Here is a 72,089-nt window from a genome sequence, read left to right as displayed (position 1 = left end):
TACAGTATTTTCTTGACAGAATGTTTTAACTTATTTTCTTTCCTGCCAAATACATTTTTTCTTTCTTTTTTTCTTTTGACATCCTGATTCTGTTTCATTACAAGTGGTTTTTTTTCTCTCTCCTTGAATTTCTTGTTTTAGGGAAATTAATACCTTTCTTCATGATTTCACCTCCAAACAAAATTATGTATGTGCTCACATTAGTGTTTATAGTTTCTTATAAAGTCCAAAACCAAGTAACACAATTAAAAGTCATGATAAATATTGTTAATTAATATTATATTCTGCAATATTTTTGAGATACCTCTGTTTATTTAACATATGTCAGACTAGTTGCAATTTTTCCAATCATATTGTTCTATCTGCTAGCCTTCTTCTACTACCTTACTGTTTTAAAAATTACCTACATGTTTCAAAAAAAAAAAAAAATTTAAAGCACTTGATGGTTACCTGGTGACTACAGGAGATTAACTCATATCCTGGGCATAGTTTAGGCATTTCATATTTATGAGTTCCCACCAGCCTTCTCTCATATCAATCTGGTATAAAGACAATGTTCACCCAGTGTTTATTAATTTCTGAAGAACTGTTCACTGTCTGAACTGATGAACTAATTTATGGCCAGCTGCCCTCAGTCCTGCCCTAAGACAAGCACAAGATACATATAGGTAACAGGGAAAAAATGTTCTTTGGGCAAGAACTCCCTTTTATGTGCTGCAAAAACTAGTCTTCTGTATTGTGAAAGAATGAGAAAGAAGTTGTTTTCCTAAAAATATCCTGAAATGGAAATATCACCTACTTCTTTTAGCCTGTATATCCCAAAATTCTGTGTCTGCTTTCCTTCAGAGAAGGACATCCTCATGGTTGCAAAGCCTCCACTGGAAGTTTGCAGCTCTTGCCCATAGTAATTTCTCACACCTTAAGTTTATATTCATCTCTCATAAGTTTATATTCATCTCTCAGAAGCATATGAGGTTTCATTCTGTTTTGGATGCCACAATGTCAGAGACATCAATCAAATCAGTCATTCTGCTGTGAAGGTGTTGGATGGCATCTGCCAAAATGCCTTACAATGTTACAGTATTGTACCAGAATTCTGATTAATAAGGACAGTGGTTTGCTTATAGCAATTAATCATGGCTTCTCTTAATGCATCATGCTTTTAAAGGTGTAATATAAAGCTAATAAAAAGTTGCTTTCTATTCTTCATTCAGCTGAAGTCAATGAAGATACTCTGAATGCAAATGCCATAAGAGAGAAGATAAACCAGATAATTCCAAATTTGTTTTACAAGTGCAATGTATTTCATTAATATTTCATATCTCTGTTAACCATGTTAATATTAGTATTAATTTCATAACAAACAAAAAATCTACAAAATCCTAATTAGTAATGGAAAACAAGCACATTTTCTTTTATCCATTTTAGCTAAAATTGCATTTCAGGACAGAATTTCTCCCCGGAAAAGAAAAAGCAGGATCTATTTGTTTCTATAATTAGAAAGATATATGCAAAGATTTAGGCTCCATCCTACCATAAGCTTGGCTACTGGTGCACTTTTATCAGCCATATAGGTTCTGTTAGGCTCATTAAATGTATTATAAACTTACGAAATTAATCACCATGAAATATAATTAATGTTCAGGCATCTAGACTTCCCCTGTAAAATTAAGGATTCAATGGATAAAAATATTCTCTATTCACATGGCTTGATAAAAAAATTAGATTTTTAGAAATTGGTGAAGAATATGAAACTTTCATGCTTGCATCATTACAGATATGACAACCACATCTAGATGACAGGGAATTGCCATAGTATAGGCAATCTTGCTGTTCCTAATACACAGCCAATTTGTATATACAATTGGTAATACAGTGCTCACTTTTTTATTTTATCTTTGAGCTACTTTTTTCTGTGTTTAATAAAGTTTTTTTATACCTATGTCAGGAATCTTCTTTACTCATCTAACTATGCATTAAATTACTTTGGATACTGTTAGTCACATTTCTGTTCAGAGATAAATACTAAATTAAATGAATTGTTTTTCTGAAGAAAAAAAATATAAGTCTATTTTACTTTTAAGATAAAACTAATAGGAAACATTTTCAGCTATTAAGAAAGAACAGAATTTCAGTGGCAATATCAATTTCACATTAGTAAAAATGGTAGTGGCTAGTAATTTTTTTCAGGTTTTGCTAGCAACCTCAGAGCCCAGATGCTAAGCACTGGAAAATATTTATTCCAACAGCAGCATCTGGTACTTTGACAGACTCCACAACCAATTTTGTTTTACAGTTCTAAAGCTGCTTCTGGGTCTACTACATGGTTAATCTGATGGGCTGACTTGTTCTCCTGCATGCCGTATGCCAGGAGCTAGAGATGCGGTGAACTGTTTGCACATTATGCTTGCATTGAAAGCAGATTTAAAAATCTGCTGAAAATTGGGCACTGCACTGCAATAAAGCTTACGATAATGAGAGACTTGCTTTAAAATAGTGCCAAAAGGCTGCCGGATCACCAAGAGCCAAGATCGGCAGACACAATGCCAACAGGTAATGTATCAAATTTTGCCACTGGATACTTAGTCTTTATTGGATTTTTTTCAATACTTAGTCTCTTTTGCATTTCTTTTGGTTGGTTGGTTAGTTTGTTTTGGGGTTTGGGGTTCTTTTGTTAGTTTGTTTGCTTGGGGCTTTTGTTGTTATTGGGGTTTCTTTCTTTCTGTACATATGAAAATAACTTTAGATGGAAAGGAAATGTATCAAGAGGAGCAGAAAAAAAAATTAAAATGCCTGTATTTCTTTTTGAAAAAAACTACAAGGGCTAAAGGTGGACATACAATGAACTGCTGACTCCTTTAAAGTCAGAGTATAAAATTTAAGTATTGACCAACAGAAAGTCATGTGAAACTGTTTCTCAGGATTGTCAGCATTATTCCATCTGCACTGAATTTGTGAGTAGTCAGCCTTCCATAAAAATGGCACTGTTATTAGCTTTCAAAAGGGTAAATGGATATCCACCCTTAGTAACAAGATTTTTAAACAATCTAGTTACATAAAACTGGGGTAGCAGATTGATGTAAAATATATATCCCAAATAACTGAGAGGGTAGAAAAGAGCAGTGTGGTGTAGTAAGAAGGAATGTTAGATGAGATGCTGTGCATGTTTTTCCGCTGAATGTGTGTTTTCACAGGCAGAATTTTTTGGCCCATCACTGGTTTTCATAAATGTAATTTTTTGAAAAGAGCTCATAAAATGCAAATTACATATGCATTTTTTAGCAACAGTATTCCCTGCGCAAATAAAACCTTGCAAGAGTCAATAAAAGTAAAAAGTGAAACCTCCTTATAAAAAGGGCTGTCATAGAAGGCATTACGATCTTATTCTCTGTCTAAATGTTGCAACCTTAGAAGCACTTCATGCCCTTAAAGAAAAACTAGATATTGGAGATTAAGCAAATTAATATCTTCAGAACTCTGCTTAAAAATGTCTGAATAGGTCAAATGTGTCTGGAAATGACAGGTGAAAAAATATGTTTATACCTTGAAAAAGCCTGTTTTTTTGAAAAGCTGTGGAATTAGATCAATATTGAAAAAAAATTGAAATTAACGTATCTATATTGATAAGATTTGGAGAGGAAATGCTTTCTCTTAATCGCTTGCATACAGAGGACCTGATCTCACAACTCTCAAAAAGTTTTTCACAACAAATTAGGACATTTGTCCAACTGTGTCTTGTATAAGATTTCTGAAAATAAACCATAGTCCTGGCTGTCTGCTCCTCCTACCTTTAAACTATTAAAGGTCTACCTGTTTCTAACTGAGCATAAGGCACTGCAGCGTGACACTGTAATTGTTCTCAGCTGTATTCAGACTGTCAGACCATTTACCACTGCATGTTCTTTACACTGGCATTTCCCACTGCAGAGCTTTACAGTTTTATTAGCTTGAAGAATTTCAACTAGTCACTTTAGATTATTATCCAAGTCATAATAATCAACAGCAAAGGTGATAGCTGACCATTTATTTAAAATTAAAATTGCATGAGATTTAAAATAATTTTTTAAAAAAGAGGAGAAAAGTAGGGGTCATTTTGTGACTAACAAGTTATAAATAGTGTTCTTCACTTTCAAGTCTCACAGGACGATTAACCCCACTTCTGAAACAGCAGATATTCTGGACAAATCTCTTCCTATGACTCACCTTTGGGACATTTCCTGCTAAGGTTTCCCCTAGTGTCAAATAGAACTTTTAAGTGTATGCATCAGGTTTTATTTTCTCAGTAGAAGCAGAAATTTGAGTCTTTCTATCACCTAAATCCTAAATTTTATGAATTTTATAGTATCATCATATTTTGAGGAACTTGGGCTAATTTGGCTGAAATTAACCATGACTAAGAGCAGGAAGTCTCAAATATATAAGCAATGTGATTTTGTACACTTTTTTTTACACAGATAGGCCAAAAATAAGCAATGTGAAACTTGGAGGGGTGGATGAGGGGTATGTTAAAGGAGGGAGAGAGGTATCTTCACTGACATGGATGATTAAAGAATTTAGTGTGCTAAATCCTAAAGTACAACTTGCTAAAGTCATAGCTGAAATAACCTGAAAAAAGTGAACCTCCTCTCAGTTCCCAAAAATGGCCATCATCAGATTTATCAGTGAATGAGAAATCAGAAGGTCTTATTATTAATCCTAGTTTTTCATATTTATGCATGCTGCTGCATATTCTATTATGGACTCTTGATGAGGAATTTCTCCCTCTGTACCACACCTCATCTATCCTATCTCTCAAACAGACAGTAGGGGGTTGCATAATATCAGTTCTTAGTATTCTTTTTGTCCAATATCTCATGCATTAAGATAGAAATGAATTTCAATTAGAAACTTGACATATATTTAGAAACTTCTCAAACTGGCGGTTCAGAGAAGATACTCAACATGTGCAAATGCTTGTGTAAATGCTTCAAAGGCTATGGGAGTTTTGTGGAATTGGAGAGAAAGGAAATCAAGGATTACAATAAAGGAAATTGCCATATCTCAAAGCATGTACCACAACAGATGTTGTTAATGGAGAGAAGTTGTAGACAGAGAGGCATAAGGCTCTTGGCTTACCCCATGCTGAAACCATATTATACATTGCCTCTTTTGATACTTTCTTCAAGTCGATGTTTTGCTAGACACAGAAATTTTGCACTCACACAGCTCCAGCATACATAGAATTTTCAACTCAAGACTATTTGTGAAATAAGATCATGAAACTAATTTGACCCATAGGGAATACATGAGGTGTGTATCCATTTTCATTGCTTCAGAGCTGCACACTTATGAGACAACAGTGACATTACACAGGAACTTATACTCTAAAGGCATTTACAAAAATGAAAAGTTTAAAAGTCATCCAAATTATAGATGTCATAACATCTCTGTCTTATTTCATTACTATACTGCTGTAATGCTGTAATGGAGAAGATGAGATGTCTCCAATTTTTTTTGTTTGTTTGTTGTTTTTTGTTTGTTTGTTTGTTTGGTTGGTTTGGTTTGGTTTTGCTTTAAATTTAAATTTTTAAATTGTCTTTTGCCAAGACAATTCTGAACAGCAAGTACAGTGGCATAGATGGTTCCTTGAAGTTAATTCTTTTGGAGTTTTACTTTTCAAGTGAGTAAGTAAATACAGTGCCTCTGAAGATTACAGAGCTTTTTTAATCCTGGTTGGTGAGTGGATTTTATTTCTTCACACGTATTTGATTTATAATGTATAAAACCATCAAGATGTTAAACTGTTTCTTTCATGACAAATTGCATGATATCAGACAATGCAACTCTTGAAACTCATGAAAGCTCTGGTGTTCCAAGCGTGAAATAATAGAATAAAATGTTAAATTACTACTGCAAAAGAAATTCAGCAGAGTGTAGACGGCCAGTGGGACAACTGATCTATGCATCAGTTGACTCCAACAGAAATATAGTTTTGAAATCCTCTGTAGGTTTGCAGCTTTACGACCCACACCGGAGGAAAGGCATCCCATACATATCAGACTCAGGTTTGTTTGCGTCGTCTGGCATCACCTGAGTGATCATGATATCCAGCAATGGAGTTGTAAACTACACCTTCTCCCAAAGTCTGGAGCTTTCCGGGTTGTTTGTAGAAATGTAGAAAAGTATAAGATTGGAAAAAGGGGAGATATTTAATTTCTGGTGGAATAAACAATACTTATTTCACATCATTCTCTCCTCTGGTTTTTTATTCCATCAAAAGCTTTAACACCTCATGTGTTCACATGTCTTTATTAGCTATCCAGTGAGACTGTGATTATTACAAAACAGTTCTTTCTGTCATGACTCAAAATCACCAAGGATAAGTAAATAACTGAGGGAAATTCAAAGAGAACACACAGTATCATACATTAACATTCCATGAATTATGACACTTATCAGCAACAATTTTCAGGCTCAAGCTTTCATTTATCTACTTTTAAGAATATACAAGTATGTGCACAGAAAAGTTCACATATTGAGTATTGTGAATTATGAATATGTTCCTGTAATTTCTGAAATCATCTACGTAGCAGATATAAAAATGGCAAAAAGATGCTTTAATTTTTAAAGCAGTTACTGTGGAGCAGTATTTTTATAGAACCGACTCCTATGAAATTTCAGTTTCATTTCTTTTTTCAGGTTTTGTGATTTACATTCTTTAACTATATCATAGTTTAAGAATAGCATTGGTGATTTAGCCTTCTGAAATGGAGCAGAGAATGGAAGGAAGCACCTAGAAGCTCAGCTGCACTTGTATTTTTGTTTTTTTGATTGCTTTGTTTTGTTTGGTTTGGGTTTTTGTTTGTTTTCTGAAGACTGTCATTCACAACTAAATTTTTTGGACTAAATGGCTAATATAAGGAGTAGAACATACTCACTTCTTTTAAGTAACAGTAACCAGCTTTTGGGTGACCACATCTTGTGGTTTGTCTTAGAAACAGTCAATGCGTTTTAATATCTGTTACTCCTTAGTGTTTCATTCCTAGATGAATAATCCCAGATTAAGGAGATGTGCACAGAGAGAGAAAACTGAAGCTCTAAACAAAACATCATAGTCACAAGTAAGTCTCCATAGGGCTAGACCATATTGTTTTTTAAGTTATAAATGAGGAATAACCAAGCTTGGAGAAATAAAACAGAAAGCGACTCCTGGAACGTACTGTTTAGTAATCCTTTCTCTGTCAAAGATTGACAGAAAAGTTCTCAACAAGTCATTTCACTTTTGTTTCTCTGGAGGGCTTTTCTCTTTCTGGAGAACTCTAGTGATAAATCTTACCCACTCTCATGTATGTGAAATATCTTTTTCAGGCAGTATTTCTGTGATGTTTATAATAAATCCATAAAGACATGGTAAAAAATGCACAAAATGTGGTTGACTTGTTTCATTCTTTCAAAGAAAAGAAAAGCATGCCTCTGTCTCTTGTTCCCATAGTACTCATTACCCATATGCTTAGAGAACCATTTTGTGACAGGTTTGATCTGGGTACTTAATGATCTTGTACAGATCCCTAAATTTTTTAATGGTGTTCTCAGCACCAAAAGTCCCAAGTCTGCATGACAGAGCATTAGATAATCAACTCTACTTTTCCCAGAAAACTGTGTGGACATTTAGCAGCATGACAGGCATTGACTTTAATGGGATTTGGATAACTAACTAACACTACACTGACTCAAATACATATTCTCACATATTCCGAAGTCATGACAATATTTCTTATGGGGACAATAGAAAGTGGATCGTAAATAATACTTCCTGAATAATTATTAGTTCTTGGTTCAATAAAATATTTTTCACCTTTCAGGAATTTAGGACAATTTGTATGACTGAGTTTTCAGATGCAGTAGAAACGCACTTGGCACAAATGAAGAACACTCAAAAGCAAAACAATGTAACAGAACAATATCTTGGGGGTACTTCACACAGCAAGGTTTTGTGACACGTCATTTCCAGAAAACACAGGGTGACATTTATACAACCTAATATTATCCACCTCAAAGCTGAGTTTCTGAATAAAAGCAGACCAAAAAAAAAAAAAACCAAACAAGCCCCCCCCAAAAAAAACCCCAAAAAAACCCCAAACCAAACCAAACCAAACAAAAAACCCTCACTTTTTCTGCTTTTTTGAGCAGAAGATCTAGAGTCTCTATCAATTCACCATAAATTTTATAAATTATCATTAGAAAAATAGTCTAACTGCATGGAGAACCTTCAATTAGACATAGATACACCAAAAATTAAGCTATTCTTATTTGTATTAATATTTTTGCTTAAAATAAAAAACCCAGAAAATTATAGTTTTCAAAATTAACTCCTTTCCAGTCTTTATTTTAAGGTCTAGCAACAACATGAGAATTCACCACATCCTGAAAATCATAACATGTGTTTTGATACAACAGTTCCAATGAGACTTAATTCTTACTCTGAATATATTTGACTGATTTTCAGAGTGTCATTTTTCTTCCACAAAGGGAAGAACATTGTTTAGTCCACTAGAAGAGAAAGACAGCCTTGGTGTCATTGAAGATCAGGTTTTGAGCAGATTGTATTGTGAAGAGACTAATGTACATAAAAGTCTCCTACAGGCTGTTTAAACTGTTAAAACTGTCCTTGGCCTACTTATCACTTTGAGGAGGCACAGATACGGCTTGGGAATTAGGTGGAGAGGCATGACATGTGCAAATCTTAAGTTGTCAACTAGCATCACTGAATCAGTAGGAGAAACTCCAAGGGCATATTTGTGCGCAAAAGAAAGGGTTAAAATAAATAGTCCCTACTGACTATCTCCCAAGATATACAGTATGTCTGTGATTCATGACACTTGAACAACCACATCTAAACACTTTGATCAAATCATGTCCGGGCTTTACTTATGTTTAAGTGATTGGGAAGTACTGCCCAGAATTAATAAACTGGGTGATAATTATTAATAAACTGGTATTTGTGATGACATATACCTATTTCTTGATGGAGTTGATTGCGTATAACTAACCGCAGAGAGGAAGGGAAGCTTCCATGGTCTACCTATTGTCTGTCACTCACTGTTAGCCTTTCTTAAGGTACCTTTTACAGACTCCGTGTTCTACGCGTATGTGCAAGAGCTACTTTCAAGGGAGAATGTTTGAAAATGTTCCTGAATTAAATAAATACTTCTCAAGTCACATGTAGCCTATAGTGCAAGTCAGCGAATTATTCTCTGGCAATGTCATGTGAAAGAGTTTTGCAAAAGAAAATAACAAACATTTCCATTTAGTGTCGCATTTCTTGGATCAAAAACTAGCCCAACTCCATTATGGCATTTTGGGGAATTTTTAATCTTTGAGTAGTAAGAGCAACAAATTTATTTTCAAAAATAAACTTTAAAAAGAATTGAAAAATAAACTTTATTTTCAAAAAGAATGGTTTTCTGTAATAAGAAAAAAAATTGTTTAGAAGGAACATTTCTCTAATTTGACTTAAAGATGGCATATTATAGTCCTTTAAAATCCCTGTAAATAATCTAGTATAGTTTTTCACTTGATTTTCTCTGCTTGTTTATACTATTGAATTATTTTTGTCCAGGAGGGGCAGGTATGCATAAAGAACCATTCTATGACGATTTATATACCTCTAGGTATCTTTAATGAATAGCAGGAATACAATATAATGATTTATAGTTCTTCTCAGGGAAATCAAGGTGCAGAGATTAATGAAGGGGAGTTGAGTACACCAAAATTTCAAACATATTTGAATAGTTCCTCCTATAAATTCAACCTCAGAAAGGTATGTGAGGTTTTTTCCAAGACCAAAAACCAGTGTCAGCTAACCTACAGGGGTATATTGCTTTAAAGTTGTCTTGGATCCAATATCCATTTTATTCTTACGACGATTAGCAACTGCAGTATTTTAAAAAAAGGGCAAAATTCCCCAAAATTCCCCAAAACATAGCAAGCAAAAAAACCCAAAACAACAAAACACCAAAAAACCAAAAAAACCCAAACCAAAAACTTAACAAAAAAAAAACCCCAACCCAAAACCAACCACAAAAAAACTCCCAAAAACCCAAACAACCAAAATTTAAAAATCAACAAACCACAAAGAATTGTGTGTGATGAGTGATGGTGCACTTTTCCTGCCTCACAAATGAACTCAATAATTCCCATGAGCCCTTGGCCTTTATGGAATAAATTGGGCAGTGAAGCAGCCCTCAACCATACCAGAAACTCTTGCACAGACAAGATGGAGTAGGATTGGCTGTACTGTGGACTCCTGTTTCCTGGCCAAAGCTTTAGCATCTCACCTGTGAGTCTTTGTTCACACTAGTGAACAAAGTAGTGTAAGGGTACACAAACTAAATTAAAAGAAGCTAGCTCAAGTCAGTAATTGCTTTATCCAAGTGTAGCTACTGCTCTGTATGCATCCACATAGTTCTGCCAGAAACTTTTTTGAGACAGTAAGATTCCAACAGATTTTCTTAAAAAGGAAATATCTTCCATCTCTTATAAAAAACTCTGCTTCTGGTCATCGACGTGTTGAGAAAGAGCTTGCTCTGTAGTACAGATGTAGTATTCTGCTTTCACATTCTTTAGTATTTTACCAAAAATATCGATAAAAAATTTAGTATTTGTTTCCTTTTTCTACAGTGACTAAGAGATTAGGCAAGGTGTATAGGTTTTCACATTTTCTTTCAAATATTGCCAAAGAAAATATAAGAAATAATTAGAGGTGAGAAGAAGAAGGTATGAACAATAATACACCAACAGACCAACAGAAATAGTCAAAATCATGGAAGTCACGTATCAAAGACATTAAAAATATTTTCAGGTTTAAAATGAAAGCCCATTTTTATTGATATCTGATAAATTTTTTTATAAGTCAAAAACCCTTAAAATTATTTTTATGCAAACGAGCCCTTAAAGATCACATGTATTTACATTTTTCACTAGATCATATTGCTCAAAGCCTTATCTAAACTGACTTTGGACACTGCAAATTATCACGTATCCACAGCTTCTTTGAACAACTTGTTCTAGCGTATCACCATTCCTTTCATAAAAGCTCTTTTATGTTAAAACCAGTTCCTCTTCTCTTGTTACTACAGACCATGTCGAAGAACTCTATCTCTTTTTGTTATAATCTCCCCTTAAATACTATAGGAGTAAGGCTATATAAGGAAAGCTATAGTAAAGTCTTCACACAGCTTTCATTTTTGCAGGTTGAACAATCCCAACTCCTTCAGCCTGTCTCTGTAGGTGGAGTGCTCCAGCCCTCTGGTCATTTAAATTGCTCTTCTCCAGACCCATTGCTCCTGTGTTGGGGACCCCAGAATGAAACACAGTACTCTGAGAGATTCCTGAAGGCAAAGTACATGGGAAAACCACTCAATCGGCCTTGGCTACAATACCTTCTGTGCTGCAAGTGCACACTATGACCAGATTCTCAGCTCCCAGATCCCAAGTGCCTGCACAACTGTTCTTAATCTGTACATCCTCCAGACTGTATGGGTATCGAGTATTACCTTGACCCAGGATTACCTTGAACTTTGTGATGTTAATGCTGATTCAGAGGCAGAAAGTAAAAATACTTTCTCTTAGAATTTATAGGCTCCAAGCAAGCACACTGTCCATGAACATTGAATTCTAACTCTGTGCCAAAGAGCATGTGTATTATCAGAGGGCAAAAACTTCCAAAAATTAATAGATTAACTCAAAACTACTAAATTAATTATGTTCCTTGAAGTAATGAAAGAAGATATCCGCAATGAGCATAAATATGTGTGTTTGTGTGCATATGTGTATCTATCTATATGAGTACATGTACATAAGTACATATCAACACATAACTCACACATACGGATATGTTTTGTATCTGCATCTCTGCAGGTTTATGTAGTCATATGTGTTCTTACGTTGAGTAAGAATCTTATCTTCATGTGTCCTTGCATTGAATCTTCACTCACAGACTAGTATTTTATAGGTCCACATGTAGAAATCTCAATTGGATGTGAGTCCTGGAACTTTGCAGCAACACACAGTAGTAATCCTTCCTTTTGTTTAACGTAAAATCATCTGTGTCCTAAAGCAGTATTCTTCATTCTTCATTTTACTCTAGGGGTGAGCAAAACCGATCTTATGTTCCCTAACTTTCTCACAGCAATCCATCTTTGTCCAAAGCCAGCAGAAGACCTGTAGATGTGTTTTAATTGTATGTGGGCTCTTAGGCTCTGTGTTGGACAATTTCCAGAATGCCAAAGAATTATGAACTTGTCTTTAAATCACTCCTGGAAGATCTATGTCCCAAATGAACTTAACTGACTCATCAGAAGACACCTATATATGCAAAGTATTTTACTTGTGAGTTTTATAACTAATCACATCTTGTACAGTCATGTGGATTCTAGTCTGTAAAACCTTAGTGACATTTACTAAAATGCTAAAAGAGCAGGCAGTCCCTGGACTGATGTGATGATATATGGACTGAATTATCAGTCTCAATCTTAGCCAAATACCTCTTTGCTTGCACTTCACAGCTTAATAGCAGACAGCAGTAAATGTCTTTTGGCATTTCAAGGAAGGGCATAATTTCTGTAAGGAGGACTCAGCTCTAACATATGTACCTCTGGGTGTGGAAGCTATATGCCAGTGTGACTTCATCTATAGATAGTTATCTGGCCTTTCCCAGGAGAGGAGCATTCTCAGCCTAAGAAAACAGAGGGAAAGTGAAAATGAAAGGCAGAGGTACTCTTCCCTGGAGACAGTCTCAGAAAGGTCTAAGGAAGTCAGGTCAGACAGTAAATCATGAGCATAAGGCAGAACAAAAAACTGTGGCCCATTGGTATATTGTGTGATTAGTGGAGTGCAGATGCTAGGGCATGAAAGTGTAGGGGGGAAAAAAAAAAGCAATGAGAACTGAAGAAGCCCTCCGGGAAGGACTGTCATGTGGATTCTTTTTACATATTAGAAGCTTTCTGAAGCAGCATTTTGAGCATGTTTTGAAGGTAGTTGCTAGGCTGGTAGATCTCTGCATAGTAGAACATTGAAACCCTGAAGGAAGACACTGTGAAGATAAAGTAGACAGGGATATTTTAGTACCCAGGAAAGAATTTGAAAGAGAATTTTAGCAGCAGATAACTACACTGGGCAGCCATGCAACTGCATGGCATTTTGGAAGAAGCTGAGGTCATGGTTTTGTGGAGAGAAAATAAAGGCAAAGTACCAGAACAAGGAGAAGGTAAAACAGGAGCTCAAGCTTCTCCTCAAAGCCTGCCATTACTCCATGTTACAGACATAAGCCATAAGGGGCACACAAGCAAAGCAAAGAATTAGATGCTGATGGATAAGAAATGAGGTCTCTAGTGCCAGATAGGACATGATGATGGACAGAAGAGAGGCCACCACGTTGAGTTAATAAAGATTACTGTGTTTAGAATTTCAGGTTTGTTTCAGGTTGCTTCACTTTCAATACTGTGTGGGCAAAGTCTGGGACACTTTAGATTGGTGCAAGAAACTAATTCTGCATCATTCACACTTCAGAAATCTTCAGGAATTAACTAATCAAGTAGCAAAGACAATTTCTGACTACAAAGTCTACTTGTTATTCTACAGTTTCTTGTTCTCCTTTCTTTCTTTTTTTTAATCAGGAATGCTGTTGCATACCTCAAATAATTTTCTTAAAAATTCTCCCTTTTTCATGAAGAGAAATTCTCAGTGGATTGAATTCAAGTAGATTCAGAAAATTTGTGGTCAAGAAAGTAGCATTAATTTCTACATCTGCCTCAAAATTTTTCTGAGAAACTTTCTAAATCAGAGGTTGGGTACTGGTGAGAAAGAGAAAAAACAATAGACAAATCACCTGAAATAGGGAAGCAGCTTTCCTGATTTGAAATACGTTAATTTTTTAAAGACTATTATTTCAGCCTGAAAACTTAGTTGCTAAATTTCCAGCATGGGAAATGACTGACATTGACTTCAGCCTAGGTTGCTTTTTAATCATATGCTTAAGAATTTGACAATTTAAAAGCCTCACTGCCATAAAATGACATCTCTTCATCAACTCAGTGAGACTTTATTGGCAGGCAAGATATACCAAATTGGGCAGTGTTAGTAGCAGATGAGGAAAATTCATCAGTATTCAGGTAATAAATACTACAGTTGCTTTTTGTGCATTTTTGAGTGTTAGTACCTGCTGGTGCGGCAGGAGGTGCTGAAGCCACCACCTTCCCAAGAGCATCTTTGAGGAAGGACGGATAGCTCTGTAAGCACCAGATGCTCACGCTGCCCCATGGTTTTTAATTTTGTTGTCAGAAGGAAACAGGCAGGAGAGGTTCTCTCTGTGGAATTCCAGTGGTAATTTATTTCACCTACACACTTAAGAGGTCCAGAGACAAAGAACGAGAAATACAGGAGGGTCCAGTATTATATATGGGACAAGGGAGGCAGAGCATTGGGTCTCAGGGCCAGTGGGTAAAGGAAACAGGGGTGGTACAGAGGCGGGATTACAAGGGAATAACCAGCTGGGATTCGGTAGAGAAGCTGCAAGAAATGGGAACCAATAGGGAAAGCGGGAGCAGGGAACAATCTAGAACTGGGGAGGAGAACAGGGAAGAGATCATGTAACTTGGAGGTTAACATATAGCATCTGGCATCTTTTTGGGTCACCCTATCCTAGAGGTGTGTGCCTTCCCAGGGCATCCCAGTCTCAGCATCCCCATCTGTATCTTGGGATGCAACAATATTATAAGATCATACTTGAGTGATTAGTTGTGCTACAAGGGTTACATTTAGATGTCTTTTTTTTTTTTCCCCAAAATTTAGCTTGAAATTACAGATACAAAAATGAAAAGGCCGTAAATGAATTTTGCAACTCTCATCCATTTACATGTAGAAGCGTGTGGTTCATGTATATTAATTATGCACAGACTGTTGTGCAAAAATTTGCACATGCTTATTCTAATAGGAGATATGAAATTTTAAAGCTTGGAAACATCTTTGTAAAGGACAGATACATTATAAGATGCCATTTTATTCACACAGAATAAAAATTTGGAATTCAAGCATAACACATACTAAATCTTACTTATTTAATTGAAGTGCAGATTTCCAGGGTCTGATGCTTAGGATCATACATTCAAAATAACAATGCAATTTTCAGAAGTCAGAAAGAGCCAGAGATATTTAAAGTTTCCAAAAATCATGCTCTTTTCCAACCACATCCAGTTTTATATATTTACATTTAAAGGAAAAGGAACTAAATTAATAAAATACATTTGCTTATTTTTTTTAAAAAGGGCACAATATATCATTTTATGAGTGCTTTGCACTACTTGAAAGCTGTAAATTGTTTACCAGCTGCCCTAAGATTATTACCATTCTGTGAGTGATGAAAAATATCTAATGGGAGAAAAAGAAGAATCCTTTCAGTAACATAAAAGATATCACTTCTGGCACGTGTTTTCATATATGCAATTAAGTACAATATTTTCTTGCAACCTCTACTATCATGCATGCATAAAATTACTGTCTTTCCCAATGATGGGTTAGTGTTTGCCCTGTTCTGGTTATGGATAATTGGTATTAATAAAGGTAATTAGTGTTAATAATCGCTTAGAAACCTTCCAATAACTCAATATTTGGTAATATTCTTAATATAATGACACATCACTTTAATTGCTTAAAATTATTTAAACAGTTTTGTACCAAACTTTGCCAAGACATTAGTATAATATAAAATTCATCAAAAGCCTCGTATATACATCAAGACAACAGAGCTAATCTCATCTCAGAATTTTATAGCCAACATCTCTGCATATGTATTATTTTTAAAATTATAAATTCATAATATAATAACAGATAAGAGTACAATAACTTAAACCTACATGCAGGTGCTATTCTACATTAGGGTCTCAAGGAGAATGTTTCCTTAATCTTCCTAGTTCCATACTTTTCATGTCATCACATAATATCGACTTTCATGTCAAAAATATCATAAAAGAAAATTTGCATTTTTTTTTAATTAAATAATTTAAAATAAAATACATAATATAGCCAGCAGTACGTAATTTACATTTTTATTAACATTTTCAGATTTTTACTAAATTTCAATTCATGGTTAAATTTGACTGAAAAAGCCACTGCATATTCTTAGCCATGATAATCTGTAGAGTAATTTTCTTTAGAGCTTTGACCCCTTAGCCTCAGCAGCAATGTTCAGATGTTGCCTGTCCTGGTTGACTTCAGCTCCAAAACATTAACTTTGTTTCACTAAAAGAATCAGAATAAGAAAAATATTTCTTAGTTGCTGAAATCTCATTTCAGTGCAGTACTTATCTTGACAGTGTTATTTTAACACATATATCTGACTTTTTATTGAAAAAAAAGAAAGTAGAATCAATTTCAAGAGGAACAAAAAAAGAAGAGAAAGGATACCTCACCAATCATTCAATTTTTTATCTTGGTGGTAATTAGTCATCAAAGTGCGTAATCTAAATTACTTTACTTTGAACTCCTTAGCTATTGATAAATAGTTTTATCTCTTTAGTCTTTGCAAGCATTTTCCTTTATTTCATTGGTAGCCAGGAAAATACAAAAAAATGGTGCTTTCCAAATTTATTTATCAGTTCAATATAATCAAATAATACTGAGCTTACAATTGTGGATTTTTTTATTGTCTGCACCAAACCATACTCTTATAAACATACCTATCTTAAAAACTACTTACTTCTGTTGATGTTTACTGAAGTTACAGTGGTCATGAGTCAGCACATTATTTTAATGAATCATTATTCTAATTATCATTGTTATTATCATTATTATTTTGAAGGCAAGGTAATTCAGTTTGTTGTGTAACTTTTGTTCAGGGTGATTAATTTCTGAAAGTAATTTTCCTGAAAATATCAAAACCATCAATTTAAAATTCAAACCTAAGAAAAATAATAGTCTGTCTTTCAGAAGGGAGAAAAGACACTTAATTGTATTTGTGCAATATGAATAACTATTTTCTTCCCTTTTCATAGTGCTTATATTATTTTACATAAAAATTGATAAGATTCAAATAGGTTTCAGCAGAACTTTATAAAGATTAAAAAGAAAATCCTGGCAATATCTCACTGTTTTGAGCACAGGAAAAAATACATATGTAGTGAAGTTGGCAAGTCTGGAACAGTTATTAGAGGACTTATTTTTCTACATTCTGAAGTTTTCCCAACAATACTAGGAGGAACAGTGCAGCCACATCTATTGCTGTACTCTATTTTCTCTAGCAATTTGGCTTCTATTTCATGTCTATCCATTCATATGAGTCTCTGACACTAACTTGCAACAATCATGATTAATTAATCCTTTTTTATTACAAACTTAATTACCACAGCTTTCCAAAAGAAAAATATAGAGATTTATACCACTTATGTGGGGATTAATACTTTCATAATAAAGTTAAACTGTTCTGTCAGAGTGTAAGAGTAATATATATATCTGAAATTGTACCAGAGTGTAGTATTGCATTTTATTTAAATGGTATGCTCTGTCTCACCCCTCCTGAGCCTGTGGTTCTGCCCTGAACCATCACGTATATGTAATCCCATTGGCCCAAGTCTGATTCCGCGCCCACTTTGAATCCCCTCTTAAGCCGTGCGAGCGAGACCAGACCCTCTCTTAGCCTTTTCCCCTCTCTTAGCCTTCCTCACCTCTTGGCCCTTCCATCTCCTAGGCCCTCTCCCTCTCCCCCTCCTTCCCGCTCCCCCTTCCCCCCTTTTCCCTCAGTAACCATGCTGTTCCCAGGGATGGGATGCTAAACTCTCATCTAATCAGCACCCTCAGAAGCTGTGTGGAGTCTCCTTGCCTGCCTGCGGCTGCCAGCCAACTCACAGCCTAGGGGGCCCTCCGGGGACTCCCAGGGTGCCCCCCCTGCAAAACGAACCCCAACACCAGAGAGTTCACTGAGCTCAATAGAAGAGAGAAAAAAATCTCAAGCAGTAGTTCTACTACCCCAGTGAATTTAGGTTGTTGCATTTTCCTACTCTTAATGATTCAGGATCAATTACCATATGTCCTGGCTTGTAAAATATGCATGTATTCTATTTTGCCATCTGTTGGGGGTTGGGCAGTTTTTTCTTATCTCTTTCAGGAACAATGACACTGCCCGGAAGACAATGTCCTGCTAATGGGCTATATAATGTCCTGGCTTGTAAAATAAGCATGTATTCTTTTTTGCCATCTGTTGGGGGTTAGGCAGTTTTTCTTATCTCTTTCAAGAACAATGACACTGCCAGGAAGACAATGTCCTGCTAATGGGCTATTGAATTACTCACTGTGGCTGGTAAGATTAGTTACATCATCCCATTGGGAGATGCTCCACCCAGAGGGAGGAGCCAAGCATCCCTGCCACTATAAAACAAGCACTTCTGAGACCACAGACAGCCTTCTTCGCTGGATTTCCGAGAGGAATCAGGAACTGAGGCCCAGCTGCTCCTTCGCCGCATCTTCAGAAAGGATCTACACCCTTCTGCAGATCGCCGCTCCAGGAGGAGCAGCCACCATTTGGCTGGACTGCTGTCAGCACCCTGACTTCTCAGGGTGCCAGGTTTTTCTCACTCTGCCAGTGGTTGTTTTGCTTGTGTTAAATTACATTGTTATTTAGTTTTTTTTTCTTCCAGTAAAGAACTGTTATTCCCGTTTCCCATATCTTTGCCTGAGAGCCTTTTTTTTTTTTTTAATTCTGAAGTTGTGATAATTCGGAGGGAGGGGGTTTACCTTCTCCATTTCACAGGAGGCTTTTGCCTTCCTTCACAGGCTCCTGTCTTTTCAAACCAAGACAGATTTTGGCGCCCAACGTGGGGCACGAGGGCATTGAAAAAAAAAAGGGGATTAACAGTTCTTAGGTAGCTTAATTTGTAAGTACCACCATGTGGTCCAGTTTTCCCTGGTTTGGGTGGCATGTGATCGCAAGTGTATACTTCCCATTTACAGGCCCTTATCTAAATATGGGTCCTATAACTAAGGCCACTGTGTCTGTTATCAAGTTTGTCCTCTGGGTGAAGGATTCATGGATCTTTAATTTCCTCTGGATGGCAGGTACATGGATTCAGAGCTATCACACACTAACTGCATGTTTTTGGAGTTACTTTAATAATGGTACCTACTGTGAGGAAATGACACGGGGGGAAACTTTCTCCCAACCTTTTAACCATCTTTTTGGGTCTGCGCCACCAGTTTTCGAAGGGTTAAGATCCACTTTAAGTGCTAATGATATCATACAATGGGTGGTGTTGCTGATATGCCTGTTATGTTTAGCACTCAGAGATAAGAGAAGATTAACCTGGATAACTACCCTGACACCTACACCAGAGACTAGGGATGCTGCTGCAGAGCCTGACACTACCCCAGAGACTGGAGATGCTGCTGCTCCAGAGCCTGACCCTGCCCCACAGCCTGCCTCAGAAACGAACCACCCAGATTGGGTGAGGGTGCTGGTTAAGGAGATGCAAGCGATGCTGAAGGAGTGCATTTCACCAGCTGGTGAGAAGCCTGCCTTTTGCCTTGAAGAGGGACAGTCTAATAGTACAGCTGTGGAACCCACAAATGTTACAACTGTCCAGGTTCCAACTGAACCACAAAGGCAGTCACAGCCAGCAGCAGTTGCCCCGGTAGAAACAAGGAGGTCTAAGATGAAAGCAGAGCACCCAGATAGAGATAGGAATGGAGGAACCTCACAACCCACAGGGGAGCCAGAAGTTGCGATCATCACCGAGTCCCTGACGTACGAAAGTCTCCGTAATCTGCACAAAGACATTGTGCGACGAGGGCGTGAGGCTTATACTACCTGGCTACTCCGGGTCTGGGACCTTATGGGTACAGGCGTGCAGCTGGACGGTGGTGAGGCAAGGAACTTGGGACCCTTAACCCAGGACTCAGGTATGAATCAGATTTTTGTAAGGGAGCCAGGATCCCTTTCTCTCTGGGAGCGGCTTTTAATGAGTGTCAGAGAGAGGTTTGTCCACAGGGAGAGAATGCAGGAGCACCACCATAGAATGCGTTGGAAGACCCTGGAGGAAGGGATCCAACAGTTAAGGGAAGTGGCAGTATTAGAGGTACTCTTTGGGAGGGATGGACAACATAATAATGACCCCGACAAGGTCAGGTGCACAGGGCAAATGCTGTGGAGTCTGGCAAATCTGGGGCCATCTCAGCACACCACTTTCATTGCAACAATTGATGCTGACACTAACCGAGAGACAGTGGGCTCTGTTGCCAACAAACTTAGGAATTATGAGAGTATGATTAATGGCCCAATGCAGGCTCATATCTCAGCTGTGATTAAGGAGTTCAAAGAAGAGATGAGGGAGGAAATGAGGAAGGTTAATGCAGCACCCGTACGAGTCACAGGCCCCAAAGTCAGAGCCCAACATTCCCCAGCTAGAGAGAGAGGGTACACCCCAAGGGCTAATCTGTGGTTCTTCCTGCGTGACCACGGAGAAGACATGGGGAGGTGGGATGGGAAACCCACTTCTGTCCTGGCAGCACGGGTCCGTCAACTCAAGGAGGGAAACTCTAACCGGGGGAGTTCCACCAAGGTGAAGGTAGCCTCAACCTCCCATGACCAAGCTTTTGGGTACGATCTGTCAGATCCCCTTGAAGGGACCTCTAGTATGTATACCCAGGAGAGGAATAATAACCAGTGTTAGAGGGGCCCTGCCTCTAGCCAGGGAGAGGCACGGGAAAACCGGATCTTCTGGACGGTGTGGATCCGATGGCCTGGCACATCAGAGCCACAAAAATACGATGCCCTAGTTGATACTGGTGCGCAGTGTACCCTGATACCATCGGGACATGTGGGGGCAGAGCCTGTTTCTATTGCTGGTGTGACAGGGGGATCACAGCAATTGACCCTGGTGGAAGCCGAGGTGAGCCTGACTGGGAAGGAGTGGCAGAAACATCCTATAGTGACTGGCCCAGAGGCCCCGTGTATTCTGGGCATAGACTTCCTCCGGAACGGCTATTACAAAGACCCAAAGGGACTCAGGTGGGCTTTTGGCATTGCTGCTGTAGAGGCAGGGGACATTAAGCAATTGAACACCTTGCCTGGACTGTCAGAAAACCCGTCTGCAGTAGGACTCCTGAGGGTGGAAGAGCAACTCGTGCCAATTGCGACCTCGACAGTGCACCGCCGGCAGTATCGGACGGATCGAGATGCCGTGATCCCCATCCACAGAATGATTCGTGAGCTGGAGAGCCAAGGGGTGGTCAGCAAAACCCACTCACCCTTCAACAGCCCCATCTGGCCTGTGCACAAATCTGACGGAGAATGGAGATTGACTGTGGACTATCGTGCCTTGAATGAAGTGACTCCACCGCTGAGCGCCGCTGTACCGGATATGCTGGAACTCCAGTACGAGCTGGAGTCCAAGACAGCGAAATGGTATGCCACTATTGACATTGCTAATGCGTTTTTCTCCATTCCTCTGGCAGCAGAATGCAGGCCTCAGTTTGCTTTCACCTGGAGGGGCGTGCAGTACACCTGGAACCGACTGCCCCAGGGGTGGAAGCACAGTCCCACTATGTGCCATGGACTGATCCAGACTGCACTAGAAAAGGGTGAGGCTCCAGAACACCTGCAGTACATTGATGACATCATTGTGTGGGGGAACACAGCGGCAGAAGTGTTTGAGAAAGGTAAGAGGATCATCCAGATACTGCTAGAATCTGGCTTCGCCATCAAGAAGAGCAAAGTCAAGGGACCTGCCCGAGAAATCCAGTTCCTGGGAGTGAAATGGCAAGACGGACGGCGCCAGATTCCCACTGAAGTCATTAACAAGATCACCGCTATGTCTCCACCAACCAGCAAGAAGGAAACACAAGCTTTCCTAGGTGCCATAGGTTTTTGGAGGATGCACATTCCCGAGTATAGCCAGATTGTGAGCCCTCTTTACCTGGTTACCCGCAAAAAGAACGATTTCCACTGGGGCCCTGAGCAGCAACAAGCCTTCACCCAGATCAAGCAGGAGATCGCTCATGCTGTAGCCCTTGGCCCAGTCAGAACGGGACCAGAAGTCAAAAATGTGCTCTACTCTGCAGCCGGGAACAATGGTTTGTCCTGGAGCCTTTGGCAGAAGGTGCCTGGTGAGACTCGAGGTCGACCATTGGGATTCTGGAGCCGAAGTTTCAAAGGGTCCGAAGCCAACTACACCCCAACAGAGAAGGAAATCTTGGCTGCCTATGAAGGAGTTCAAGCCGCCTCGGAGGTGATTGGCACGGAAGCACAACTCCTCCTGGCACCCCGACTACCAGTGCTGGGGTGGATGTTCAAAGGAAAGGTTCCTACTACCCACCACGCCACCGACGCCACATGGAGCAAATGGATTGCCCTCATCACCCAGCGCGCCCGTATTGGAAACCTGAATCGCCCTGGGATTTTAGAGATAATTACGAACTGGCCAGAAGGTGAAAACTTTAGTCTCACTGACGATGAGGAGCAGGTACAAGCGACAAGAGCTGAAGAAGCTCCACCCTATAACCAACTACCAGCAGAGGAAACACGCTACGCTCTTTTCACTGACGGTTCTTGTCGCATCGTAGGGATGAACCGGAAGTGGAAAGCAGCCGTATGGAGCCCCACACGACAGGTTGCACAAGCTACCGAAGGAGAAGGTGGATCGAGCCAACTTGCTGAACTCAAGGCCGTTCAGCTGGCCCTGGGCATTGCTGAAAGGGAGAGGTGGCCAAAGCTCTACCTTTATACTGATTCATGGATGGTAGCCAATGCTCTATGGGGCTGGCTGGGAAGGTGGAGAAAAGCTAACTGGCAACGTAAAGGAAAACCAATCTGGGCTGCTGATATATGGAAAGACATTGCCTCTCGGGTGGAGAAACTAACGGTGAAAGTCCGTCATGTAGATGCCCATGTCCCCAAAAGTCGGGCTAATGAGGAACACCGAAACAACGAGCAGGTAGATCAGGCAGCGAGAATAGAAGTGTCAAAGATAGACTTAGATTGGCACCATAAGGGGGAGTTGTTCCTGGCTCGATGGGCTCACGATGCCTCGGGTCATCAGGGCAGAGATGCCACCTACAAGTGGGCACGAGACCGAGGGGTGGATCTAACCATGGACAGTATTTCTCAGGTTATCCACGACTGTGAGACGTGCGCTGCCATCAAACAGGCCAAGCGGGTGAAGCCCCTGTGGTATGGGGGGCGGTGGTCTAAGTACAAGTATGGGGAGGCCTGGCAGATTGACTACATCACACTGCCCCAGACACGCCAAGGCAAGCGCTACGTGCTGACCATGGTGGAAGCCACCACTGGATGGCTAGAGACCTACCCTGTACCTCATGCTACTGCCCGGAACACCATCTTAGGCCTGGAAAAGCAAGTCCTATGGAGACATGGCACACCTGAAAGGATTGAATCTGACAACGGCACCCATTTCAAGAACGGCCTTATCAACACCTGGGCCAGAGAACATGGTATCGAATGGATATATCATATCCCCTATCATGCTCCAGCTGCTGGCAAAGTTGAACGGTGCAACGGGCTCCTTAAGACTACCCTGAAGGCACTTGGTGGGGGAACATTTAGAAACTGGGAAAATAACCTGGCAAAAGCAACCTGGATGGTCAACACCCGAGGGTCCATCAATCGAGCTGGCCCTGCCCAGTCTGAACCCTTACACACAATAGATGGAGATAAAGTCCCTGTGGTACATATGAAGGGTATTTTAGGGAAAGTTGTCTGGATTAATCCCACCTCAGGCAGAGACAAACCCATCCGTGGGATTGTTTTTGCTCAAGGACCTGGTTACACTTGGTGGGTAATGCAGAAAGATGGGGAAACCCGTTGTGTACCACAGGGAAACCTGGTCTTAAGTGAAAACTGAGTATAAGATTTCATTGTGACACAGATGGAAATAGAATAAGGGGTGGATAATGTCCTGGCTTGTAAAATATGCATGTATTCTATTTTGCCATCTGTTGGGGGTTGGGCAGTTTTTTCTTATCTCTTTCAGGAACAATGACACTGCCCGGAAGACAATGTCCTGCTAATGGGCTATATAATGTCCTGGCTTGTAAAATAAGCATGTATTCTTTTTTGCCATCTGTTGGGGGTTAGGCAGTTTTTCTTATCTCTTTCAAGAACAATGACACTGCCAGGAAGACAATGTCCTGCTAATGGGCTATTGAATTACTCACTGTGGCTGGTAAGATTAGTTACATCATCCCATTGGGAGATGCTCCACCCAGAGGGAGGAGCCAAGCATCCCTGCCACTATAAAACAAGCACTTCTGAGACCACAGACAGCCTTCTTCGCTGGATTTCCGAGAGGAATCAGGAACTGAGGCCCAGCTGCTCCTTCGCCGCATCTTCAGAAAGGATCTACACCCTTCTGCAGATCGCCGCTCCAGGAGGAGCAGCCACCATTTGGCTGGACTGCTGTCAGCACCCTGACTTCTCAGGGTGCCAGGTTTTTCTCACTCTGCCAGTGGTTGTTTTGCTTGTGTTAAATTACATTGTTATTTAGTTTTTTTTTCTTCCAGTAAAGAACTGTTATTCCCGTTTCCCATATCTTTGCCTGAGAGCCTTTTTTTTTTTTTTAATTCTGAAGTTGTGATAATTCGGAGGGAGGGGGTTTACCTTCTCCATTTCACAGGAGGCTTTTGCCTTCCTTCACAGGCTCCTGTCTTTTCAAACCAAGACACCATACCACACTCAGTATCACACATATTATACCTTTTCAAGAAGCTTTTCATTTCTCCTTGACTTCCCTAATATTATGTCCATAAATTGGTAAGGAAATTGACCCTTTGATCTGGCAATGTATTTCATCTTTGTGGGAATCTGTGGGATTAGAGGATTTTAGGAAAGCTGGGAAAAAGAAAGGCCTCAGAGACAGTAAGGAAAGTGAAATGCTAAAGCAGCAGAAAAGTTATATTGGCAGTAGCGAAGACATGAGAAATAGAACAATAAAGCTGTATAGTTTGGCTTTCTAAGTTGCAAAATGTATATTTTAGTAAATATTTAATAATATAGAAGGTTAATTATGAATGGGGCTCTGTGCTTTATCTTTTATAAACAAACCATTGTATGAGAGAAAAAGCTGCTATTGTTTTAACCAAAGCTATGTGTGCTTCATATGGTTGGATAGAACTACTGTCAATACGCTTTTGTTCTATGTAATTGGCTGAAACTGGGTCTGAAACTGTCTTATAATATGTTGCAACATTAAGTTTCCTCAGCCTGCTGTCTGGATAGCAAGCTGCTCTCATTGATCCATTGCCATAGTCATGTAATGAAACTGATGCTTCTTAAATAAACAGCTCACGACACTATTCAGGTGTGGTCCCGTTCCTTTCGTGTCTGTATATAAACAGCTGGTGTCAAATGGTGCCCCATGTAAGGATAACTTTAGACTAGGATAAAAAAGAAAATCTTGGGAAAAACTCGGGTGCTGGAGACCCAGGTTGTTAAACAGGAGGAATATATCATCCCCTCATCGTCTACATCTGATGTCTGTGTAAGTAATCTTTTTCTAGGGGCTTCCTGGATGACGAAAATGGGAAATCATTTATCTAAAACAGAATGGGACATTTTTCACCAGCTTGAGAAAATATTACAGCATAAAGGACATTAAGATATCACAAAAAATGAACTGAAAGACTTATTAGTCTGGGTAAAAGCGAACACTCATATAGACTTGCAGTCTGCTTTTACCTTTGTTTTTTAGGATCAAATAAACTGGAAAATCTATAACCTGTTCTCTCTCAAAAAGGATGAGACTGTAAGCAAACTCGTGCCTGTTTCCAGGGCTTTGTTAAAGTGTTTTAAACAAACTGACGGTAATACAGACATTTCCAAACAACAGAACAAAATATCTTGCTCAGATCCTTTAAATCCAAGTAATACCGAGTCACCATCCTTTTCTATGGAAGTTTTGGGTTCCTCTCAAAGTTCCTTCCCTTCCAAAGTGTCCAGTGCTTTTCGTAGGAACGATAACAGTGTTGGGTCCTCTGGAAACTGCGAACCAGAACAGCTTCCAGCTTGGGTTGCGTCCCCTGTTTCTTCCAGGCTTGTCAGCGTTTCTGCTGTTGAGAGCAGTCCTTCACCCCTCCCTCTGGGAAAAAATGAACTCTTGCCATGTTGGGAAATATATTCGGAATTTTTGTTGTGTTCTGGAAATGAGAACTTGCACGAGTACTGTTCGGGGGGCGGGGGGGGGTGCAAGCCATGTGAAGGTGGTAGATGATAATTTACAGAGGTTTTGTGATAAAGGAATTATGTGTTCTGAAACTGTACAAGCAGGGATGGCCAAGATGGGCTTGGGATCTGCTTTGCCTGGTCCCGGGGCTGTGGGAGTCACTCCTGCCCCTGCTTCCTCTTGTCGAGCAGACACCCCTTTGGGTTCAGTTCAGACTGGCAGCGTGTGTTGCCATTCAAAAAATCCTTTTCTAGTAAATTGTTCTGCTAAGCCTCTGCCAGGTTTTTCTATGGCTCGCCAAGCCTTTGATACAGAGGATGAAATAACTGTAGCTGTGACGCTGCCTTCAGAAAACAGGGCAGGGGGAAAGATAGAGGCAGCAGTCGACAGCCAGAGGTTTGAAAAGAAATCAGAAGATTTTCAAAAGGTCTCCATGGAAATGCAAACGAAGATTTTGAGTGATTTGAAGTCTGTCTCATTTGTTGTTGAAGGAAAAAATAGCATTTTAAACTTGCAGTCTAATGTTGGCAGCCCTCTAGCAGAGTCCTCGCTGGCAAGGAGACAGTGTGAAACTGCAGTAAGGCTTCAGAAATTATCAGAGATATAAATTCAAGGACAAGTAACCAGGCTGAGACAAATTTTGGATTTATTCCCCGATCCAGAGAACACGCCTCCTCCCCAGACCCTCTTAGCAAGGCTCCGGAGGGGACGTTGTCCTTGGCTGAGCCCGCCTCTGTTCCTCTTAGCAGGGCTCCAGGAGAGGCATGTTGTTCGGGTGTCTCTGCCAGGAATTCGGAGGTGTGTTCTCCCGCCCACACCGGAAAAGTTCGTTGCTACAGCAACATCCCTGCCAAAAATTCGGACACTGACAAGGTTCCCAGAACAGCTGCTGTCAGTGAAACTGTCAATTCTAGCCCTGACCCTCCTTTAAAGCTGCCTGACTGGTTTGATATTAATCAACAATTAGAAAAAGATTTGGATTCAAAGAAACAACTCCTTGCATTACCTGTAAGATACGGTCGTAATGATGTTAACCCAATATATGAAAGTTTTACTCACCATGACATAAAGGAATTATGTCAAGCTTTGGAAGAAAGTGAGTTCTCTTCTCCTTATTTTAATAGTGTGCTGAAAAGTACTTTTAATTCTTATGATTTAGTCCCTGCTGATTGTCGAAATATAGCTTCCCTTATTTTAACCAATTCACAATATCTACTATGGGAATTACAATGGAAAAAACTTCTTAATAAGTTAGTTGAAAAATATGTAAATACTGATCGTGCAGATTTAGATGTTGTTCAATTAGCAGGTGATTACCATAGACCAGAAAATCAAGCAGTAGATTTGCCTCAGTCTGTATTAGCTGATATTAAAGATGCTGCTAAGAAAGCCTTATTTTCAGTAGAACCAGCTGGCACACATGTAAATTCTTATACCTTGATTAAACAAGGTGAAACAGAATCCTATGGTTCTTTTTTGGATAGACTAACCCAAGCAGTTGAAAGGCAATGTCCAGATGAACAAGCTCGTTCTTATATTGTTCAAAATCTTGCTTTTGTAAATGCTAATGATGAATGTAGAAAAATTATTTTAACTTTGCCTGATCAGCCTCCAACTGTTGTGCAGATGTTAACAGCATGCAACAGAATAAGTGGACCACAACACCTTGCTAATTTACAAGTCAATGCGTTAGAATAAACATTAGAAGATAATTTGAAAAAAACAAATAGATAAATTTGAAAAGCTTTTAGAAAAACAAGAAAAACTTTAGGAAAATTCTGTTAACACTGTGCAATTGGACTCTGATAAAAAGCCATGTTGCTTTGCTTGTGGTAAACCAAGTCATGTTAAAAAAGATTGTCCTGCGAAAACATTTCCATCAAAACAACTTTCTATCTGCCCTCAATGCCGAAAAAGAGGGCATCTTGCTAAGCATTGTCACTCTCATTTGATATCGATAGCAGACCTCTGTCGTTAAAATTCAGAAATAGCGCGCACTACCACCACACTCAGACACAAGTAGTGGTACCCCCTAGCAACCAAGTACCCAATCAAATGGTGTTAGTACCTCAGTCATTTGTGCCTCAATCAACCAATCCTCAAATGGTTCCAGTGTTGCTTAAACTTGGACCCCTGGTGCGAGGACACGAGGCTTGACTCCATTTTCCATCAGAAGGCTGATTTATTATGATATATATTATACTAAAATACTACATTACAACTATACTAAAAAGAACAGAGAGGAAAAGATCAGAAGGCTACAAAGACAAGAATAGAATAGGAATGAATAACAAAAATCCTGTGACTGCTCACAGCCTTGGCACAGGTGGCTGTGATTGGTCACTGATTGAAAACAATCCACATGGACCAATGGAAGATTCACCTGTGGCACTCCACAGCAGCAGATAGTTATTGTTTACATTTCTTTCCTGAGGCCCTCAGCTCCTCAGGACAGGAAAAATCCTAGCAGAGGCTTTTTCACTAAAAATCCTGGCAACATCTCACCCTTTTAAATTATTAAATTAAATAGAAAAGAAATGTTTGCAATCTCTTCTACTGGGCCTTTGCAGAAGAGAGAACAACACCTCTTGAGGTTCATCTGTTGCCAATCAAAATCTCAATCATCTGCTGATGTGGAATGTTCAGGGAAATTCTTCACCTGTAGAACATTCAGGGAAATTCTTCACTTATCAAACATCTAATTATATCATATCACTATAACAATCTTAAAATATAAGAAAATGCAAAAACTCATGCAAAGAAAGTTCATTGTTTCGAGTCCAAACAGCTGAGTTTCAGGACAGAGTCCATGGACTGAAGATGTTCTTCTTTGACATCTCTGGAAGTCCCCTTTGGTCCTGAAACAGGCTTGCAGAATCCTGAAACAAAGAACTGCTACAGAAAACAAGAATTATCAAAAATCCATTGACAGTCATCAAACAATTCAGTGAGAAAATTTCTGGAATGCCCTGGCCACAGCCCTTCATTGAACCACTTGGGCTGAGGCTAACTTTTGGCTTTTCAATGCTTTTGAGCTGCTAGCTCTTTCCACTTTTCTTTATAATTTTTTTTTTTTTTTTTTTTTTTTTTTGAAAGAAGAAGAGCAACAGCAGCAGCAGAGGGTCTCTAGGACCCTTGGGTGGCCCTGGTCCTGGTGGACGGACCAGAGAACCCAGACCTGGCTCACAGAATGGTGGCCCAGGTCCCTGTGGGGAAAGCAAAGTCCCCAAACCCAACACTGGACGGGCAGTGGCCCCGGCCCAGAGAAATGAGCCAAACGGCCCAGAACCAGCCTGTGAGGCGGGCTCTGTGTGCTCAGAACCTGGCAGGACCATGCTGCCAATGTCTTGAGAGCAGAAATGACCCAATGCTTCTTCCCCCCAGCAGCACCGGTGCACACCGGCAGCTCAGGAAGAGAAGCTTTCTCAGGAATTGTCATCCCAGATCTGAGGGTTTCTTGTTCCCAGAGCAAGCGAGCAATGCTTGCTTTGCTCTGTTTCTCTTGCTCCTGCAAGGCAAATGCCACTGCTCCTGCATTCTGCCCCTCGGCACCACCCCCATCCCCACTGGGCTGGGAACCAGAGGCAGATGCCACAGGAGCCAACTCCCCCACGCCGCTGGGGCGCTCGGGGAAAGGCAGGCACCCCAACCCCCAGGGAGAAGCCCCCGACCACACACGAAACGACCCAGAAACCACACTGATTTTGAACACAGCCAGCCGAACTGCTCCTGCAGTCAGCTGGAGGGCCACGCCTCCTCCACGGAAGGACAGGCTCTTCGCAGGGTCTGATGCGACTGACAGAGCTTCGGAAACCTGCGGGACAACTGGGGTGGGTGGTGCGGGCAGCACGGGCGCTGGTGTCGACTCTTGAGACGATCCCGTGGGCTCAGCACCATTCTCGGCAAGCTCTTGCACTGCAATCGGATCGGCAGGGAGCGGCGGGACAGGCAGGGGCGGCGGGCTCGGAACGGGGTCGGCCCGCGCAGGCACCGCCTGCACCGTTGCGAATTCCGTTGCCGGCTGGGATGCAGAAAAAGAAGAAGACACGGAGGCAGCTCCTGCAGCTTCCGGGGACAGCAGCACAGCCGGGGAATCACTGTTGTTGATCGCGTTGCCTGGCAACACGGGCGGATCGGCGGGAGGCGGTTCCGGTTGCCGCGGCGCAGGCGCAGTCATCAGAGCCGGCGGAGCTGCTCCAAGAGGCTGCGGGGCCGCGGGCGGGGCTGGCTGAGGCGGAGCCGCGGGGTCCGACGCCTCCCGCGGGGCTGGCCGAGGCGTAGTCGGATCCGCCCCCTCCCGGGGTGGGGGGAGCGGAGAATTCCGCGGCGAAGCGGGCGGGGCCGGTCCGGAAAGCGGCGGGCTCGGCTCCCCATCCCCCGCAAGAGAAGGAGCGGGGCGGGGAAGGCAGATCTGTTTGCTCCGAAGGAACAGAGAAAAACTTTTGCTCAGCTGTGGGCAGTGCGGGGGGGCTGCAAACCCGCGGTTCGTCTTTTTGGAGAGGCTTCTCTCGTGCCGAACCTGGCGGGTACGGAGCGCGGCCGCGCCACCGAGCCATGATGTCCCCCCCAGCCTTTTTTACTGTCAAAACCCAGGATAAGATGTCTTGGGATATTGAATATATCAACGGGCGTTTAACACCCTGGTGCTCTGTCCACTCAACAGCAGCCGTCATGAACTCCCAAGTATCTAAATCGAGGGAGTATATCACATTTGTAAAAAAATCTATGAAATTTTGCCCATCTGAAAGCCTGATAATAATTTTCCTTCCAATAAATCAAACCGTGTCCCCATTTGCACCAGAGTTTAATAACTTTCTCCTCTGACGCAGTAAACGGAACCTGAGCTTCCGAAGGTACATTTTTCCAACTTTCCTCCCACTTTTTGCGAATGGCAGGATCTTCAGGAAGGGGAAAAAATAACAGTACCTTTAGACAGTGTCCTTGTGGATCCAGCTGTGCAGCTCTGCTGCTCTGCGGTCTCTGGACACAATCTCCAGGAAAGTCCAACAGGTTCTCCTGTTTGCCTTGGCTGTGAACTCTGCCCATCTTCAGGGTCTCGTTTCTTCAGCTCCAGGCTGGACTCCGTGGTCACTCTTGGGGTGACCATCAGTTTCACACGTCCAGGGGTCACCAATTATTGTTTAAACTTGGACCCCTGGTGCGAGGACACGAGGCTTGACTCCATTTTCCATCAGAAGGCTGATTTATTATGATATATATTATACTAAAATACTACATTACAACTATACTAAAAAGAACAGAGAGGAAAAGATCAGAAGGCTACAAAGACAAGAATAGAATAGGAATGAATAACAAAAATCCTGTGACTGCTCACAGCCTTGGCACAGGTGGCTGTGATTGGTCACTGATTGAAAACAATCCACATGGACCAATGGAAGATTCACCTGTGGCACTCCACAGCAGCAGATAGTTATTGTTTACATTTCTTTCCTGAGGCCCTCAGCTCCTCAGGACAGGAAAAATCCTAGCAGAGGCTTTTTCACTAAAAATCCTGGCAACAGTTCCAGCTCAAAATCGTCAAGCGCAAGGCTCAAATTGGCCTCCTCAAAACTAATTCCTCTATTAAATAATTTATGCTAAGTGAACATTCCTGCTGAAGTTGTCAATCCTTTTCAGCAAAGACAAGATTTTTTAATTCTAGGCAAAATCAATAACAAATTTCTTGAACTCTCAATTCTTCCTACTGTTCTCTCAGTAAACTCTAATGAAGAGCTAATGATTTTAGCTCTTGCACTTGAAGTTCCTCTAGTAATTCCTCCAAAAACACCTATTGCGATTGCATTTCTGTTTCCTATGAATACCCACAAGCAAAACAACTTTCCAAAGAATTCATTGTGTCTGTACCTTCTAGTACCTCAAGTCCAGAGATCTTTTGGGTGCAATGTTTAGACCGTAACTGACCTCAATTGACTTGTAGCCTGACTCACTGTGGTAAAACAATTTATGTTACAAGCCAGATGTCACTGTAATTTCTCACATGTTCTAGCCTAATGATTAAGATTTGGTAGATCCTTCAGGTTCCCTCACCACGATTGGAGGTGCTACTATGTGTCTGCAAAGTGCATCCACGATTAATATTACAAGTCCTGAAAGAAAGACTGCAATAGTGCATCCTTTTGTTTTTCAGAAGCCTCTCACCATCTGCAGGAGAGAAGTCCCGTCCCAATGGGGAACAAAACTGAAAGTGGACCTATAATGACAACCATATCGAAACCTGCCACTTTAAAGATTACCTGAAAAACTGATCATCCTATATAGATTGATCAATGGCCTCTAACAAAGAAAAAATTAAATATCCTTAATAAACTAGTAAAAGAACAATTACAGCAAAATCACATTGTCCCAACAAACAGTCCCTGGAATTCACCAGTCTTCGTCATCCACAAGAAGACATCAGACTCCTAGAAATTGCTTCATGACCTGAGGAGAATCAATAAGGTGATCGAAGACATAGGACCTCTTCAACCTAGACTCCCTTCTTTACCAATGATCCCAAAACACTGGCCTCTCGTCGTCATTGATTTAAAGGACTGTTTTTTCCACATTCCACTTCATCCTGATGATGCTCCAAGATTTGCTTTTTCAGTTCCTAACATCAATCGAACAGATCCCATGCAGAAATATCACTGGAAATCACTACCTCAAGAGATGAAAAAGTCACCTATAATGTGTCAATATTTAGTCGCCCAAGCTTTGTCTCCTGCTCGACAGAAATTTCCAAGATCCATAATTCTACACTACATAGATGATTTACTCAGCACAGCTTCAGTGCAGGAAGAGATAGAGCAAACCCGTGCTTGTGTTGTTGCTGAAATCCAAAAAGCTAAACTTGAAATTTCTACAACAAAAATCCAGGAAGTTCCACCCTAGAAGTATCTGAGGTGAAAAATGACTGAAACGACAATAATGCTGCAGAAGATACAAATCCAGGCCAATGTCGACAACCTGCAAGACTTACAACAACTCTTGAGAGAAATCAATTGGGTCAGACCTGTTTTAAGAATCACCAACGATAAACTGGGTTCACTTCTTGATTTGTTGAGAGGAAGCTGCGACATCACTTCTCCAAAAACCTTAACCCCTGAAGCTTGTGCTGCATTCAACAAGATCACAGAAGCTCTCCAAAGAAAACAGGCTTCTCGCTGCATTCCTGAAAAACCTTTCTTTTTTGCAGTTTTAGGAGAAAAAATGCAACTTTGTGGTCTCATTTTTCAGTGAGGCCCTTCTGAGCCAGATCCTTTTTGATAATAAAATAGATTTTTCTTCCCACAAGTCTCCAAAAACAATTTTCACGGTCTTAGAAATAATTACACAAATTGTAATTAAAGCCAAAACCAAATTGTTAACTTTAACAAGCCAAGAATTTGCAGTTATCTATTTACCATTGAAAAAAGACTATCTTGATTAGGGAATGCAAAATTCTGATGATTTACAGTATGCTTTCTTAAGCTTCCCAAGTGCTTTTTCTATTCACTACCCATCTCACAAATTATTGCGGGCAAAATTAAGTTTTAGAGAAAAACCTAAATTAAGTGAAAAACCTTTAAATGCAGTCACTCTCTTCACTAATAACTCTAGCAAACGTCACAAATCAGTTGTAACTTAGTTGAACCAAAAAACTAATGCTTGGGAGTCAGACATTCAAATACTAAAAAAGTCTCCTCAGATTGTTGAGTTTGCTGCTGTAGTTCGAGCTTTTCAGCTCTTTCCTCAGCCTCTTAAATTGATCCCAGATTCTACTTATGTTGCTAATGTAATTAAGAAATTAGAAAAGTCAGTTTTAAAAGATGTTAGTGATGATACTTTATATCGTTAGCTTTCATGTCTTTATACAACTTTACAATATAGAACTAATCCGTATTTTGTTTCTCACATCAAGGCTCATTCTTCACTTCCTAGATTTTTAGTAGAAGGAAACACGAAAACAAACAGACAATAGTTATTTCAAACACTTTACCAAACATTTTTGAACAAACAAAACTAAGTCATGCCTTTTTTCACCAAAACTCACAAGCACTTGTGCAAATGTCTCGAATTACTAAAAGTAAAGCTAAAGCTATCATTAATACTTACCCTAACTGTCAACTTATGCAGCCTCCTGTTTCCACAGGAGCAGTCAATCTATGAAGTTTGCAAAACCTACAATTATAACAAACAGACATCACTAAATACCCTTCCTTTAGTAAATTTAAAAACATTAATGTTTCAGTAAACATATTCTCTAGTGCAATATTTACTTCTCTTCACACAAGTGAAGCAAATAATCACGCCTGTCATAATTTTCTTCAAGCTTTTGATTCATTAAGCGTGCCCCAAGAAATAAAAACTGACAATAATCCCACATATATATCTCAAAAATTAGCCACATTTCTAAAAGAATAGAGTGTTCATCACATCTTTAGTATTCCTTACTCTCCCACAAGCCAAACAATTATTGAAAAAACACATCAAACATTAAAATGCATTTTGGATCAACAGAAAGAAGGGGCGGAGGTCACACCTCAGAGGAGGCTGAACAAAGATTTGTATGTTTTTAATTTCCTAAACACTTCATTTGCAGACCCTGATCCACTGATTTTTAGGCATTTTTCAAATAACACTCAAGCAAAACTTGAAAGAAAATCCACCTGTTTTAATTAGAAACCCTGAGTCTGGACAAATTGAAGGTCCTTTCCAATTAATAACCTGGGGCAAAAGGTATGCTTCTGTCTCTACAGGTGCTGGAATTAAGTGGGTCCCAGCCAATAAACGTCAAACCATATCGCACCCCAGAACACGTTGATGAGTCCAGAACCGAGGAAGCAAGTACGCAGATGTGAGCCGAGCAGAGGGATCCCGGGTCATGCCTGACGTTCTTTGTGCATCGGTGGAACCTGCAAATTCTGACTTTGTGTTAATATTATTTATAAGTGTGTCACTTGTATGTCAAATGTTTGTTTTGTAGAGCAGACTTTTGGCAAAAGTTTGGGTTTTTGTTTTTGTTGAAAGCAAAATTTTAAAAATTGGTATATATGTAAGGATTCTGCCAAAACTTAGCTCATGGATAAGATGAAGCAATGCAAGTTGTATGTTGGCATTGATCGGTTTTAATTGTCTTTTGTCGTGCAGATTTGCCTGCGGAACAACCAAAAACAAATGTTTGGGTGACCTTTGCCAAGGCAGCCGGCTCAGATACCATACGTTTGTCTAATTCAGAACCAGAAAAACCTTTCTCAACCTGTCTGGTTGGTGTGCCAGTAAAAGAGTTGCCTTTAGTCAAAAAACAATCCAATAATAAGCCAGGTAGAATTGACAATGGAAACAATCCCACATTGAATTGGAACGTTTGGGCCAAAAAACTTCCCAGGGCAGCTTCTGAACCCCAAGAATTGGAAATCCTTGGTTCTTTAACAATGGATTTTTGCTTTACCTTCATAGCTAGTGCTTGGCGAAAAGGTGATCCTCCAAAGTTTAATGTTACTCCCCATTATTTTGCATACGGAAATTTGAGGTTTTGGTGTAATTTTTCAAACAGTTGGGATGTGCTTCCTGAGGCTGACCTATATCCAAGGCAATTGCCTAAGGGATATTGGTTCATTTGTGGAGACAGGGCTTGGCAAGGAATTCCAGCACACCTTGAAGGTGGCCCTTGTAGCATTGGGATGCTCACTGTAATCACACCCTCTGCTAAAGCGGTCATGAAAAGGAAAACAAGATCTGTTCATCATTATGATGAGAATTGTCAGAGTGATTTCATGCCTTGGAAAGTTGCAAGAAGGGTTTCAGCAGGTATATTTTTACCCCAATTGGCTTCAGCAGTGGCTTTGAAACAATTAGATTGAGTTGGATGTTGGCTGAGTAAACAAACTAATGCAACATCCTCTGCCATTAGTGATATGTTAACCAATGTTGATAGTGTTAGACATGCTACCCTTCAAAATAGAGCAGCAATTGACTTTCTTTTACTGGCACAAGGGCATAATTGTGAGGAATTTGAAGGACTGTGTTGTATGAACCTGTCTGATCATTCGGAATCCATTCACAAAAGCATACAAGTCTGCCTGCTATCATTTTGAAGATTTGAAGACTAATTCATCAACATTTTTTTTCAATTTGGAGTGCCTGAGGAGCTGTCACAATAATCCTATCTTCATTACACAGCACAAAGTTTGGACACAAACCCACTTGTTGCTCCAGGGATGGGATAGGAGTGGGAAAGACTGAAAAGTGGGATGCATGGTTCAGACTTACAGACATCTCCCAGTGAGATTTCAGTATTGTCAGTAAGTGTGAAGTGTAAAAGGAAGGAAGAGTTGTATCTCATTTTTTTTTCCACTCAGGTGATGTCAGGCTTTCCATTTCCACTGCACCCATTAAGCTGTCGTGTGTAATGTGGACTGGAAATATTTTCTTGCAATTCATTACTTTATGGAAGAATAAATTTTCTTTTCAGAGAAATGATGGCTATCCAAGTAAGGAAGTTTTTGATAAAAGGTGGGAAAGAAAGTCCTAAATAACTATTTTCAAGTATTATTGTTCACAAAAGTGACCAGTTTTTTGCAACAACTCCAAAATTCTACTCAGTAGCTTTCTCACGAACTGCAAGTTGCAAAATATAACCACAAGTTTTATTCACCGAGAAAGTTCACAAAAAATGAGAGTTTCTAAGTTGTTTTCATGCTGGTTTCACATGCCATTTCTTAGCCAAAATGGTGTCAATCAATACCCTAGAAATGTCTTTAATTTTCTTCTGTTTTAAGAAATTTCTTATTATGGTATAAATGGGGTTTACATGAGTGATGACATGAGTCAGCAATGCCCTGGCAGTAAACAAGGCTAATTGCATCTTAGGCTGCAAAAGGAGTTGTGTTGCCAGCAGGGTGAGGGAGCTGGTCCATCCCATCTACTCAGTGCTAGTAAGGCTGTGATAGTAAATGATTTTAAAATCATAGAAAATTCAGAGAGTTAGAAAGAAAGTTAGGCTTAGTAGGCGCTGGGAAAATGTTAAGGGTAGGCCCTGGGAAATGTTAGGCCTTGCATCTGCTAGATCATGTGAAACTGCACCTGTGTAATCAGTATATGATAAATTATATAATCGTTAGATGTGATCAGATATAATTATTGTTTAAAGAATCATGAGAAACTATGTTAGGGGTTTGAGGGAGATCATGAGAAATCCATGCTTGGATAAAATCAATGTATACAATAGAACAATGTAAGTTTAATAATTAATATCTAAGCCATATAATGATAGAATATAAAAACATTTTCATCCCGAACCCATGTTGGAGTCAGATTTGGGTCTGTGTACCCCTGACACCCAGAGCTTTTCAATAAAAGCACCTGCATATAATAATTTCATGATTATGTGTTCCTGAATGCTAACAGCTTCATTTAAAGTACTGTGTCCAGTGCTGGGTTCCCCATGCATACTGGACATACTGCAGGGACACCAATGAAGGGATACAAACATATAATGAAGGGACTGGAGCATTTCTCTGATGAGGAAAGGCTGAGGGTTAGGACTGCTCAGCTCAGAGAAGGGGGTACTCAGGAGGAACTTAAGTGAAAAGGAGGGAGCCAGGCTTTTTTCAGTGGTGCCCAGCGAGAGGACCAGAGGGGATGGATACTCAATGAAACACAGGCTGTGCCCCTCTGACCTGGTAACATTTTCACTGTGAGGGTGAGTGCAGTATTAGCATAGATTGCCCAGATGGTGGAATCTCCATCCTTGAACAAGATACTAAAAAGTTCTCTGTGGTATTGGCACATGTCTTTGGGCGGCCCTGCTTGGGTAGAGGGCTTGAACCAGAGATTCTCAAGAGGTCCCTTCCAGATTCAATTATTTGATGATCATGACTTAAATAACCAAATATATTGGTGGCATATAATTTTAAAATACAGCCTAACATCGGAACATAACTGTTCAAGATTTTTTCCTGAATAACAAAGTTACCTAAAAGTTGAAGCCTATTTATGGAGAGCAAACAAAGTGAATAAATGCAAAATTAATTTCTTGTATTTCTGCTTTAAACAGTGTAGCTCTCTGCATGTTTGGCAGAAGTACAAAGCAAGACCAAAGAACTTCCCACAACTTGTGGAAGGTTATCAAATCTCTAAGGACTACAGATGAGGGCACTGCACTGCTTGTAGAATCAGTTTGAAATCAGTATAAGTCTATCCTGTGAAAATTACCTAAAATCCTTCAGTCAAGTATATTATCAGTAATTCTGTGTCTCAAATAAGCAGCAAAGTATGTATCTGAATGTAAAACTTCCCTACAATATACTCTTGGGAACTGTGCACATTTGACTTAGATAGCCATTATTTGGAATGTCCTCTAGGAAACTGGTATTGTAGAAGGAATGGGTTTCTAAATGTATTAGTACCCAGTTTGTATTCATTTTATGCTATGCATACATATTCCGCAAATTTAAACAGGGTTTCCTGCACGTTCTTTCCTAGACACAGTTAAAATACTCTTGAGAAAGCACTACTTCTTGCAAGGCAAAAGCACAAAAATACTGCTGGGTGACACAATTTGGTGTTCAACTTCCCTCCAAGAAAGAAAAAGAAATTGTTTTACGAAAGCAAAACTTGCAGATGTTTAAAGTAATATTTTAAATGTAAGTGTCTTTATGCTGGCAGTAACATTAAATATTAGATTTTGAAAAAAGATAGTAGAAAAATAAGTCTACAGTTTTTGGCAGGGTAGCTCCATGTTGCCTTTATCTCTTCAGTAAACTGAAGAGATAAACTTGGAGAGCAGACAAAAAAATCCAAATATAAATATGTGCCATTTTAGGCGTACCATTTTCACAGGGTTTTCCTTTTAATCATTATAAATAGTCCAAAAGGAGAACTTGATCAATCAAATAGTCAGTGGCAAGTTATGGGTCTGTCAATGTTGCAACCAATAGCAAAACAACTCATAATTCAAAGGTGCAGCACCTGCAATGCTTACAAGCAACAAAAGTAATAGTAGTCCTGATACTCTCATTCTGAAATCTTACAAGTTTTGTATCTGTGCCATCTATCTGAAATAATTTGTCTCCCTGTTACATTGTAAAAATTTGGAGAATCTGATCTGAATTTAGTTGAATTTTACAGCAGTGATACAGAAATAACAAAATTATCTTTTGACAATAAATACCGGCTGACAGAAAAGCAGAAGAAGCAGTTCATACCAATAATGTTCTACTTGTTATAATTTTGCCAAAATATAAATGAAAGTGTCCAATCAACAAAAAATGTCCAGTGTATATTTCCTTTGTTTAAGCATCTTTATCGGCCACAGAAGATAAAACAATGACTCCGCTGATCATCAGTGACAGTTTAGATCAAATTGTTCAGAAATTGGGTATACCAAACCATACAAATAACAATCTGGATCAGTAAAGCAATAAGGTTTTATTTGTAACTTCATTGATTTGATTACAGTACTGAATATAAAATAGTTCTATCCAGAGTGTGAAAAGCTGGCACTATTTCCAGAGCAGACTAAAAAAGTGAAGGTCTTGAATCTAAATAACTTAAACCCTTAAAGAAAGATTTTTCATTATGAATGAAATAAAAGGGAGGAAAAAAAAAAGTATCTCTTGATGTAAGTTCCTAAACAGTCTTCAGATAATCCTGAGTGACATTTAGTTTTATAGATTTATGGATCAATCTTATGTCACTATTTGGTTAGAGTATCAGCTCGTTTTCAGAGGGAAGAAATTGCATAATCAGCTTGGCAGAAGATGGAGGTCAAAGAAATTTTATACTTCTTACTGCCACTCTTATGGGCATGGATATTCTTCACAGTGAAGAGGGAACAATCTTTCTCAATTCAGCTCTTCATTTAAATGACTAGTGGTCCTAATTTTTAGTTCTTGGAGTTAATAAGAATTAATCTAATTTCCACAGGAATTTCTAATGTGAAACCGACCTTGTTGTCAGAAGCTGAAAACATTCAAACAAACTGCACAGGTGATGTGGTAGTTCCTGAAATCAACTTTGGCTACACTAAAAATCTCTGCAGCGCTATTAGAGCTGGATAATATTTCTGTGGTTATAAAACTTTTGGTTTTCACAACTGTAGGGCAGAATTGTAGAGGCAGAGGTAAAGCAAAAATAATTTTTAGTATGCCTAGGTCTTCAGTGATCCCTGACAATCAAATCTTGTGGTCATCTCCAAGAATTCTCCCATTGCCATTGGTGGGCACTTGTTTTTCAAATATAAATATAGAAATAATTTATTATTACAAAATGGGAAGAGCATAGGAGAAATATTCCTTCACAATTATCTTTTTATTCTGTGAAAAATAACCTTCCATGTACATTGCAGAGTAGTGTTTTGTCCTCCAAAGAAATTAAAAATAACCCTGTAAGAGATGTTCATGGCAGACAAAAGCTGGCAACAGTTGCAGAAAGAGTAATAGCATCCATGTGTAAACACACACGAATACAATCTTTAATTTCATAATCACATACCATTTTTCCTTGTGTCATTCAGTGTTCAGTGCTCACTTAATGAACCCCTATTGCAATGATTTGTTTAATCATATTAATTCAATATGGTCAGTGCTCACTTAATGAACCCCTATTGCAATGATTTGTTTAATCATATTAATTCAATATGGTCCGGGTCATATTTCCTGCACTACTGTGTTATACATTGAATTTTTTATTTCTTAAAATGTTTTTCCTTCAAATTTATTGGTAAAGTATGTGAATGCAGGTAATATAAACCAGAATAAAATAAAATTAATAATATTAATTTATTTATTTTCACACCTTTGGGCATACATCCTCTTTTACATGTGTTTACATTGTTTAGCCTAGAAGCAATCACAGGTTCATATATGACATTGCTGCACTGCTTAGTTTAGGAAACCTGAAGCTGGGATATATGCATATATATAGTGCTATAGTGCTTTGCCTTGTTATGTCTTTCTGAAAGAGCCTCCACTGATTTACCTATTTTCCATTAAATACTGCTGCAGGACATCTGCATATATATCTGGAATATATAGAACCAGCTTTCATGGTGATTTGACATACCTGTGATTATAGTGATATATTTACACAGCTGCTAGTGGCATAATTAGACCTAGCATAATGGGTAACATTTGGACATTTCATATTATCTTCATAGTATCTTTTATTGTCAGAGCATTGTACTACTGGCGTCAGCTCCTGCAATGGCTCAAACCTGAGGTAAATTACAGATGTTAAATGAGAACCCTGCAAAATGAAAGACATACAAGTCTTGGCGACTTGTGAAAAAGTTGAACTTAAATGAAATGTCAGTTATCACAAAGCAAACTTCAGAGTAAAGGAAAAAGAATCCAGAGCAATTCTCATGTCTAAGTGTAGTCTTTGTGTTTTCTATAATTCTATTATATTGAATGCTTCCAATTTTGGCAAGGAGATGGATTAAATATTTTAAGGTAAAGACAGTTTGATTTTTTTTTTAGAAGATAAGTTTACTGGTCAAAAATATCTTCTCAAAAACACTTCAAGAAGCAGCTAATGTATCAGCTTAAATTAGAGAGTCTTAGGTAAGTAACTTTGTTTGTTTCCTTAACATATCTAAGTCATGGCTGAATGTGCACTCTAGCAGTGAATGAAACTGTACATAATGTTTCGGTAGCACCTTTATAAATTCAGAAAACTGCAGAAACAATGTAGAGAGTAGTGTAAGATAGTTTAGGAATGAAAACTGAATTATTTGCCATTTAAAATCAAGATATTTTTACTATTGACTGTATGGGTGAAAGAGAAAAAGAGTGAAAGAGAGATCAGAGAGATCATACCAGGGGGCCAATTTACCCTGATATAATGAACTTGAAAAAGATCTTTCTTATTTCTCGCACTTCTTATTTTGTGGTATCGGTGGAAGAAATGCAACACTCAATATGAATGATCAGCAAATCTCAGAACTTTATTGATAGGCACATACATTTATATTGGTGTTAATGAGGCTAATACATATTGCAAAAGGCGAGCTCATTATTGGTTAGTTACTTATCAGCTAACTACGCCTACCTTAGCATTCTTGTGACTACTATGTTGCAGCTGTTCTCATCTTTTCTTCATATTTCTAACTAACGATCCTCTCCCCCATCCTGATGTTGCACCAAGGGCACAGTGCCCTTGCCTGATTTAGACACTGACTGCTGGCTCCTATATCTATCTCCTTCTTCCTTAACTAATGGTATTATATCAGTGTGACCTTTGTCAGCTAGCCAGCTGTTCACAAAATCCTCCACATCATTTAACATGTCTGCACATGCTGGTTTTGTAGAGTTGTTTCCATCTTTTCATCTGCCTTTTTTTTTTTTTTTTTTTTTTTTGTGCTAGGTGGAAACATTTGCACTTGCAGTAAGTAGTACAAGTGAAGTGAGCTTGGGAAGCTGTGGATCTATCGGCAGGACTTATACATTTGATATGTATCTGAAAAACGTCTCTATCAAAAATTCCTCTGGCTCCAAGTTTCTTGGAAGTGCAATCATACATCTACACAAACCTTGCATAATTATTTCTGCACATGCAGAAATATCAATTATCATATTCCAAACAGATCCATTCTGTTGCGCATGTGCGAACCACCTGTGGAGCACATGAACAACAGATCTGACATGTCTCAAGACAATGGGTCTGGTAGACACACTGTCATTATGAAAGACTTTGTTTTTAGACTAGGCCTAGTCTAGGCCTAGTCTAGACTACGCCTCCCTCTAGGCCTAATATTTCTGATAATGAAGTACTTAAGTTTTGGGGGTTTTTTACTATGTTAATAACCCTAAGCTGTTAGATAATTGTTTTATATCACAATAGAAATGCACTCTCAAGAATTCAGCTACTAGGACTGAAAATTTTTTAACACATGACATCGCTCCAAAATGCAAAACTTTTGCCAAAAGTTTTGGTTTTATTGTAATGCCTTGCTTTGTTTATGATATGTATAATTTGAACACCTCATATAAGCTTACATAAGTTACATACTTATGTCGGTGTGCATAGGAATTACTGTATGCACACCCAACAGATACTCGCCACAATGCTCGCATTGTGAAGAGAGTTAAAAATCCCATGACACCAAAAACATTTTAATAAATCCTACCTGTAGCTGTACCTGCGTGATAGCTTTTGGTGGGTCCATCACACAGGTGATAAGACCCAGAACAGAAAGCACAGTGGCTTTACATGCTGCACTGACCCTCCAGTAGCAGAGGAATCCCAGAAACTGTCCTTTAGTGTTTGTTACTGCACACCAGGGCTACCCACAGCAGGGCAGCACTGCAGCCTCTACTACTGAGTGTTAGCTATGGCATTCTCCACTTTGCTTGGCTCACTGCTGAGTGAGAAAGGTACTTTATCAAGCAACTACGTGTAACTTCAGCAAACCATGTGAAATTTTTCACAAAGAATAGAAGTCTGATTCATATTAATACAACAAATCCTGGTAGAGCAGAATTACATTTAACTGTAAAGAAACTAAATACTTTATGATGAAAAAACACAAAGGAACCCAAATAGTTTTAATATCATTCTGCTTTTCAAAGAAAATTAATCTTTGAAAATCAGAGGTCTTGGAATGATAGAATTATTAAAATAATACTCATAATCAGATCCCATTTAGTGTTTCCTATCCAGTATATTACAGAAAGAAGATCTACTATGTGAGGGGAGGGTATGAAACATATTAACATATGTGGAAGGTTACACAGATAGGCTCAGGCACAATGCAAATAGGGGAGCAAAGGGAAAAATGGGGAAGAAACCAGAGCATTCTGTCATTTACTGTCTCACCTAGCCCAGAGTGTGCAACATACTGTGCTTTTGTCTAGCAATGAAGGATTCTGGTCAAGTTTTAGACACCTTTGTTCTCACCTTTTGTATAGGTATACAAAGTAAATACAGAAAAATACATGTATGTGTAAAGAGGATATCAAAATTAAGAGATATCTTCAGGGTTTCTTTGTTTTACAGTTTTGTGATCTTTATATCTTTCTACTTTTTATTCATATTATGGAGTTTCTTGTAATGAGGGATGTTATGTATCTACTGCAGTATGTGGGCTAACAGCTTGATTTGACTGCATATGACTGCGTAAGTCCCACAGCTTAGTGTTGAGTGCTGTGAGATAGGAGCACTCTTTTTTCAGACCCTGAATACTAAAAATGCTCTTTACCACATGAGTGGCACACTATACCTTCAGGAGCAAAATACTTCCCAAAACGTTTCCCAAAAGTAAAGAAAAACTATCTACTGTGTTGTAGAGCTACAGTAGGCTAGCATGACAAAGATGGGATCCAGGATATCTCAGTGAGAAAATATTTTTTACTACCATAGCTTCCTTAGTCTTACACCATTGCACTCTTTTGTTACAAGCAACTAATATTTTTATTCTTTGTGGGAAAGCAGAGTAGTTTTATTCTTTTTTTGCTCATTTTGAAACATTAGCTGTGAATCTACAGCTAATGTTTCAAAAAACAGACCAGATGCATCCCTTGACAGAGAAAATAGCCAAAGAATTTCACTATACACACTTTGTTCTTGCATTTAAGCTCTAATAGTTGTAAAATCAAAATTATTAAGGGCATAATAACTGGATGAATTTTGCTTTCACACATGAAGCTGACAATAGCATGTAATATGTAATTGCATACAATAACCTCATACATTAAAAGGAACAACTTTACAGATGGGAAGATTTCCTTCTTCTGGGTCAGTGATAGCCATGGTGAATGGTCTGTCTGATAGACCCAGTAATTTGGCATCTGCTTTTTAGAGAAGAGAAATTAAGAAAATGCCTTTCTTTCAACATTTTTTTCTCTAAATGTCTATTTTATGATCATTACATCATGATATCATTGAGTGATTACTTGCCGGGGTCAGAATTTTCACCCACTGGACCCCGGCTAGATGTTTCTCTTCACCAGATAGAAGGAGGGCCACTCGAGTCCTGGATAATTTCAACTGATTTATTGCATGGTCCAAAAGGATAGGAAAACATGGAGGGTAGGCTGAGGGACAGACGGTGCACCAGAGGGACAGCAGGTTTGGGTAACAACCAGCAGAAGGACACCAGGGCGACTGCCCGGTCTTTGGGGAAAGATACAGTTTTTGTGCACAGCTACATGGAGGAGTATGGAAGAGGGAAAGTTTTCACAGGAGTAACTAATGAAAGATACAAAGGGTACAAGATGAGTGGGATGTGAAAGGGAGTACAGCATTGGGAACCATGGGAAAGGAATGAATTTTCCCTGACTCAGACAGTGGTGCTTTCCCAGGGCATTCCTGAGATAGCTTTCTTCCCCCTGATCCCCGCAATTACTCAGTAAATTTTAGTCACCATTGTTGTCACCTGCAGCTTTACTATTTGCATACAATATGTAATTGATGAATAGAGCTAAATTGTCTGAAAAACAATTTAGCTAGCTGCACTATCAGCTATTTCTTTTCTCAGCATCACATGCAGAGATGTAGTGATTTGGGTGTTCTCCAGACATGCTGCTATGTAATGCATCTCAAAATTTTTCAGATAAAGCCACTTACAGAAGAAAAATACATTTGCTTTTAGAAGACACTTGGTGAAATCTTGTTTCCTCCTACATACATCCATTCCAAGCATTTGATCAGAATTTCATGGATTCATAACCTTTCACCTGGGTGGAACCACATATTTGTGATTTGATACAGTAGATGGGATATGAAGTCAAGAAGATACAATAATAAAGGACACAAGCAGCAACTATTTACTTGTTCAGACATTGGTTTAGGAAAGCAGGCAAAGGGCCTTGTAGGCATCACACTTGAGAATGTGAGTGATTCAGAATATATTAGATCAACTGTGTTATAAAAAAGTGATTTAGAATAAAATACATTTAAGTACAGAAACCTTGTGGCTTTTAAAGAGTGGTGCTACAGTAAATCTGCATTCTATTTTTTCCACATTATATCTTCTAGGCCCTAGTAATGACTGCAGAAACTAATTTCAGATGAGTAAAAAGTTTGTGAAAACACACATATGTGGCTGCTGCTGGCAGCAACAGCCTTATATCTGTCCAGCTAAACTATAGTGACACATACCAAGTACTTCAACATGACATTAAATTGCTTGTGTCTCTAAAAAATGTCAAAAAATGAAAACTATCAGGCTGAAACATCAGACTTTTTTTTTTTCAATGACCTGATATGACAAACATCTCCAAGATCCCATTAAGCTCCCCGACTGAATACAGAGTTTCACTTAATCTTGTCCACTGACACAGCAGACAAATGCAGCTCTCAAAGTGCACAGTGTGCTGCTGCTGCCCCCTTAGGACAAGTAAACATAAATAATTGCATATGTTCTGTAGTTTCTCTACATTTTCTCAAAGATCTTTCTATATAAGCTATTAAAAAGTGATTATAATAAGAGGTTTGCCTAGTGTAAGCTGATGCAACAAGAAACACACTCTATTACAAGACCTATGAAAAGGTAAGGCTTAGTTTAAGGATATGAGAGAATAAGAAAAAGAGAATTTTTTTAGTAACTGTATTGGAACTTGTAAGACAGCAAGGCATAAAGTGTGAGAACAATGATACAGTTAACACTTGTAAAACCTGAAGAGATGTTATCGGGGAGAAAAAAGGTTCAGTCCCTATGTGTACACTTCAGGATGACATACAACTCAGTAACCTTGGTAGGCCATAAGGTGATTCATGAAAACTGCAGCAAGGATAAGTTATCATCACTTTCCAGTCCTTTAACCTTTGTCAAGAGACCTGATTAATCCTTTCTCATTTGCTCCTTTCTTTAAATTTTTCCTAAGACTCAGATTTTAGAATTTTAATGGCTGCTGATGGATGTCCTTTGAAACTGAATTGCATAGAGTTTTATTTTGACCTAGATTAATGCTCTCCATTTTCACTTGGCTGTTCACCTCTGCATCTTTGAATTGAGTTCAGATGGACACAACAAGGAAAGCAGAATGGTTAAGTCACTAAGTGTAAAAGGATGAGGTCTTGTCCTTTTGCTCCCTATTCAAGATCTTAGTATCACAAGGCCACAGAGGCACTGTGGTGTCTAAATCACTGCAATTATTGAACATACAAAAGCTGTAAGGCCTGCTGCTTTTAATGGTTTCTGATGACTTCTAAATTGTAGAACAAAAACATAGTCATTTACTTTGGAAAAGACCTCTAAAATAATCAAGTACAAACATTTACCCAGCATTGCGAAATCCACCACTAACATGTCCCTGAGTGATGCATTTACACATCCCTTCAATACCTCCAGTGTATGGCAAATTGATAAAGGAGTCCAGCAAATTCATCGACAGTGGGGTAAGGTACTAACTGTCATATAAAAGTGTTTGAAGAATTTTCCAGGTGCAAATCCTTACTGCATCACCCTTAACTATGTATGCAGGTATCACACTAGGAAGGACAATCTATCCCTGATCACAAAAGCATTCAAGGACAAATGCACATTTAAAGTAGGGACAGAGAACGTGAGATTATATGTGTTCGTAGAAGAAAAAAAGACAAAGTGTGGTATAGTTCCGGTATCCTCACATGAAAAGATTTTGCTTAGGGAGAAGTAGCCCTGGCAATTACATGTATTTATTCTTGGCAGTTACACACCACATACACTTTAAATTCAGACTACAAAGGAAAAGCTGATTGACCTGCAGCAACTTATCAAAATCATTGGTCCTGTAGTTTCTTTCACTACTCTGTGTCAGAAATACAAGACTTCTGGAGAGTTCCTTAAAATTAAAAAGTCACAAAAGATCTGACTAAATATTTCCCAACTTGTTCAAAGAATTAAAGTACCTGAAATCTACTGTGTATTTATTGGACATAAACAAATGAAGGAAAATATCTCCATGAAGAATAGCTAAGATTCAAAAGAAAGGTCACTTTCAGAATGGCACACATGTTTTCTGGAAAAATAACTGGAGAAATGACCTGAAAGCTTACCTATGTCTCTCTATATAACTTGGCTATTTAAGAAAATGTATAGAGAGTCCATTCTATCCTTATGCAACAATCTTTAGATTATCACCAAAACAGTACTATTGCTAAGATTATTTAAAACTGCAAATTAAAGAGCAAATACAAATCTACATGTACTGTTTGTTTATTGAGTTTAAAAAATACCTGTTCACTAAATACTCCTTCTCTCAAAACTCAGTGTATTTGTTAAAGGCACAACTCCACAACTCCAAATTCAGCTCCTGTGGTCAGAGTGGAATTCTTCATGTGCTGAAGTATGTTTTTGTTGGAGCAAAATCACAGAGCAAATGTTTTTGTTGGAGCAAAATCACAGAGCATCAATTAGCTCTTGAGGAACTCAAGGAGGTAACAACACAACAAACTGAAAATTTTGTTACAAAAATGTGCAAGATCTTGAGTTATTATTTGGGAAACTATTAAAAATTTTCAATGACGCTCTCCAGAATTTTTCAATACAGATGTGAATAGAACAAAAGTAGAGAAAAGGGAAAAATGTATGGACAGTTTGCTCAGGAATATTTATGAATTTCCAACTTTCTTCTGTGTGATATAGAAGAAAACATCATGTCAGAGGCCAAGCATACTGAGTGCTTGTGACTAAGCAGAACTCAGAATGGCTGCTGTACTGTCACTAGGGAAGAGCAGTCCTTTCTAAAACAGCATGTTTCAAGTCAAACAAAACAATACAATATAATATATCTAGTGTTATTTTTGTCAGCAAGTATGCTTCTTTTCTTAAAAAGAAGCAAAAACACATTTTGAATATTATTTACAATATTTTTCCTCCTGGTTTTCTCAACATGCTTTTCATCTCTCTTTCATTGTTAATATTAATTTGGTTTTGATATTTATTTCTGCTTGTTCAGTTAAGGTGTCTGGGCTACATTTTATACTTTTCTATGTATTCATAAAATCCTCTACGTTCTGAGAAGATTTATTTATCATAGCAAAGAATTCAACTGCTTTTGGGATTTCATTTTGGGCAGAGCAGATTTTCAACGGTTTCTTTGATACTCTGTAGCCCTGTGTTTGACAGCTTCACCTAAATCACTTTCTAAAATATTGCCTGTAATTTTCCTTGTGCTGGTAATACTCTACAGAAGAACTCTCATATAAAGCTTCTTTTAGATATATGCAAATCTTTCATATTCTGCTATTTAAATTTCATAAAAGAAAGGATAGGGTTCACATTACATTCTTCTGATGAAATTTCAGCCTTTCAACTATTACAAGCATCTTCTGATTTTAACGTACTTTAACAAAGCATTAGTTTTATCACTGTGCATTTGTTCTGCAATATCTTATGTATATGAGAGCTAAAACCATGGGTTCAATATTAACCATAAAGAAAAAGATTTATGGTATCAGAATCTTGCTCAGAATATGAATCAGATTTCCACAACTGTGTAGCATAAATAACTGCTTTCAATGCATCCAACTGGCACAACTTCGTGGCATGTGTACATTACTAGTCTCTTGTCGAAGTATTTTTATTACATCATTGTGATTCTGATCTACCTCCCTTTATTGCAAATAAATTGAACTTGATCAAATAATTGCAGTATAAATCTGAACCATGTTTTATGAATCAGAATCAGGCTTACTTCTACAACAGGATGACACTACCCTTTGCAGATTGTTTCATATAATTTGCTTCAAAGGCTTCAGCTAGTAATTTCTCATGTGCTCTACAGTCTTGCACTTCAGTGTAATCTTCCTTTTTTGCTTAACCTGTCATATTAGATCTTTTTTTCTATTTATCTGTACAATGGAAAATCAGCTAGACTATATGCTGTGACTATTTCTTAATAGGGAAATATAAATCAGTGCCTTCCTGGCTTTTGAACTCACACAAGTGGAGAAGCCCAACTTACTGAACTTAAAATGTCACACAAAGTCATATCCTGACTTATTGAAATGTGTTGCGATGTGATGTCATGGTGTGACTCAGTTTCCCTAGCCCCTCCCCTGAAGTTTCCTTTCCCAGGTGGTGTGTCAGTCACCACCTCTCCTTTCCTCACCCTTGACCTCTGCTGGGCACTGTCCATCAAATCAGAAATTCCAGAAGGCATTGAGTGATTGGCAGGTTTAAAGGATGCTCTCCACCCCCTGGGAGGCCATTGGCCCACCCAGGTGTCCTTCTCACCTGAGACTCCCCCCATACCTGGTTGGTGGTCCCTCTGTTCCCCCCGCTGCGCCTCTCCCCTGGGTAAAAGGATAAGAACCTGGATCAGGGAAATCCCTGGTGCCAGCCCAGGCTGGGCATGAACTGATGGAGAGCAGCCCTGCCCAGAAGGACTTGGGGGTGCTGTGGGTGAGAGCTGGACATGAGCCATGGGCATTCTCAGCCCAGAGAGACAAGTGTGTCCTGGCTGCACCCAGAGCCCCTCTGCCCTGCTCTGGTGAGACCCAGCCTGCAGAGCTGCCTCCAGCCCTGGGCTCCCAGCACAGCAAGGACACAGAGCTGTTGGAGAGAGTCCAGAGGAGACCACCAAGTTGATCAGAGAGGTCTCCTATGGCGAAAGGCTGAGAGAATTGGGATTGTTCAGTCTGAAGAAGAAAAGGATTAGGTGTTGTGACCTGTAGAAGAATTATAAAAGAAAGGTCTCATAAAATCAGGCCTGCTCTGTTAAATTGGTGGCTAGCCTGTCATTTCTTCTAACTGCAGCTAGTACTTAGCAAGTTTCCATGCGAAAACTATCCTGGTATGAAAGATCTATTAAAACAATCTATTCCTGGGTGAAAAACAACTAGCACCTGCCTAAACATTAAATCTGTCCCATGAGAATTAGTGAAGAAATATGTAAACAATTTAAAAATAGAGAGGGGTTTGATGGACAAGGAAAATACCTTTTACTAACCAATAGAGTAATCGGCAAGACAGCTATTAATCAACTAAAGTTGCACATGAGGACTGTAAAAGCTGTATAAAATGAGTTGTGTGAATAAAGAATTGGCTTTTCCTGCATGAAAAAAAATTGAGTCTTGTATGTTTTATTCCGACAGTTAGGGGTGACCTAATTGTGACCTTCTGGTACCTGAAAGGAGCTCACATTAAAGATGAGAAGGACTATTTGCAGGCGCATGGAGTGAAATGACAAGGGGGAATGGCTTCACGCTCACATGAGGTAGGTTTAGATTAGGTATTAGGAAGAAATTCCTTACCATGAGTGTGGTGAGATACTGGAATCAATAGTCCAGAGAAGTTGTGGAAATCCCATCTCTGGAAGTTTTCAAGGCCAAGTTGGATGGAATTCTGAGCATCCTGATCTAGTGGAAGATGTTCCTGACCATTGCAATGGGGTTGGAGCTAGATGATTTTTAAGGACCCTTGCAATCCAAATCATTCTCTGATTCTAATTGGATAAAACCAGAAAAGGATAATTGTGCTATTCTCTAGCATTACAGATTTTTTTTAAATATGGCAAAAGTAGGAAACTAATCTTTATATGTTTTTTCTAAGAATCATCATCTTTAATTAAATATTATAATTTTTAATCCCAATGGTAAGTAATACAGAAACCAGTTCCTGTGTCCAGCAGCCATATGGTGCATCACTGAAACCCAGTTGAACTGTTTGGGGATAGATGCTGATGTACACCACTATTCACAAGTTTGGGACAGTCTCTTTTGTTTTGTTTCCTTTGTTGTACTCAGTGCATGCAGATAACGTTCTGGATTGTGTTAATCTTAATCTATGGGAAAAAAAATAATCCATTCAGAAAGCAGTACAAGGATTCTGTTGTAATTTTAGAAATTTTATTTTCATTGTCAGTAATAGGAATGAGAGCTGATTGAATGATAAGTAAGTAATTTAGATTTGGAGCATTTTTGGCCATGAGTACAAACCTCAATTAACTAGAAAACAAAGTAACACAAGAAATCTAAAAACCTACTTATACTGTACTTGAAAATCTCTAGAGGATAAACATCTCTAGACATGAGTCTTGACTGAATGAATTTTAGCTCATCTAGTATGTTCACTCCTTAGATAAATATATATGCATTTTACTATGTTTTTCTGCAGCATATGAAGCAATACAAAATATGGCCACTGGGGACTAGGCTAGGTAGAATTTACTCCAATTTTTTATTTAACTTCTAACTAACAATTTAATTTATAACTGACTTTTTACTTTTGAAATACTGAGAAAATCAAAGAAAACTAGAAACTAGTTTCTAGAAATCAAAGAAAACTAGACCAGGTTTTCAGATTAATTCCTTGATATGAATGTTTATTTGTTCGGTGTTGTTCTAGTTTGCTTGAATGACATTAATTTTTCTCTGTTGTTATGTTTTGGGTTTTTTTCTTTTATAAGTGTTCACACAGCTAAATTTGAAAGAATTTAAATATATTCCATTTCTTGGTTTAGATTTATTCAGATATGCAATTATGTGTTGTTATTCTTTCCTGCATTTCTTATCTGAATCCTGCAGCCTTTTATGTGTTTGTCACTCTCATTCTTCCATAATTTTTTAATCTGTCTTATTCTTTAACCAAGAAACATGCAAGATAAAACTTTCTTGAAAAACAATTTTCAGTAATACACAGAAAAACATGACTTGTTTGTCAGCACCTTCCTGCTTTCTTATATTCATAAATTCTCAATTTTTAACCCACACTCTGAAGAAAATATATTTGCTTTTTAAACTTAATCATAAGACACCACACAGGTAATTGGTACTTGAAATAGCAAGTTATATGTGATTATATCAGTGTCAGTTCTCAATAACATTGATTTACTACTGTGACACTAAGAATCCCTGTGAATCCCTGTTCAATTACTACTGTGACACTAAGAATCACATCCTAAGAATTTCCTCTTTTCTCTGATAGTTACATTCCATAAGGAACTGGGCTTAAGATTTATGAAATCAAGCTGGTGTCAACAAACAAACCTTTCTGAATTTTTCATTTTACAGGAATTAAAGAGATATCTTTTATGCTGTCTCTAATAGTAACTAGGATTTCTTTGGTCTTAAGGCAGATATTTTCAGTCAAATCAATTCAGTGGTGATAGAGTTACCTGCCTTTCTCATACAACCAATGGAAATTTTCTTAATACTGGACTAGGAGAAGTATATTCTCTTTAAGGGCATATGGTGTGATCCAGAAAAAACATACTAAGACAACAAAATACATGTGATTACTTTTTTTTTCTTTAGTGAACCTCAAATATGTTAAGTATTTTTCTAGCACAGAAATAAACACAAAGTCCAATGTATTTTCTGAAGGAGAATTGCTTTCAAACACTGAAAAAATTATAATCTAAAATATCTACAGATGTTGTAGCACTGTGAGATATGTTATCTTAATACAACAGAATTGATATATTGTATAGGTTATCCTAACATAATAGAATTGGTATTGTCTGAGAACCAATCCATCCTTCAGTTCCTTTTTAGAAATGGACTGCATAAATCAGGCAATAAAACTGACACAATACAGAACAGACAATAATTAGAGGGTAATCACTATTACTTTCTCTTCATTTTCCTACTACTCCTGAAGTCCTCAATGTATTCTCCATTTCTATTTACCCTACAAGGCTTATTGATTTGTTATTCATTTATTAATGGATGCTAATTTATATTGATCTCAATGTCTTGTTTATTATCAACTTCTGGTGAACAGATTATTCTAAGGTGATATAACTGAAGTGAATTGTGGTCCCAAAGACAGAATCCATATACATAGCAAACTCTGAAAAAACATTTTTGCTTTGAACATCACAGTTAAGAAAGATTTGTTTAGAAGGCACAGATAAACAAGAGGAATGGGACACCTACAAAGAGATGGTAGGAATAGGAGCTATGACAGATAAATAAATAACAAGAGGAGACACCACAGACAAATTTAATTTAAATCATCTCCTATCCTTCCCTGTCTGCAGTGCTGGATCTGTCTAGGATCAAAGAATCATATACCGGGAAGATGAGATACTTCCTTGTTCTTTTCGTAGCTTTGCAATTTCTTAGCAAAACCAGTAGAGTTGGAAATGAAACCAGCAAAGCTGCACTTCGCATTGAAGTAGAAAACTGCCTCTTATATCTGTCCTGGTTTCAGCTGTGATGGAGCTGGTTCTCCTCCCTATTTTGGCTTTTGCTAAGCAGTATTTTCTCTGAGTCAGGGGCTTGTCAGTGTCTCATGCTCTGCCAGTGAAGGCTTGCAGAAGAACCTGGGAGGAATCAAGCCAGGACAGGTGATCTGAGTGAGCCAAAGGGATATTTCAACACCATAAAATGTCATGACCAGTCTATAAACTGGTTTATATGGTAAACCATAGCAGTTAGTAGGGAGAAGATCAGTCCTACTCAGACATTTGCTGAGCAATGGTCAGTAACTATATTGTGCATTTCTCTGGGTTTTATTCATCTGTCTTTCTCCTTTTCATTACAGTTGTTATTTTTATTATTTTATCACTATTACCAAAATTATCTTTTACTTATTTTGTCTAGTTTCAATTATTAAACTATTCTTATCTCAACCCATGAGTTTTACTTATGTTTTTCAATCTCCTTTCCACCTCACCAAGGGGACTACTCTTGAAGGAGAGTCACTGAGCAACTGCCTGGTACTTAAGTTGCTGGCTGGGACTAAAGCATGACAATATTAAAAAGTGCGTAAAGATTATGTGTTAAACGATATCTAGTAGAAACGCATTAGCTCCTCTGTCATTCTGATTTGCTGCATCATTCTTGGTATCTGTCTCCTGCAGGTCCTTTTAATTGCAAGTTTCCATTCCTCTGCATTGTCTGTCCTCCTTTCCATGTATATTCTATTCCTCCCACTCCCTCTGTGTGTATCATTGAAGGAATCACTTGCTTTTTTGTGCAGACTGTGGGTTCCCTATAGACTGCACTTGAAACCATAAACTCTAACTCCTTCTCAGCTATGCAGTTTATATTATAAGCAAAATCTCTAAAAACTGAATACTGAATAAATTGTCTGGAGGCTTTGTTGTCTAGTCACAACTGAGAAGAAACTACAGTCAGACAACATGGAATATTCATTTGTACTATGTAAATTAGGATCATTTTACAATATAGCACTTGATTGATATCATACTATAAATATACATATATATCTGTGCTACTTTGACCATATTCAGAAGTTCTAGGACTGAATGATGAAAACAATTTTGCTCCTGTGCCAGAGAATTCCAGAGTAATAAAAGCAAGTCCTTTGGAGATTTGTAACTATAATGGAAAAGAAAATAATACATTTACTGAACAGTAATAGAATACTTTTTAATAAAACTCAGACTGAAATATTGCCTAGTCTTAAGGAGTAAGGGAAAGGATACATCTGTATGAATAGGAAAATATTATTTTGTCTAGTAATAAAAGGAATGAGAATGGTTTTTTACAGTTGCCAGAAAATTTATACTGACAAGTATACCTACATAACTCATTGCATCACAAAGACCATTGCATTGTCTTGTCAAATAAAATAATCACTTTAATTTAGGATTAATTGTACTTTAGTAGCTGGTACAGAGTTCACAGATCACAGATCTGAGTAATGAAACTGATTTTAAAAAGCAGCTAAGATATTACTTTAACAATTACATTATTAGAACAACTTAGCCCTTTATCAGGGTTGCTGACATCTTGAGGAAGTCATTCTGCATCAACCAACTAATTTTACAAAAATAACATACCTTCCATAATACCAAGATTTAAAATTTTTATATACTTCAAGGTATCCACATTGTTTCAACATACTGAAGGGAAAAAAATTCTGTCATCCTGTGCTCTCGTAGAATTGTTCTAGAAAACTATGGTCCTTCTGGAGACATTTTAATCTCTCATTTTATTTGAATCATACAAAACATGTTATTGCTAGAAAAAAATCCTTAAAGGGTTTCACTTTATTAAGTAGAAAAGGGTTGAGACCTAACACATTATAATATGATATGTAATAAAGTAACTTTCTTAACCTTTGTCACCTAGCTGAAAGTGTGGTGCGAAATCTTTTCCACAGTTACTAAGAAGATTTTTCAAATATATTAAAAACCAGTATAGAAATAACATAGGCCTGTTACATGATGAGGATGGTCACCTCCCAAAAATGGGACATGTATGTATTTTTGGCCTCTGTCTTCAAGACAGATGATGGACCAAGGCGGTCTTAGTGCCCTGAACTGGAGGACCATGACTGTGAGAATGATCAACTCTCAGTGGACCTTGAACTTGTGCAGGATCTGCTGTTGCAACCCAATCCCTACAGATCCATAGGGCCTGATGGGATTCATCCAAACATTGTCAAATAGCTGGCTGTTGTTATTACATGTCTTGATAATTTTTGAGCAGAATCTGGAGAGGTCCCAGGTAGCTGGAGCCTGGTGAGCATTGTCCCTGTTTTCAAGAAGGGCAAGAAGGAGGACTCTGAAAACTACAGGTCGGTCAGTATGTTGCTGTTTAGGAATGGTACTCCCCAATTCAGTGCCCCCACTGAGACATCTAAACCACACACTATTCTCCCACTCCCCCTTATCCTTCCCATTGCCCTTCCCCTTCTTCTTCCCTCTCTGGCAGGACAGAGTTGAGAATCTGCAGCACAAAGGTGAAGATAATGGGTGAAGATAATAACAGATTACTATAAACAGCAATGAGATAAGAAAACAAACAGTAGCAGCGACAATACCAAATGTATACAAAAGAGAGAGTGATTCACATGCATAAATGCTCACTGTAGGCTGTGACACAAAGAACAATGACAGAAAGCTTTCTCCCTCCACTACATTTGGGTTTTTTACAACTGGAAGTCACACCCTTTTTCTCCAAAGTCATAAAGTCCGTCCACCTCCACCATGATACTAGGTGGTATAGAATACCATCCGGTCCTGGCCACAGTCCCTGACCCTTCAGTCACACTCCCTCACAGCTACTGCAAGAAATTAACCATGTCCTGGCCAAACCAGGACACCATTTCATTTCTGCTCACAGTAAAATAATGGAAAAGATTATTCTGGGACGTATTTAAAAATACATGGAGGACAGCATTGTCACCAGTCACAGCCAGCACAGCTTCATGAGGAGAGAAGTCCTGCTTATCAAACCTGATTTCCTCCTACAGCAGGAGTTGATCAAGGGAAGCCTTTTGGATCTCGCCAAGGCCTTCCAGACTGTCTCTTCCAGGATTCTTCTGGACAAAACGTCCATCCTACAGCTGTATAACAATCTTACATGATTGCTGAGCAACTGACTCACAGGTTGACTCACAGGTTGGGCACAAAGAGTTATAGTGAATGGGGTGACATCTGACTGGTGACCTGTCACTAATGGGATTCTACAGGGTTTCATCCTCAGACCTGTGCTCTTCAGCATCTTTGCTAATGACCTGGAGAGAGGACTTGAAGGAACACTAAGTGTGACAAGAAGACTAAATTGGGAGGGAGTGTCAACTTGCTGGAAGACAGGGACGCCCTGCAGAAAGACCTTGGCAAATTAGAGAAATGGACAATCACTAACTGTATGGATATTGAAATGGGCAAGTGACAGATTCTGCTCCGGGGATGGCGCAACCTTCAATGTACAGACAGACTGGGGAATAAGATGCTAGAGAGCAGAGCCACAGAAAGAGACCAGGGAGTCCAGGTCCATGGCAGGTTGAATTTGAGTCATTAGTGCTCTGCACAGTCAACCCTGTGCTGGGGGCATCAGGCACAGCATCGCCAGCCAGGCAAGGGAGGGGATTGTCCCACTCTGCTCTGCACTGGGGCAGCCTCACCTCGAATGCTGGGGGCAGTTTTAGGCACCATAACCTAAAAGAGATCTAAAGCTTCCAAATCTAAGAAGATTTGAAAGAGATCTAAAGATCCAAAGGATGGCCACGAGGATGGTGAAGTGTCTAGAGGGGAAGCCAAACAAGAAGAGGCTGAGGTCACATGCTCTGTTCTGCCTGAAGAAAAGGAGTCTGAGGACAGATCTCATCACACTGTACAGCTTTCTCATGATTAAAAGAGGGAGGGGCAGGAACTGGTTTCTTCTCTCTGGTGGCCACTGACAGGATCTGAGGGAATGGCCTGAAGTTGTGTCAGGAGATGTTGAGGCTGAATATCAATCAGGGAAAGTTTCTTCACCCAGTGGGTGTTTGGGCACTGGGATGGGGCAAGGCTCCTCCAGGCAGTGGTCACAACACAAAGCCAGTCTGAGTTCAAGATGTGTTTGGACAATGCTCTCTGGCATATGGTGTGATTCTTGGGTCTGTGCTGTTACAGGCCAGGAGTTGATCTGACAGATCCCTTCCAAATCAACATATTCACCATATGATTTTATGATTCTATGATTCTCTGATCTAGTCCAACCTTTCTTCACAAAAGAAAGAAAACAACTAAATATATTTATACTGTAATAGTAATCCTTTTCTTTTGCATATGTTGATTGTTAAAAACTAATGAGAAACCAAGTATAACCATAATTCATAATTCTGATATGAATAAAGCCTGATGCAAAATAGATTAGTATAGAATTGGATATTCAACTGTATCCATTGTTGTAGCAGTGGGGGTTTTGAGGGTTTTTTGAGGCTGCTTGAGGCTCCTTTGTAGTAGGTTTTGGGTATGTTTGGTCTCTGGTTGTCTGGTTGGGATAGTGGTTTGGGGATGTTTGGTCTGTGTCTAGCCTCCTCTGTAGTCTGTGGCAGCTGGAGTTATTTCGCTCTGTCTGTCCCCAAAGATCCTGCCCTTAGCCTGAAGGGTTCTCTGTCAGTTATAGTATTTTCTCTTCACTATTGGTTTGTCTTTCCCGCCTTAGGTTCTGACCTTTCTCCGCCCCGCCCCGCCCCCCCCCCCCCCCCCCCCCCCCCGATTTCCTGCGCTCTCCTACATAAAAGCAGCAGTTTTCTCTGACTCCACCCTTCCCCCGGCCCTCTGCCTCTGCCTTCCCCTTCGAGGTACTGGACCCCGCGCGGCGCCGGCATTTCCTCCGTGGCCGGCGCCCCTCTCCAGTGTAGGAGGGGACATCGCCCCGCTCCTGCCGGAGCCGCTGCCACCCTCTTGCGGCCGCGGTTCCTGCTGGGAGAGAGGGATCGCTCGCAGCGCCGCTCCGCTCCGCCGAGCGTCCTGCTCCGCCGGCGCCGCCAGTGCGACTGCGGTTTCTGCTGAGGGACAGAGATCGCCCCGCGCGGCTCCGGCCGCCCTGCTCCGCCCTGCCTCCGAGCGGCTGCGTCTCCGGCCGGGAGAGGAATCTTTCGCACGACCACCGCTGCCCGAGCGCCGCTGCTGCCAGCGCCGCACCATTGCCGCTGCTGCCGGCGCCGGGGCGAGAGAGAGACGGTCGCTGCCGCTGCCGCCACTGCCTGCAAGTGCTGCGTCATCTGTCTCGCGCCGGCGCTGCTGCCGCCGCGGGAAAGCCGCGCTGCCAGCTCCCAGCGGCGCCACCCGACAGCACCATCCCCGGGCGGGAGAGAAATCCGGGTGGCACCATACTCGCACGGGAGAGAAATAAAAGCAGCTCGGAGAAGCAAGCACGGGGCCCTTCTTCATTTCATTTGCCATGAATTCTTAGACGTTGAACCCGCCTTCTGAGCCAGCCGAACCGTGATCCTGCCCGCCGGCGGCAGAGGCAGGGCACGGCCACTCTTGACGTGTGCCCCGATTGCCTCCCGTGACAGGGGCATAAAGAAAATACATTGTTTTATATATATATATACATACATACATATATATATATATATTTTTAAAATTCGTGCTGTTCAGAATATGAAACAAATATAGGTTATGATGTTTTATAAGGAATATATATAGATGACTTAAACTTACATGCGGATTCCAAGAAATCCCACAGTCTATAGGAAAAACATACCACTGCAAAATCGCAGTCTTAAGCAGGCAGGGAACTAATTTGCAATTGAAAGAGCCTAGCTAGTATGGGGACCACCTGCACATATGTGAGATCAAGATAGGACCATCGAGAGAACTGCCTCCAAATGTGGCTATTGCTGCCTGCTCGGAATTGTATTGTAAAACACTACAGAAGGAAGTAGGAAGGAACAGCTTGCATATGCCCGGTCTGCTTTCACTGGTGGACAGGAACTGTATTCTTCACTTCAGCTTGAAGAAACGAGGCAGCATGAATATGATTTACTATGAAAAGAACAAGAGGAGACCCTACCTCGGGCCAGAAAAACAGTATAAAACCAGACTGTACCAGACCGCAGTTGTGAACTGTGGGGGATTTGGCACGATAGAGGCCGGATCTGTGTTCACCCAGCTCCGATCCCAGGGTCGATGCTGTCCTTGATTGTTGGCTGTTGGGACTGTATATTGGTCGCAAATCTTATTTTTATTTAATTTATTATTGTTATAGATAAAAAATTTAAAATAGCCAATTTTAATAAAAATATTTAAAAAAATATTTTGAATATTTTGCAACCGAAATACGGTCTCGACAGCCACCAACCAAATTGGACAGTGTACCACCCCCGGGAGGTGATGCGGGTGAACGTGAGATTGATCTCGCTAGTACCAATTCTATCCCGTCCACACTGGCTGCTTCGAGGCAGCAGTTCTTACACAGTTTATTTAGGCTGCGGCAGGATGTCTTTGTTTCTTTCTGAGTTCTTCATATTCAAGTTGGTTTCTTTCTCTGGCTTGGGCTGCAGAAAACCTCTGTCCAGGAATAGATTAATACGCTTCCCCGATTCCCGGAATCTGGCATTCAGATGGAAGGTGTTGATGGCCCTGGTCCTCTCAGGTAGGTATCTTATCTGGGCCATCATCGCTTGGGCGTCACTGGGTGTAGGTCCTTGTGAATGCCCATCTCCTGTGCAGCCAGAGTTTTCTTCGAATGCAAATGTGGTGGTGCCTCTCTGTCCATCTGCCGTGGTTTAGCCATCCTGGGGAAGAATCTCCCCCCCTCTTGTATACCAGTAGTTCATTTTATACATTTATATATATATTTTGATACACCTTTTATTCCCACGAATTACTACCCATAACAAATCCCTCACCTCTTTTATTGACACATTAATTCGTGGGTAATTCTAAAAATTAAACCCACATGTTTTATTTTTAGTCGATTTCTATATACATGCAAGTGACCTCTTTCTCAATCATCCTGGTATTCCCTGAGTTCTGACCTGTTGTGCTCAATTTGCTTCTCAAACTGAGCTAGCGCATTAGCTGCCCATTTATGTGGGGTATCTTCCTCTAAGTTCATAATCTTTGAGACTGGGTTATCCTTTGCTGTCGCCATCTCTGGATCCATTGTCATGGCTGCTATCTGCATCCCTTGTACAACTGAATGTATCAGTGAGGTAAAGCAAGGGATCAGACAGGGTAGGAAGATGACTCCTGCTATGGAACAGAGAATAAAGAAGATTAACTTCTTCCACCATGCCCCATTAAACAGATTGTCCCCCCAGGATGCGTTTAGGATTGAGTTCCACTTCTGGATGGGCACATGGGTGACCCTCTTTATTCAGCTGCAAGTCCTCTGATAGTCTCCCTGTAATCGTCAATTTCAATGCAGCATTCAGATTTATTGAATTTGCCACATACTCCCCCTTCCTCTGCCAACAGGTAGTCCAATGCTATTCTATTTTGGTAAACGAAAGCCCTCATCTGGGAATGCTGCCTTGATAGTAACTCCAAGGCGTCTGCAGTGTGGTTGGACACGATTTCCACCACTGCCTGGAGCCTGATTAACCGGTTCAGGAGATATATTGGAGTACGGTAACCCCAACTACCATCCTGAGCCCAGGTAGTGGGCCCATAGTATTCAATGATACGCTCTGCAGGCCATTCCTCCTCCCTCCATTTCTGGCTACCTTCAAAGATTGGGAATTTCTTTCTTATGTCTCTCTTTTGACGGCCCAGGGTCTCATAGAGAAGAGCCCCTAGTGAGCTGCTTTCTGACTGAGGCAAGGTGAAGAAGGCTGGTCTGATCACTCCCAGGGTGCATGAGCCTTTCCACTTCGAAGGGAGCTCACTGTATGCCTTCTTTCCACAAATCCAATATATTCCATTTGGTGCTTTCCAATTCTTTACTTCCTTTGGTTTGTCCCAAAAGTCTCTTAATCCCCCTAGGGATTGGAAAGGGTTAGCCCCAACTTTCTTGTTCCAGCAAAGTCCCATGTTTTCATTCCATTAGCATTGGTTATCTCTTTTCTGACTCCAGTACCCATAGGGAAGTTCTGGTTGCCACCTTTGGCTTTTGTTATCTGAATTTATGATCAGCGTGGAAATGCAAGGTGTAAATCCTACAATTTCCATATATTCTCTTTCTTCTCTACTTATGCAAATTGTTCCAATTACTTGCTGATCTAAAATCCATCCCTTGGGTCATTGAACTAATTTAGAACTTTTGGTGTGATTCCACTTAAGCAGCTGTTCTGGGGTTCTCCTTTCCAAGGCCACTTTTCAGCCGATTTTAAACCCCCACATATCCAGCAATTTGTAAGACCTAATTCCGTAGCAATTTCCTGCATGAGGTCTATGAACAAGTTCTTGTCTGATGGGGGCAGGCGAAATTCACTATACTGTTTTTCGAATTGTTCATAATGCTCACTTAAAGTTTTTAACCTCTCCTGCTCGATCTTACATTTCCTCATTTCGGACTCCTGCCTTTTCAACTCCTGGGTGATCTGTTGAATTTTACTTTCCAGATTCACCCCTTCTTTATTTTGGGAAAAGCAGAAAGTCCTGTCATATTGGAGGCAGGCTCGATCATCATGATCTTCGAGTAAACCTATGATGACCGGTTCTTTCCCCAAAGACATCCTATTCCCGTACTTCAGATTCTCCCCCACCCAATGTGTTCTTCCCCCCATGGTACACATTCCCAACTGTTCACTGTTATAATACAACTGGTTTACTTGGAAATATCCCACAGAAATCGAATCCATTCTTCCCCCAGTCCACACAGTACGGTTACACTTATCGCATATGGGAATCTTAGCAGTTCCAATATCACGCCTTTTTCTGATAAGGGTTGACTTACCCACCCTGGACGTCACCTCTGGCAAGATGCAGACTTTCTCCCCTTCTTTTAGACAAACCCCATATCGAGTGCCGTTCGACCAACAGTACTTATGTGCCATGCCTTTAATACAGTCTGAAGAGGCAAGGTTAGCTAAAGCCTCCGCTTCACCCTGACCGTCCTCGGTGCAAATCTCACAAATCTGGCTGGGGTCCCACTGATCTGAATCAGTTTGTGTTTCAGCAAGTGCACTACTCCTGAGGCACATGGCTAGACTCAGGCTCATCAGGGTTATTCCAATTATTGTTCCTCTGCCCCCGCTCTCGCCCACTGGGTTGCCTCCCGCGGCGGGGAGTACCATCTTCTTGGCAGCAGGAATCAATTTCTCGGAGATCATAGCTGGCCCGGGCTGCGTACCTTCGCTTAAACATTCCCCACCGGTTGAGCCTTACTGGCCGGGCACTGCAGGGTACTTTTTTCTTTCTTCGGCACTCAATTGATAAGATGTGAGCCCGATATCAGAGTTTTCCCCTTAATCCATTTTGGAAAAGCCTAAACCAGTGTATGGAGTCTGCTTCAATCACTCCCAGTTCTGTGAGTAACGTCAAGAGTAGATTAGTCACCCGCACTTTGTGGTTAAAACAATCCTCGCACAAACCCCTAGGTCTCACCCCCCCCGTCACAATGCACCACCCACGTTATCTTACAATAATAGCACTGAAATGACACAAACGGATAGCAAGGACGGTCCGGCTCTTGACATTTGGTCCGGTTGATCTCAGTCATCAGTGGTGGTCTGCGCAGGGTTAACTTCAAGTCTCCAGAAGGCAAGACGACCTCTCACTCGGGTGTGCCCTTTTGGGATTCCACCTTCTTAACCCTGGAAGTGTGTGTCCAGCCCTTTTCAGCAGTTCGTACTGCTGTATCTGTAGTCAAAAGAACAAGAAGGGGTCCTTCCCAATGAGGAGATAATGGCATGTCCTTCCAGGTTTCTATCAGGACGTAATCTCTGGGTTGGACTGGATGAATGGAAAAGCCCACAGGAGTTCCTTGCATTACAATTCCCTGTCTTCTTAGTTCTTGCAGGTTTTGGTTAATAGTTACCAGATATGGCCTTATTTGCCCATCTTCAATCTTGGGGTGTCCTATCGGCATCCTGTGTTCATAGGGCATCCCGTACAACATTTCAAATGGTGGTATTCCAGTTTCTGAATTTGGCAGAGTCACGATATTTAGTAGAGCCAATGGTAAGCATTTAGTCAGGACATTTTGGTTTCTAAAATTAATTTTGTTAACTGTGCCTTAAGAGTTTGGTTCGTCCGCTCAACCTGGCCCAAGCTTTGTGGGTGCCAAGGGGTGTGATATTCCCAGCGGATCCCCAAGGCTTCTGCCATTTGTTTTATTATTCTAGAGGTGAAGTGGGTACCCTGATCTGAATTGATATACCTCACCAATCCATATCTAGGCACAATTTCTTATAATATTTTCGATACCACCTGTGTGGTTGTCTGGGAACTGGGAAACGCCTCCACCCAGTGTGTAAGCTTGTCCACTATGACTAATAGACACCGGTATCTTCCCACCTTTGGCAGATCGGTGAAGTTGACCTGGACCCTTTCAAAGGGTCGATATGCCACTGGTCAGCTTCCCATTGCTGTTTGCTTTGCCCGGTTTTGGTTGATTTTCTGACACACCATGCACCCTTGCACCTCCTGTTTAGCTAATTCATATATTCCTTTACACCCAAAAAAACTTAGGAATTGATCTGCCAGTGCCTGAGTTCCCCAATGAGTTTGTGCATGCAATCTTTTCAATATTTTCCGGGTGTATTCTTTAGTCACTAATTCCCTCCCATCAGGTAATTTCCACTTACCTTCTTCTAATTTTCCCCCTATCTTTTTGTATTCCTCAATTTCTTTCTCAGAGGCATGTGGGGGAAATTCTCGTACTTCCTCCTCACAGTTCTCTGGGGTACTTACCGGTAGGAGTGCTGTGTTATTAGCCTCCTGGTCTGCTAGATTGTTACCTCTTGTTTTAAACTGTGTGCCCCTTTGATGTCCTTTTACATGTACTATAATGATGGCTTTCGGTTCTCGTATAGCCACCAATATCTGTTTTATCAGCTCCTCATGTACAAGTCCTTTTCCCCTAGTACTGATCAGCCCCCTTTCTTCCCAGATTTTTCCAAAGGTATGAACCACCCCAAAAGCATATTTTGAATCAGTGTAAATGGTTCCCACTTTACCTTTTAACTTTAGCAGGGCCCTTAGCACTGCATATAGTTCACATGCCTGAGCCAACTACCCTGTATTTAGAGGACCCGATTCTATTGTCTCCCCGGTTACCCCATCTACAACAGCATATCCAGTTTTCCGTTTTCCCTCTATGACTCAGGCTGACCCATCTACGAACCATTTTCCCCCTGTTTCCAATTCCTCCTCTTCCAGATCAGGCCAAATTTTGGTCTGCAACTGGACTATCTCAGTGCAATTGTGCGTGGGTGTATCTGAGGCTTCTCCATATAAGAATTGAGCCGGGTTTTGTGCCGTTGTGTTTTTTAGTTCCAGGTCGTGAGAATGGATTAAAATAGCCTCGTATTTCAAAGGCCTTGCATCAGTGAGCCATTTTTCTGCTTTCTGTTGCAAAATATTCCCGATGCTATGTGGAGAATACACTTCCAACGGAGCCCTGAATGTTACTTTCTTAGCTTCTTCCACTACCATTGCCGTGGCCACTATAGCCTGGAGGCAAGTGGGCCACCCCCTGCTGACAGGGTCCAATAGCTTTGATACATAACCCACTGGTTTCCTTGACCCTGCCCAACTTTGTAGTAATACCCCATATGCAGTGTGATTGCTTACATCCACAAACAATTGAAAAGGTTTTTCACGTCTGGGAGGCTGAGTACTGGAGCTACTATGAGAGATTCTTTTAGTCTTCTAAAACTTACCTCATCCTGCTCACTCCACTTAGGTCTTTCGGTAATCAGCTTTTCATATTAAAATTTTACTTTCTCCCTGTACCTCTCAATCCATTGCCAGCAGAAACCCACCAGTCCCAAAACGTGCCGTACCTCCCGCTTTGATTGAGGTGAGGGTAAAGAGATGATACCTGCGATCCTCTCAGGATGTAATTTTTTTCTCCCTCTTATGAGCCAGTGACTCAGATATTTTACCTCTGGTTCAGTAAACTGGAGTTTCGTTCTTGAAACTTTTAACCCTTTATCCCCTAAAAAGTTTAGCAGGGCAATGGTGGTTATCCTTACCCCTTCTTCATTAGGCCCCGCAATCAGCAAGTCATCTACATATTGCAGCAGCTTAGTCCCTTTTACGGGGACGAATTCACTCAAAAGATGCTCAAGAGCCTGACCAAACAGGTTAGGTGAGTCTACAAACCCTTGCGGTAGGGAGGTCCACTGGAGCTGCTGTTTATGGTTTGTCTCCGGGTCTTCCCACTGGAAAGCAAAGTAATTTCGGCTTTCCTCTGCCAGAGGGCATGTCCAGAATGCATCCTTCAAGTCAATCACACTATACCAAATATCCTCCAGTGAAACATTATTCAACAAAGTGTATGGATTGGTGACCGTGGGGAGTAAGGTTTTAGTTCTTTGGTTTACTGCTCTAAGATCCTGCACCAGGCGATAGCTCCCGTCTGACTTCCAGACTGCCAGAATAGGAGTGTTATGCCTCGACATACAGGGTTCCAAAGTCCCCTTTTGAATGAGATAATTTATTATAGATTTCAGCCCCCACCATTCCTCTATGGGTAATGGGTACTGCTTTACTCTAATAGGGTTTTCAGGGTTTTCAATTTCTATCGAAATAGATTCCATCTCCAATTTCCCCGCCTCCCCAGCTGTATGCCACACTTTAGGATTGATTTTTCTCTCATCCTCTGATGTTAGCTTATATAGACTCACCACCAGCTGTGATTGTTGTGCTATGAGGCTTATGCCTAAACCCACCATTAAGTCTCTACCCAATAAATTATAATCAGCTTCTTCTACCAGCAATAAGTTCCATAAGCACCTTTTCCTCCCAGATTCCACATTTTTTATTACCGGCACCTTAAAGGGTTCCCCCTTTGCCCCGATTACCATCATAGAATCCTCGCTCTTTGAGCATCCCTGGGGCAAGCACTGCACTGTAGTAGTCTCTGCTCCTGAATCTACTAAAAACATTGTTTCTTGTTTCTGAGGTCCGATCCTAAGTTTTATCAAGGGCTCTCTCGGTGTTATAGACCCCGAATTAAAAAGCCCCTGACACCTCTAGTCTTCTTGGAACATCTTCTCGTCTCTCATCCTCTTCTTGCAATCTCGTCGGAAGTGTCCCTTCTGTTTGCAGTAGTAGCACTCAGGTCTCTCCTTCGGTTGGGGTGCAGGTTTCTTCGGAGGACGTTTAGGTCTTCCTGAAGGTTTCCGAGTATGTGCTGCTTCCCCTGCAGCGAGTTCTTTTTGTTGCTTCTGGTCTTCTTGGACTGCTGCCACTAAGACTTTAGCTTGCACCTTCTGTTTTTCATCCTCCCTCCTCAGCAATTCTAGCAATGATTTCTCCTGCCAGTCCTCTAATTTCTCCAATTTTCTCCGTATATCCTCCCATGATTTACTCACAAATTGTGTTTTTAATAATATGGCTCCCACTGGGGAGTCAGGGTCAGTACCCGAATACATTTGGAGACTTCTCCTTAGTCTCTCTAGCCATTCGGTCAGGGTCTCATACCTCCCTTGTCATTCCCCTAAAGCTTTTCCCAAATTCTGCCCCTTAGGTACTGCCCCTCGGATACCCTGGATGACCATATTCCTTAATTCTATCATCTTTTGCCTATCTTCTTCTATTTGGGCATCCAGGATGGTCTCTGGTTAGGCCACTTAACCTCCCCACTCCCCCCTTGTGGGTTCCTGTGTTCCCAATCCTTTATTGCGGCTGTTCGTATCATATCTCACTCCTCAGCATTAAACAATGACCTCTGAATAGCACAAATATCATCATACGAATAAATGCTGTTCCCCAAAAATTCGTCCAATCGCTCGGCCACCCCCAAAGGATCATCCATTATTTTCCCCATCTCCTTTTTAAATGCCCGCACATCCCCTGAGTTTGTTGGTACATTTACATAACCAATAACTCCCAGAGCAGTTGCGACCTCTCTGACTGGGTAGAGTCCCGGCTGTCCCTCCTCTTCTTCGCTGTCTTCTGCATGTGTCTTCTGTCCTGTGTCTCGTGCAGCTAGTGGGTGGAGATTCCTTCCGCGCTGCGCTCTCCTCGGGTTGCGTTAGAGGAGGTCGGAGGGACAGGGTTCGTTCCGGCGGGTAGGGGTTGGCTGGTGCCAGTCCTGTGGGATGTCGGGCGATGGTGCCTGTGGTCTTGCCAGGCGGTGTCCAGGATTTTCGGGTTCAGGGAGAGGCTCGCGCACCTGATTGTTCGCATACGGGGGAGGCAGATTCTCCAAGGGTTCCCAAGTCTTCACTGGTCCCTTTGGCTGTTTGCACGCTCTCACAGGGTACAAATCAACACTAGCGTATTCTCAAATCAGAGCATATTCCATCTCCTCCTCAGTAAATCCTTCCTCGAACACAAATTCTCTTAATGCCCGACATATTTCCTTGTTGAATGATCCGAATATGGGCCAGAACATATGTTTCCTGATTTCTACATTGGCCCACATTTCCATACAGTAATAGACTGCCTTTTTCTTAGATTTTTCCCTTCTAGTAGGGTAGTCTTCCCAATGTTCTAGCATCCATCCCAGAGGACTATACCTCGGGATGCTGGGGAGATCGGACCTCTCCTTTCTCCCCGATTTATCAAGATTCTTTTCTTGGATTTTACTCTTTTTCAACACCATGTTCTACTCCTTACTTCCCTCCTTAGGCCTATTTACTTGCAGAACTGCTTTTTTTTATTTTTCTTTTTACCAGTATACACACAAAACAAAAAAACTTTGCTGACACCCCCAATCACGTAGCGAACCGAACTGCAGATGTATAGTCAGTATAGTCAACAAAAATGAGCTCTCTTACTTTTTCCCTGGATCCTGTCATTCCTCCTGACCCAGTCAATGATCGTCAAAGCAACCCTTCTTTCCCCCACCTTTTCAACTTCCCCGGGGCTTTACTTGGGTTGATGTGTGTTCCAAGCATGATATTTTATTCCGTTCACACGCACTTGTGGTGCGTGTTCCAAGCGAACTCACTCCCCGCTTTTCCCCATGACGGATTGCGGTCTTGGGATCTGCACTCGATTCGTGGTATTTCTACCCCATTCACACGCACCCGTGATGCGTGTTCCAAGCGAACCTTCCACTCACTTCCCCTGAGACTGACCACTTTCCTCGCAGAAGAGTGGAAATCTTAGGGTCCGCACTCGCTTCGTGATATGTATCACGTCTCACACACACACGACCACTCCCCTACTCAACCATGCGATACTTACGGTTCATTTTCCTGCGTGGATTCTTTGTGTGTGTTGTTTTTATGAGTAAAAATAGCCGGCTTCCACAGAGAGCTACCGCCGTCCTTGAGAGCTCTGGGCCCGTTCCACCGTTTGGTTGTGGCTAACTTTCTGGCTACAGAAAAGTTCGTTTTCATCTGATTGGTTCCGATGGGTTTACCCAATCTTGTCCGGCTGCTAAAATCAGTGGGGCGCCGCCCAGATTTTGAGAGGGGACCCTGGAATCCTTATCAGATATCACCAAATTGTTATAGATGAAAAATGAGAAATAGCCAATTTTAATAAAAATATTTTAAAAAAAAATTATTTCGCAAATACAGTCTCGAGAGCCACCAACCAAATTGGACAGTGTACCACCCCCGGGAGGTGATGCGGGTGAACGTGAGATTGACCTCGCTAGTACCAATTCTACCCCGTCCACACTGGCTGCTTCGAGGCAGCAGTTCTTATACAGTTTATTTAGGCTGCGGCAGGATGTCTTTGTTTCTTTCTGAGTTCTTCATATTCAAGTTGGTTTCTTTCTCTGGCTTGGGCTGCACAAAACTTCTGTCCGGGAATAGAATAATACACTTCCCCAATTCCCGGAATCTGGCATTCAGATGGAAGGTGTTGATGGCCCTGGTCCTCTCAGGTAGGTATCTTGTCTGGGCCATCATCGCTTGGGCGTCACTGGGTGTAGGTCCTTGTGAATGCCCATCTCCTGTGCAGCCAGAGTTTTCTTCGAATGCAAATGTGGTGGTGCCTCTCTGTCCATCTGCCGTGGTTTCGCCATCCTGGGGAAGAATCTCCCCCCCTCTTGTACACCAGTAGTTCATTTTATATATTTATATTTTGATACACCTTTTATTCCCATGAATTACTACCCATATCTATAACAGCTATATTGATTTTTACCTTTAACAACATGCAACAAGGTGAAATCAGGCAATTACTCTGTTACATTTAACAAGTATGACATACAAAATACTAAATTAGTGCAAGCTCACTTAAGTTGTTGAGCGAGGGGACTAATTTTTAAAACCATTTTAGGCTTATTTTAAATATAACTTAGCGGGTTTTGTTTTGTTTGTTTCTTTTTTCTCTTTTATTTCTGAAAAAGATCCATAATTTTTCCAATTTAAAACATTAAAACCAAAAAATTACCTAATTTAATTTTTTTTTAAACAGGAGTGTTTCCTCTAAGGAAATACAGACTGCTCAGTTTAGCTGATCTCTTATCCGAATATGGTCCCTGGATTGAGATAGAAGAAACCTGTTGATTCTAACACTCACATCCACTGATACAATTTTAGAGAGCAGTCTGGAGTCACTACTTCTGGAGTCACAACTGTTTATCATGGAAGGGACTGCAAAACCCACAGTATGATTCCATTATTTCAAAAGACCAATAAAAACTAAAGTAGAGGAAACAAGATGGGATTCAAATGAAAAGTTTCTCCTAAAGTTTTCAGTGATGATTAAATTGTCTTGTGTACTGTGTGTGTAGCATTTAAATCCAGAGTTTATTTTAGTTTTACTATATTTCTTCATTCCTCTACCCAGCTGTTTCCTTTTGTTTGGAAAAAGGCCAAGATGGAATTTCTGTGGGAGGCTCAAGGGCTGTAGCTTAGTTTCATGACACAGTGGAAAGACAATATCTGATTTGCAAAATCACAGTGGCATAGATCATATTGTCTGTTGCCTGATTAAAGACTACTGAATGTGTATTTGATTTTATGACTAGATTATGGTTCCTGAGAGGAAAAGAAAGGATCAAAGAACAACAGGAAGCTGATGCAGTCTGTACTGCAACTTTAAGTCCATTGTCACTCTCATGTAGTGAAACACCTACCTTAGTGACAGGGATTTTTTTATTTGTTGAGGCCAAATTACACTTAATTTTCTTGAACAGTCACATCAATTAATTCTAAATTCAGAATAAAGTTTTGGGTAGAGATTTTCTTCTTAATATGAGAGTGAAAAGTGAGTTACACAAAAAAAACCTGCTCAGTTGTGACAAAATGAATTCAGAGAGACAGTATTTTGGTTTTGAGCTCTGTCTAGCAGTGAAGGAGAATGTAAGACGCCAAGTATTAAAAGTTGTATTCCTGCCAGGCATAGATTTTTAGGGAGAGAAGTCTCAGGCAAAACCAGAGTTATGTTTATACAAACAGATTGGCTTCTCAGATGTATGAACAGGAATAACAGCAAAAGCATTAACATTAGTACTTGTGTTGTCATTGTATCCTGACAATGTTATCCTTAGAATTTTCCTAAGGCAATATTCCATAAAAACACAGAACAGAAAAAGAAAATGAAAGAACTGACCAGTATGAAAACTATTCCTACTTGGAAGAGCCTACAATACAAGCATGAAGAAGCAATATATGAAGATAATACATGGAGGAATCTGAGGAAGCAATTAGCCTGTACTGACCATTGTGATAAGCAGCAGAGACAACATATGCCTGCTTTAGCCATGTCATGTCATTGTAGGCACTGTTGCAAAAAAAAAGGTTTTAAGGAAGGGTTTTAAAGC

General features: G+C 40.2%; 1 protein-coding gene and 1 long non-coding RNA gene across 4 annotated transcripts; both read right to left on the bottom strand.

Annotated features, from left to right (window-relative positions):
• Nucleotides 1–29,250: 29,250 nt before the first annotated feature.
• On the bottom strand, nt 29,251–32,838 carry LOC135290354 (protein enabled homolog). The gene is made up of 2 exons (XM_064404268.1): nt 31,125–32,838; nt 29,251–30,609 (listed from the first exon to the last, which is right to left on the bottom strand). The coding sequence occupies exons 1-2, from the start codon at nt 31,242–31,244 to the stop codon at nt 29,257–29,259; spliced, it is 1,473 nt and encodes a 490-aa protein (XP_064260338.1). The 5' UTR covers nt 31,245–32,838; the 3' UTR covers nt 29,251–29,256.
• Nucleotides 32,839–61,076: 28,238 nt separating this feature from the next.
• On the bottom strand, nt 61,077–65,447 carry LOC135290288 (uncharacterized). Of its 3 annotated transcripts, none has more exons than XR_010353035.1 (3): nt 65,368–65,447; nt 63,830–64,048; nt 61,077–61,498 (listed from the first exon to the last, which is right to left on the bottom strand). It is a non-coding gene; the product is annotated as an uncharacterized LOC135290288 (long non-coding RNA). The 3 variants fall into 3 exon arrangements; XR_010353036.1 differs by having other exon boundaries at nt 61,077–61,495; XR_010353037.1 differs by having other exon boundaries at nt 61,077–61,495; nt 63,856–64,048.
• Between the last annotated feature and the right edge of the window lie 6,642 nt (nt 65,448–72,089).

This window comes from Passer domesticus, chromosome Z (assembly GCF_036417665.1).
Source record: "Passer domesticus isolate bPasDom1 chromosome Z, bPasDom1.hap1, whole genome shotgun sequence".
In the NCBI taxonomy this organism is placed as follows: domain Eukaryota; kingdom Metazoa; phylum Chordata; class Aves; order Passeriformes; family Passeridae; genus Passer; species Passer domesticus.
This window is presented reverse-complemented; position numbering and strand designations above follow the sequence as displayed.

What these genes read in the sequence shown, in the direction of transcription:
- LOC135290354 (XM_064404268.1), bottom strand. Translation starts at nt 31,244, where the DNA reads ATGGGCAGAGTTCACAGCCAAGGCAAACAGGAGAACCTGTTGGACTTT. An exon ending in CACAAGGACACTGTCTAAAG is followed by an intron (nt 30,610 to 31,124) that starts GTACTGTTATTT and finishes CGGAGCAAACAG; the next exon opens with ATCTGCCTTCCCCGCCCCGC.